General features: G+C 36.7%; 1 protein-coding gene and 1 long non-coding RNA gene across 4 annotated transcripts; one reads left to right on the top strand and one right to left on the bottom strand.

The window, feature by feature from the left end:
- The first annotated feature begins 40462 nt into the window (after window positions 1-40462).
- On the top strand, window positions 40463-47856 carry LOC113733752 (uncharacterized). The gene is made up of 2 exons (XR_003459135.2): window positions 40463-41140; window positions 46994-47856. It is a non-coding gene; the product is annotated as an uncharacterized lncRNA (long non-coding RNA).
- Window positions 47857-49469: 1613 nt separating this feature from the next.
- Window positions 49470-57648, bottom strand: LOC113734912 (uncharacterized). Of its 3 annotated transcripts, none has more exons than XM_027261680.2 (5): window positions 57453-57648; window positions 56781-57347; window positions 54896-55441; window positions 52266-52684; window positions 49470-49821 (listed from the first exon to the last, which is right to left on the bottom strand). In XM_027261680.2, exons 2-5 carry the CDS (start codon window positions 57343-57345, stop codon window positions 49645-49647), a joined length of 1707 nt encoding a protein of 568 aa, XP_027117481.2. In that variant the 5' UTR covers window positions 57346-57347; window positions 57453-57648; the 3' UTR covers window positions 49470-49644. The 3 variants fall into 3 exon arrangements, with proteins under 3 accessions (XP_027117481.2, XP_027117483.2, XP_027117482.2); XM_027261682.2 differs by having other exon boundaries at window positions 52266-52654; XM_027261681.2 differs by having other exon boundaries at window positions 52266-52681; window positions 57453-57647.
- Between the last annotated feature and the right edge of the window lie 14441 nt (window positions 57649-72089).

Below are 72089 nucleotides of genomic sequence, written 5' to 3'. Positions count from 1 at the left end.
CACTTCTTTGTTTTAATATTTAGATGCCAAAGGACAGCAACATTGCAATTCAGGTGACAAAAGCAAAACAGTCTCTAATTGCTAAATAAACAACAAAAGTAACAAGCATTCGCTAATCTGATACCACTGTAATGAATGCAGCAATTGCAGCAGAAATAGAGTGATAAGGGGGAGCGAAACTAGACTTGAGGAAGAAGAAAGAGAGATATTATTTAAAATGATTTTTCCATGTTGCCCAATCCGGATTTCTGCATTCTTATACATCTCAAGAATAACAAAATAACTACTTGATTGTTGACTCAGCATAACAGTCTAACTAACAAGGAAGATTCCCTCTAACTACTTGAAGGAAATACATTTTGCATGTACTATACTGGTATTCTTCAAGTGAAATACTATACTGGAAATACATTAATTCTTCAAGTTGTAACTGACAATCCAGTGCAAAGAGACCAAACAGTACTATACTTGTATTAAAGGCTAGAAGGACACAAATTAATGGAAGGGGAGAAGATGGAGAAGGGGAGAGTATGTGTAACAGGTGGAACTGGATTTTTGGCATCATGGTTGATCAAAAGGCTTCTTCAAGATGGTTATTCTGTCAACGCTACAATTAGGTCCTCTTCAGGTTCATGTTTGCTAATTTACTAGTAATTAGTTCTCTACTTGAATTACTTTACCATTTCCATCTGCAACTTTACATATCATCAGAACAACAGTTTTTGGCAACTAAGTAGGAGCTAATTTCAGAAACGAAGGGTCTGAGACAGAACAGCAAATTGTCTGCACCATATTTGTAACAAGAAATCAGAAGCTTTGGTCAGCAGAGACAAAGGGAATGAAGAAGACAATGCCATGATAAAATTCAACAAGGAAAGAAAGGATTTTCCAGAGTAAAGGTGGTAATTAGGAGCCATCAAAGTTTCTGTCTGAGCTTTAAAGCCTAAATGTAGAGGCTAGACACTAAGATCAAATTGTAGATGGCAAAACGGCTCATGTTCCAGTGTTTCCTTGTTTCCATAGAATGGTTTTGAGCTTGCTCTTTAGAACCCAGTCATCAGTTGTTTGGGTTATTTTTCCCACTTATTAAAGATCCTTTAGAATTCAGAACTGAAAAAAAAAGTATCATCTAGACAATAACTAAATAAGAGCAAAGTAAGAGATAAAGCACATAGAACTTGAGAACTCAAGAAACACTTCTTTTATTTTTACTATGATATTAAAAACTCAAGAAACAATTGCAGAAAAACCATTGCAGAAGCGCAGGACAGCCATACGCACTACTGAACAACATGGATAAGTAAGGAACCTCAACAAACTCCATACACCAATTCTTTCCAAAACTACTGGACACTTATGAATGACAGTTTATATGATTTTTTAAAGGGAAAATTGTTGCCCAGTAGTTTGCTAAGGATGCAGAACAAAACCAATGCATAGGCTGATAACCTATTTCCCATTTCCTCTGCCACATCGCCAATGAGGTATTTAAAGAAGCGAAGGAAAATCCCAATAGTTAAAACGGCTACAAGTCCTAACCAGCAGACTGGCATCTCAGATCATACTAATGAAAACGCAATGCGACAGTACATTTCATTATCAAAGAACAGACGTTAATCAGCTCAACAAACCCCTTGGACAGACTTCAATGACGCTTAAAAGAAAAAATCAACAAGGAAACGGTGAATGAGAGGGCATACTATTTCCAGTTGGGAGGGAGCTTCTTGGTCTTTTTGTAGTAACGAGCGAGGCGGTGAATCCTGCGCTCCACCAGAATCAATCTGAACTTGGAATCCTTGTCCTTCCTGTTCCTCTCCAAATGCTTCCTGATTGCGATGGCCTTCTTGATCAGATGGTATAGATCCTCTGGAATCTCAAGTGCAAACCCTGCCCTCCGAACCAGAAAAAATCACTAATATTGTTATAAAAAATTTAAACAAAATAATACGCATGCAATAAGAAAAATGATATTGAATTGGCGGTCTTTGAGATGAAGTTGGCGCAGAATGTGGGGAATTTTTCTCACTATGGAGGGGAACACTAAGCTTTTGGCCTAATGCACAATAATTTGCAATACTGAATACGAAATAAAACACACCTTCCTTCATCAATGCAACACTTGCCAGGCCATCCCAGAAAACCTTAAAGGGATTGTCTACACTACAACTCTCGTACTCTCTTCTTGACATTTCCATCACATTATGAAGCCCTGAATCAAAGTCAAAACCTGCATAACCCCAAAAAAAAGAAAAACAAAAACAAAAAAAACCGCGTATCAGTGCCAAGATTAAAGTGTTGTAACCTAAAATTGAAATGATTGATTCTCGAATCTCAATCTGTACAAGTGACAAGTCATTGGATTTACAAAGAGTGTCTCCTGTCTGGAAAAAGTGGGAAGAAGACCAGTTAGTATAGAAGTCATTGGTTGTGGGGATGGACCAAAAGGAGTCTCCCACAATGTATTCTAGGCCAAAAGACTGAATCAACAGTGAAGGAAGAATGATGAATGCTGGTGAAATTAAAAGGCGGGTAGGCATTTTTCGATCTTGGATAAGAATTAAATATACCGTGAGCCTTGAGGATCCCAAATTCCCACTCCACCCAGCACCACTTAACCCACTATTTCTCTCACCAGCAGCCACTCATAGCAACATCATACACCCAATTCCACTCCCTCCACCACCATCCAATTATTGGGGAAAAATTTAGGGCAAATTAATTGGGAAAAAAATTAGGGAAACAAGGTTTGCAAATTAGTGCAAACCCTGCCCTCCGAACCAGAAAAACTCCTTCCTGAGCCTCTGGACATTGCCGGAGTCATCGACCTTGTAGAACTAGAGGACGGCAGCCTTGGCCTTCTTCTTCTTGGGTTTAGTGTAGGGTTTTCTTCTTGCGCTTCTTGGAGCCACCACGGAGGCAGAGGAAGAGGTGGATGGTGGACTCCTTCTGGCTCCTTCCAGATGTTGTAGTCGGCTAGGGCACCACTGTTCTCCAGCTCCTTGCCGACGATGATGAGGCGCTACTGGTCCGACTGCCGCCTCCGCTGCTGCTCGGGATTTGGGAAACGAATAAAGGGGGTTGAGAATAATGGGGTTGATTGAGGGATTGAATGTGTGAGGAGAACAGATGCGTCTGGATGTGGGGACTGGTCGACGGGGGAGTAAGAGTGGTTGCTTTTCTTAGTGTATGGTACCCACGCCACTTTTTTTCATTTTTAGTTTGAACAAATTTCGGGCACCGGTCAATCACGACGATTCAAGTCAATTTTAGGTTCAATTTTTATTTAAATTTACCAATGTATTTCTAATCACTACTTCTTAATATATTTATTAAAAAATTATAATGGATGAAAATTTTTTGCTAAATTCAAAGAACTGGTAAATGTTCTCTTTCTCAAGTTATAATAGTTTATAGTTGTTCTAACTAGAAACTTTCATTAATTTTTTCTAGTTAAAAATGTAGATTTATGGGTAATTTCTTTTTTTTTTTTGCTTTCACATATTTAATTTATGTTAAATACAAAACCTACCAGTTTCCCTTTCATAAAAATATTAGTGCAACACTTTTTGAATTTTACTTACAAATATTTATGTATTTAACATAAATTAAATGATTCAGAGTGAAATGCCCATAAAGAGCAGAATATTTGTCCATGTAATGGAGGAAACCCACAAAGAGTTGGTACTTTATGGGCCATTTCTTTTTTTTAAAAAATTTAATTTATGTTGAAAAGATAACCTGCCAATTTTCGTTTTGTAAGAAATCAGTGTAACACTTTTTGAATTTTACTTACAAACATTTATAAATTTATCATAAATTATATGTTTGAGAGTAAAATGGCCATAAAAAGTTGGTACTTTGAATAGATAATGCTCATTTGCCCATAAACTACACTCCCTGAAGGCTATTTTGTTAATTACTTTGTAGTACTTTGTTATTCCTTTGCTAATACTACTTGGCATGTAGTACAACGGATAAATCTGGCATAAATTTCTTATTCCATTGATAAAAAACCTGCCTGCCTTATAACTATTGTAATGAAAGATATATCTTTATAGTTTATAACAAATTATTACTTAAGTTTGAGAAAATTATAAAATATTTATGCATAGTTTATCAAGATACCATTCGCAATTTCCTAATAAAAAAATAGGGGCTAAATTGTAAAAGTTAGGGTGCCATAATAGAAATAATAAAATTGGTGTATTACATATGGGGGTTAAATTGCAAAAGTTAGAGTGCCATAGTAGAATTAATGAAATTGGTGAATTACATATGGGGCTAAATTACAAAAGTTAGGGAGCAATAATAGAATTAAAGAAATCGGTGTACTACATATGGGGTTAAATTGTAAAAGTTAAGGTATCATAATGGAATTTTTTATCACATTTGGGGCTAAATCGCAAATGTTAAGGTGGCACAGTAGAATTAATGAAAGTGACTTAGAAATAAGTACTTTAAACAGTGACGATTAATTCTTGTCACTAAATCCGAATCGGTAGAGTGACAGTGACGATATTAGAAGTTGTCACTATATAGATCATTTTAGTGACAACTTTTTCAAGGTCGTCACTGAAGACTTAGTTGCTTTGAACAATTATGACAACTCTCCTTGTCGTCACTAAACAACCACGTTTTGTGACGACGTTTGTCGTCACTAAAAAATGTTGTCACTAATGACCATATTTCTTGCAATGTAGTTTGTGACGAAAATAACAGGTCGTCACTAAACATTTAGTTGCTTTGATGCAATTGTGACAACTTTAGGTGTCGCGACTAAAGAAGCTCCTTTTGTGACGAATTATTGTCATCACTACAAAATGTTGTCACTAATACCTTTTTTATAGTGATCAGTGACGACAACAAAAAGTCGTCAGTAAATAGGCCAAGCAATAGTGATGATGTTCTTAATGTTGTCACTATTGTGTGTTCTAAACACTCCCGCGCTCTTGCTAAATCTTGGCGGGAATTTACTAGTGACGACTTTTTTTAAGTCGTCACAAATAAGTTGGCTCCCATTAGAGGTTTGTGACGAGTTAGAAAGTCGTCAATAAAGGATCCACTTTTGTGACAACTTTTTTTCGTCACAGAGAAAAGTTGTCACTGATGACCAATTTTCTTGTAGTGAATGTCAACTCAAATTAGTCCACACCAAAGGGGAGTTGATCTGAGCTCATCTTGAAGGGAACACTTCACATTTTGGGGATGGTTGTGTACCAAGGGTTAAGTACCTCAATGACCATTATGATTTTCGTCTTGCTCTTAGTCCACATGAAGCTCCAACATCACCAAATCCGCCTTGGTGCCTTGCAAGTGTGTTCGAGCCGGAGTTCGATTTTATGGGATACACTTCACACCACTTTGAGGACCCTTACCTCATAACCACAAACGATCAAGTTGAGCATACATTGAAGATGGTTTGTGAGATTCAAGGCTCGACAAGGGTTATTTTCCAACTTAGCACGTTAGTTTTGCATTGGATGACATCTATAGCCATCATAACAAGATTGAGTCGAAGGCATGTAACTCGTCTTGTCACCATTCGTGCTTCAATTTGTGGGCAAATTGCTTTCAAGAGGAGGGGAATGATACGAACAAGAGGAGCCATTGGAGTAAAGCCATGAGTTTTTCTTGGCTGGTTGTGAGCATTTTCAAACTAACCAAGAGACATGAGCACCGAATCATAGTAATCATGACGTATGCAAGTATCATTCAGTCTAAGAGGGCCAATATGTGGTGGCATTAGATTTGGGGTTCATACTACCAACTCTTGTAGTATCATCCATTTCTATCCAAATTTGAGGACAAATCCTTTACAAGTGGAGGGGACTGATGTGTGCACGGACCTTTGCCCAAGTAATGACCCAATTCGAGTTCCATTAGGTCCAGTCACATGAGCACGGGCCAAACACGTCAAGAAGTCACTCCAAACCCTTGTGCGAAATGCCCAAAACCAACAAGGAATCCATAGGGATATTGAAGGCTTGGAAAGGGATAATCAAGTTGTCTATACGATGATCCAAACCCATGAAGAATCAAATGGGCCTCCAAGTGGGATGGCCGACTAGGCCTTGGGCCTTAGTGCTAGGTTTCAATTGCTTTGAGTTAGATTGGATTGTTTTATTGAGATATGGGTCGGCCCACCTTGTCCAAGGAGTAGCCGAACCTCCTTTCCTATTTTCCTTAGGGTTTCATTAGTCCCTTAACCTATATAAAGGCTAACTTTGTAAGGTTAAAGGGGTACACAAGTTTTATAATAAAAATTCTGATTTGTTTCTCTTCACTTATTAAGAGCATTCGATCCTTTACTTGCTTTTGGCAAGAGTTCTTGAGCAATCACGCGAAAGTCCTTGATTGTTTCACCGACCTATCCATTAGAGTATCCACCTCCATTGGAGTCATCATTCTACCACTTTCAATCAATTCGTGTCGTCCGTTTTGGTTTAAGGTCCCGCAATCCAAGTGTTGGACAATCTCGCTAGATCCTTGGGCAAACGTGCTACGTGTCTCGAAACATATTGATTGAGGACCGCCCTCAAAGGTCTTGGCCTTTGCTTCTCCATTTTGACGAAAGTTTCACTTATACTTTTCACCTCAACTTGCTCTTGTTGGGCCCATCTTCTTCCTCTTCTTTCCGTGTTTAATTTTTAAAGGTAAATTGTGCCTTTGGTGAAGAATTTAGTACCTAGAAATAACCAAATTGAAAAAACTAGAAGATAGAAAATATAAAATTAACAAAATAAAGATAAAGTAATAAAGTCTAGATTAATAAAAACTTGTTTTAACTCTAGTGTTGCACCTAAGTTCCCGACAACAGTGCCAAAACTTGATAGGGACTTTTTACTCACCACAAATTTTAAAACCTTATAACCCTATTTCTACAAATGCATGGTTCGTTTATTGAGTATAGGGATAATCAATGTCAATCCCACAGGAACTTAGATTATGGCAACTATTTGAGTTTAATTACTTGCTTTATTATCGAAACAATCAAAGTTTAAGGAACTAAAAGAAAAGAAAGTTAACTATGCGATAAAACTGGCCATGAAAGATGTTAGTTTAGGCAGTACAACTGACTATACGACATAAACAATAAATATAAAACCAGCCATTAGGTGATAAAACCAACCATATAGGCGGTATGTTGCAAGAAAATAAATAAAATTAAAGACAAGTTAGATTAGAATTACTTAAAGATTAAGTGAGAGGATCCTAGGGATTAAAATCCCTTGTTTTGTCAGGCTTGAAGTTAGTTAAGGTGACTATGTTTATGCTTCCATGAATTGTCAAGGAATAACTTTCAAATGGATGCCCTTGCTTTTGCTAATGGACATTCTTAAGAGAAACCGCCTTGATTAGTTTCTCTAAAAATTGCTTTTGCCAATCTCTTTAATTTCTTGAATCATCCTTCACCTATGTTCATAGAGAAAAGGTAAGAAACTCCCTCCTCCTCTTCCCTCTTCCTTCTCCTTCCTCCTTTCCGCTTTTCTTCCCTTTTCTTGCCACAATCCCATCCCTCCCCTCCTCCTTCTTCTTCGATTTAGTCACGGACAGCTCGGGGAGGGAGGAGGGGAAGGGGAAGGGAAGAGGGGAGGAGGAGGAGAGGAGGAAAAAAAAGGAGGGAGAAGAGAGAGTGGGGAGGAAGGGGTGGTTGGTGGGGGTGATGGATGGAACAATAAAAGTTAAATAAAATTAATGAAGTTATTGTATGAATCCAACCAAGGATCTATTTAAGAATAAGGCTAATTTTTAAGAATTTAGATCTATTTGAAGGCAAATTTTGTTACTCAACAATTATCAAATCATTCATAGTTGATGACCAAACAACTATAAAACATAAACACAAGTTCTCAAACTAATAAATCATTAAAAAGCATAATCATTCCCTAACTACTTCAAATCAAAACTATAACAAGTTCATCTTCACCTAGGGTATGAAAAATCTTGTTTAGGAAGAAAAATTCTTATTCAATATCTTAAAACTTGAATCCTTGAATTCCTTCACAAGTTGATCTCTCAAAAGCTTGGTTCAAGAGTGTTTTCACCTTTCTCTCAAAGTTCTTCAACTACAAAAGAAACTCGCAATATGAAGTTAGAGCTAAACTACTTCTATTTCTACTTCTACTCTTCTCTACTTCACACTACAAAGTGCTATTTCTTGCTAAAAATGATGCTCAAATGAATGAGATACAAAGTGCTATCTCATGCTGTGATGACCCCACTTTCCCCTAGGGCGTACTCCGGGGTTTAGCGGACCGCCTACCCAGTTCTCACCAGGACTTATTCACTCATTTCAAATAAAATACTTCCCAACCTCAAGAGTAAATGGAATAACAGTTCCCAAATTTCGAACGTACATGTACATTTCTTTCTATTCCAAACATTCATACAATTCCAAATATAACAAAAGATTTAAGTTCTAAATACATTCAACCCTAACCGAGCACTAGCGCGAGTACAATCGCAAAAGTTCAAAAACTAGACTATGTTAGCCGGTACCAGTATCACACCCTCACTCGTACCTCCTATAAGGAAAACAAATTTAATGGAATAGAGTGAGCTAAAGCTCAGTGAGATTTCAAATAGCAAATTGATCCTTATTTAAAAGTGCAAGTATCAAGGTAATAAAGTAGTGAGCACAAGAGTTCATAAAAGTGAGCAATAACACTTCAAGTAGCAAATATCAAAATGAGCAAGTGTAAAGTTTTAAAAAGAAACAATAACCTGATAAGTAATAATCATTCCAAAGTATAAGGATACGGATTGCTCTCAGAAGCCAAATTCTGGTTGCTTCACTAGAGCTTGATCAAGTAGTAGTTGACACTCCGTCAACTTTCAAGTAAAGTAACCAATCCAGTAGAGCACCACTTAACTACAATCTCCATCCACCATCCAAACCCGCTATCGGGCCCAAAATGCTCAATAAACATAGGTAGTAATACCCGAGCATACCGATTAGTCAAGGAGGTATCACTTCACTCGACAAAATAAGACACCCAGAGTTCATTACTCAATTGACCAATCCTTTGCCGGCTCGACTCGAGTAACTAGCCACAGGGTTTCTGGAATTCCAGAGAGTGCGCATATCATACACAAGTATATCAAGTCAATTGCAACAATAAACAAGTATATATCACATTAGGGCAAGTGCGATAAAGTACACCCTTACCCGATCAAACCAATTAAATATCGAGTATTTAAATCAAGTATCATGTTCAATCATGTACTTGAAAGCACTCACCAAAGATTTAGTGCTTGTCAAACTCACGTTCAGGTATAACTCCTTGATTGGAGTCCAAATCTGCAATAAAATATCATTTAAGAGTTTAAAATCCACTAGGGTTCAAAACATAGGATTTTGCTTCAAGAAGATCAAGTAAATGAAACTTGTTTAAGTAGTAGTCATATGACTTCTCTAACTCTCGAAAATTCATGTTCGCTCTTTTCGTTTCGTTAAAGAAGTGATTCATACTTTGGAAGTCACACTTGGTATGAAAAATCGAGAAAAATATATGTTTAAGGGTCGCTACTTTCACTTTTTAAAGGGTACAAGTTTTAGTAAAATGTTCAACTTATGTACCTCTTACTAAACAAAACTCAAATACCATAAACAATCAGAGTTTGCCTCAATCTCGAGTCGTTGCTCAAGTCTCAAGTTCACTCGCCTAACCCTTGAGCAAAAATTTGGGTTGTATGTCTTTTGTATTTAGCTATTTTCCAGCCACTTATGGTTTCATTTTTTTTCCTCAACTCAGCCCAAATTCATCACATAAGCAAGGATAATAGAATACCTCTTCAACTAGGCTCAATATCATCCAAATACAAGTCAATTCTAGCAATGCAACCATCAAAATCAAAGCTGGAAACTAGTTTTAAAGATGAATGGCTAAGTAGCAGGTTTGTTATCTTTCGGCATTTTGGTCACAACTAAAGCTACACTTATCGGATTGGGGCAAATTTTATGGCGTTTCAAAACTAAGACAGAGACCTACATTTCCTATGAAGACATTGACACCCAGTTTTCAAGGTCAAAATTTGAAATCTCAGAGAAACAAAAAGCTGTCAGTTAAACAGGGCATTTGGGCAATCAGGGGTATTTTAGACATTTCACAAGCTACAGTGATTGAGCTGAAATTTTGCAGTTAAATATTTAACTCAATTTCCTACAACTTTCATGTTTTGAGCAAGAACTGATTTGGCCTTTATCATGGACGAATATGCAGTTCAAGTGGGTTCCAAAAACAGGACAGAATCACTATCAATGCTGGAAATTCTTCTTGCTAAGCTGAAATTCGATGTTTCAATGTTTAAAGTAACATTCATGCCTTGAATCACTATCCCAAGTCCACATCTAAGCTCATCAACATCATATACAAGATAAACAACATTAATCAAAACTGAAAATTGCAAACCCTAGATGAAAATTCCACCATACCATTCAAAACTAGGAATTCAACCATTACAATCCAAGATTAAGAACTTCTATACCAACTTTAGCAAGATTAAACAAGAGAAAAGCAAATTCAAGCCTTATCCTTCCAAAAGCTCCTTGTAAGTGAGAAACAAACCACTATCTTCCCAAAATTTCAGCACACCAAGCCTTCCAAGCACCAAGAGGTAAGTTTAATAGGTTTGGTTTTGTTAATTTCACTCAAACAAGCTTGATTCAAGGTTGGGAATGGAAAGCTTTCTTCCTCTCTTTTCTCTCCAAACTCATGGCCAAGACCAGCAAGAAATGAAGAAAAATCAGCCAAGAAGAAAGATAAGAAGAAAGGAAAATTTGCTTGGTCAAATCTCTAGGTTTCCAACAAGTGTCACCCTCTGATTTAAGGTCAAATTTTTTCTTTTCTCTCTTGTTTTTAGTCCAAAATTTCAGCTGTAATAAGGAGATAATTATGGCTAATTTTGCTCAATTAATGACAAGGAGATTAAGGTAATAAAGTAGTGTTCACGTGGTGTATTCAATCGGTAGCAAACGGTGCACGTTGGTTCAAGCCGATTTTCCTTAACTCGCCCATACTAGTGTTTTAACTTATGATTCACTAACTTATTATTATCACCTCTAAGCATACACCTCTTCTTATATAAAACTCACTCTTAACTACGAAATTTAGCACACACACCTCCACAATTAATCACACTACCAAAATACGCAAAAATCCTATTTTGCCCTAACTATCAAACTAAGGGTAAAACTCTTGATTATATTATTTGTTACAACTATTGAGGGAATAAATAAGTAGTAAAGATATTATAAAGTAATGTACTCAAAATAAGAGGAAATTTTTAAGAAAATATGAGCGAATTTTCCAATCGTCACACATGCTCAAATGAATGCTCAAAATTAGCTAGTTCTAGTTGAATTTTATAAAAAAATTGGTCCACAAAGTAGTGAGAAATGAGTGTAAGTTGCAGAATCAATTGCAGTTGTTTCTTAGGGATCTAGGAGGTGGATCACCTCGCAGATCGCCTCAGGGTTCTTCTTGTTCTTCAGTTTTACACTTTCTGGTCCAATATCAACTTTGTTCTATTTTTGGACGAATTTCAACTGCATTTTTTTGATGATGGAAGCCAAATTAACTCTTTCACAGAACATAAAAGTTGTAACTCTTTGAGTTAGTTTTCCAATGCATCAAGAATCATCTTATTTGGATTTCTGTAGGCTGATAAATTATCAAAATACCCCTGACTGGTCGATGCTCTATTTCACGTTTTGACAGAAATTTTTCCGACTGTATTTCAACTTTTTGACTAGGAAGATCAATGAACCATGAAGAGTCGGCCAAGGAGCACGACCCGAGCAGAATGCCGAATAGGCTTAGCCGAGCTAACCTGTAATGAGCTGAATAGCGAGACTATCTCCCCGTTGTGACTCCAACACTCAAGTCAGTTTAAGAATGAGGAAATAGAGAAAAATGAGTGTGTTGTACCTTGTCCATCCATCTACTATTCATAGGCTTCTCCTGATAATCATGGAAGTATCCAAAGTTATCCTTTGACTCCTAATAGTTATCCCACTTAAGAGTCTGACTCCCACTAGGTTAGTAGAAATAAAGTCCCCTTTGGACTCAAGCTTAGGCCTTATCCCGAAAGTTCAGCTCTACTGAACTAAGATAGCTAGTTCAGTTCGTGGATGGAGTCCGAATAGGTCTCCTTGGCCCTAACACGTGCCCATAGAGGATTCCTCCCTCTACAAATTGCATTTTGATGTCTTCACAAGAATCATAGAGCTATGTCTTACCTTCAAATGGCTCAAAAATCATCTCAATCCAATACCTTTAGTTCAAGATATTGCCAAAATACCATGGTGTGTCAAATCTATCAAACTCTTCATGAATTGAATCAATTCAAAAGATACCAAAACCTACAAAAACAACACAAATTTGCATATTAATGCACACTTTTGTATGTTTTGGTTAAGAAACACTATTTGTATGAAAAGTAACTTATAAAAGAATTCAATTCTTCCATTTTAACTTAAAGTACACCAAAAATATAACTTACAACCGAACTAGAAATAGGCAAAATAAATACTAATCAATACCAGTGAAACATATTCAATGGCCATATTCAAAGAATTCATTGTTAAGGTGACCTTGTAAAGCAAGTGTCAAGAGCTAAAAGTGAAAAACAAAGAATCACTTATCTGATTAGCCTTCAGCACCATCAACCCTTTCAATTCCGGCTAACTAAATTAAGTGTATAAAATATTCAACAAGCATTTCTCAGCAAATTGGCCCAACCATTTAGTAGAATCTTAGACATATAACTACATGGATCCACAGGCTAACATTATAATCTCTTTTTTTCATAAACTCCCCGACATTTAAGCTTTTTTCACAATTCAACATGGGGGAAATACTTAATTCTCAGCCATTCAATCCTTTTGATGCGAATTTCGACATCTTCCAAATGAAAGAGCCCAACTTTTCACTACGTAGGAACCAAATACTCATAGCTGTCGTTACTTTTTGACAATCATTGAATGAAGACCCCCAATTACTGGGCAATGATCACCAGCGGAGTATAACTCAAATTAATAAAATAAGCATAAAAGCACAAATAAGAACACAAAAGCTTGCTTCATATCCTCATAATATGGAGAATTAAAATTAATAATTAAGCCAAATTCATACAAGAAATACTAACTAAATATTTACAATAGCTAACAAAGTTAGCCAAAGATTAACAAGATCTCAAAGTATCAATTATTCACCAAACAAGTGCTTTGTAGTAATGCCGTTTCATACTTAACACACTCAAATAAATAAACCTTAACTATAACCATTCTTAAAATATAGCCATTGCACATCAAGGAAGAATAAAAATTTTGAAAACTTTTACACAAAAATGCCACTTCTCTTTAGCTAGAAAACACCCCCCACACTTAAGACAACATTGTCCCCAATGTTGGGACGAAATAAAGAAGAAAAGTACAAAAGAAGAGAAAGTAACACTCCCCTAATAGATTAATGTGGAGTTGCAAAAGTGATGGATTCAACTACCATTCGTCATCTAGGGAGTATATAGCTCCAATGGAATCTTTCCAACATCAAAACAAGAAAAGAAAACTTCAAATAGGAGTTAATACACCACTAAATAACCCAAATTAGATAGCAACAAAATTCTAAAGGAATAAACACCACCACCAATCATAAAAACAACAAGAAAACAAAGAACAATGGAAAGAACATTGAGTTGCCTCCCAAGTAGTGCTAAATTTAACGTCTTCAACTGGACAGGGGTAGATATGGTTATGATGGATGAAATGGTTTAGATAATTCCGCTCTATTCAATGCATGCATATGAGATTTTCCATAACATTGATAAGCAAAAGCTCACTTTTGAGCTGTCCAAGAGGAATATTGGTTTCGATTTGGCCGGTGCATCAACTCCATGTCTTGCTCTATAACATACTTCTTATCAAGTAATTGTCAATATCAACAAGATACGAACAAGATTCATGAGAAGGGTAATTTAGGGGTTGAAAAATATTAAATTCTTGCTTTTCCTTATCAACCTTTAGAGTCAATTCCCTTCCAATAAGTCTATATTAGCCCCTTCCATAGCTAAAAAGCCCCTACCAAGAATAATAGGCATAAAAATATCTTCTTCCATGTCATGAACAAGAAAATCAATAGAAAAATAAAATTTTCCGACTTTAACCAACAGATCTTCTACAATACCAACAGGATAACACACTGAACAATTAGCCAGTTGTAGAATCACTTGAGTAGGCACTTAAGTTAGCAAACTTTAATTTCTTGAAAAAGGATAAAGCTATTAAATTAACACATGATCTAAGGTCACATAAACATTTATCAACAAAAATATTCTCAAAATAACAAGGTACAGCAAAATTCCTTGGATCCTTCATCTTGATAGGAAAACGATTTTGAACCACTACACTACACTTCTCGGTAAGTGATGCTATAGCAAAGTCCTCCAGCTTCTTCTTACTAGATATTATTCCCTTGAAGAATTTTGCATAAGTAGGTATATTAGCAAGAATTTCAGAAAAAGGGATGTTCACTTGAAGCTTTTTGAGCATCTTCACAAACTTTTGATATTGCTTATCAGTTGTTTTTTTCTTAAACCTTTGAGAGTAAGGGATGGTTGGCACATAGGGATATTAGCAAGAATTTCAGAAAAAACATTGAAAATGTTGATGATGGATCTGTTGCTTCAAACTTTAGTTGAAGGAGTTACTCATGAATTCATTGAAGCTGGTCAAGTAGTCCTTTGATGTCGTTTGTTTTGAGCCATCTTTCCTTAGTTTGTTAGTCATTTATGTTGAGAATAAAATTGAGCCAACTTGCATGTAAGTTGAAACCACATAATTGTTGTTTTAATTGAGTTGTTTTGGGGCTTTTAGGTTAGGAGAATAAATCTGCTGGCTTGTGTCGAAGTTAGGCCTTAATTAGGTCATTAGTTTGGTTAGTCAAGTAGTTAAATTTAAGCCCTTTTGGATTTGTAATAATGGCTATAAATAGCCAATTCTTTGCTTTGATTATTAGACAATAGAGAACGATTATAGCATTTTCTAGAAATAGTTTCTCGAGTTAAACAATTCTTTTAGTTTTTCAAAACTTCTTTTGAATATCTTAGAGTGGTTTCTAAGGTGCTTATCGACTTATCAATCAAATAGTCATCTTGATTGTGGCGTCATATACCAATCTTAATGTTCTTGAGCTATCCTTTAATGTTTTTATTTTCGCTGTCTAAACTTTGATATCGATTCTAGATTCTTAGGGCTTGTCATGTTATGGGTTACATCTAAAATAGGGCATATATCGTATTAGCTGGTATCAAAGCTAGCTAAAGGTATCAAAGTTATATCCCTTTTTCATTTCTTGTTCACGTCTTTCTCATTCTTGTTCTAGAGTTCTAGGGTAATGTGTTTTGAGTCCAAAAAAAAAGTTACTGTTCATCATCGGTACTTTTCATCCGAAGTTACTATTCATCCAAAAAAATCTATTTGTGTGTTGTCTTTCTTGTGTGTTTTTGTATCTAGTTCAATAAGAAAATTCTGTCGTTTCTTGTTCTTGAAGAAATCTAAATCCTGCTTTGGGTTTCTTTCATGATTTGTGTTGTGTTGTATGTGGACTGTTTGTACCCTTTGTTTCTTTTTTTTTTTTTTTGAAATTCTTGTGTCAAATCACAGATTTCTTGAAGTTTTTGATTGCCTACATATCAATCTTGAAGTTCTTGAAACCTTAAAGTTGAAGAATCTTGAAACTTTTTGCTGCTGAGGCAAAATTCTTGAACACCTTATTGAATTTCTTGCATTTTTGAATCAGGTTGAAACATCAAAACAAAAAAAGTTTCCAAATTCTATTTGTGTGAAACCCTAGTTGGCCAATACTTGAATTCTTGGCTGTTGCAATTACAAAAAAAGTGCAAGCAGCCATAAATTTGATCCTTAAAACAACCTAAATCAGGTGTTGTTTGTGTTTCGAAAGCTCAAAATTTGGCTGGATAAGGAAAAAAAATACAGCAGCTACTTCCATTTCCTAAACGCAATCGGATTCCAATTCCAGCTTTCTAATTCCGATTCTTGTTGGCCTAAACCCTTTTAGAAACGGCCATTTGGGGCTTTTAAATCCTTGTTCAACTAGGAAGAAGGGTATATTTCTGGATTCTTATTCCATTTAAACCCATACATATACAGTTCCATTATATGTGTTTTAGTTTGTCGGGTAGTTTCCTATTCTTTTCCTTTGTGTCATCATTGCTTTAGCTTTCTTTAAATCATTATTGCCACTAAATTTCTATAATATTTGCAGTAGTTTCAGGTCTAAATTGAGTTGTTTTTTAGCCTTTGAACTCCAGGTCAGTCTGTTTTACTCATTCTAATTTTTGTCCATGTCCTAGCTAGTTGGTTAATTTCCTTTCTTCCTTTATGTTGCATGGTTTCCTTTAACTCCTTGAGTCATTATTTTTTGTCAATCTCCAGTAGTTTCCAGTACCTTTACCCTCCCAAAAGCCTAGTCTTTGGTCAAATTTTCAGCTTAAAATTCGTTCCTTGAATAACCTCAAAAACCCTAGTTTGCCACATTCTAGTCGTTCAATTGGTACACTTGGTTGATCACCTTGAGAAAACTCTAATTTCTTCAAGGAAAGTGACCAAGGGCCTTGAGCAAATATTTGGTGAGAGATTAATAGAGTGTTGTATGATAAATACAAGTTGATACAAACCCATCAAGATGGCCTGAACTCATATTCCACACAGCTCCGGATCTAGACGAAGAATCAAGTTAAAGGTTGTGGAATAACCCTTGACCCTTCTAAACCATGAGATTTTGAACTAAGATGAATCTTAACCCACAATCTAATAATTTAGTGAACTAAGATTGGTTGGTAGATAACGCCACAATCTAGTGTCTTTCTAGATTGATAACTCAAATTGAAACTCGAGAATCTTTCTCAAGTATTCGAGTAAGAATCTCTTAGACAAGAGATTTTCTAAACACACATGTTGTTGGAAATTTCTTTATTCATCCATGCTTATGAAAAAAAGGTTGGACTTAAGGCTTTATAAGATTCAAAAATCCTAATCAAACTTGGAAACAATTAACTACTTTCCTAAAAACCCTAACTCAGACACTAAACCTAACTCTAGTTCAGCTTAGCTAATGGTCCACATGACCAGGCCATATAATCTACCAACTATCGACTCAATTAACCCTTACCTAACACGAGTTAACCAGTCTAACAATTTGCTAGAACAAACTAAGAAAGCTAAGTAAAACTAAGAAAGGGATTCGGACTTCAATGAGCTTCAATAAATCAACCCCTTGTTTGACGTGATCATGAACCATGGATCTTATGTTCGCATCATTCTTCTCCTCTTGAAAGCAATTTGTCCACAAATCAACGGTGCGTTTATAGGACAGCAATGTTGGAAATAGATGAATGATTACAAGCCACGCTACATGTTGTTTGGTTAATATCATAATGCTCTCGAACAAAAACATTCTCCAAGACAAGAAACTTCTTGTATAAAGCTTGTCAAAATTCCATGTAGTACTCCAAAACTCTCTAATCAGCCTTTTGTCATGGAATGTCAAATTTGGACCTACACAATAAATCATACAATTAGTATTTGAAGGTATAAAACTACTCATAGACTTACCATTCACATTCACAAGATAAGGATCTTCATAGTGATGCTCAATCAGCTTAGCAAAATTTCGAATCTAGTTATGAAGAGTTGTATAATTCATCACTAGTTGTTGTTTAGCTGGCACAACTTGGACGAAGGAAACAAGATAAGAATGAATAGCTTGCCTTCAAATTGAATAACAAAATTAGGTTGCAAGGAACTAGAAATTTGACTAAGAAAGGATGGAACATCATTCTCAGAATAACAAGGAATGTTAGAATAAGTCTCAGGTGTAGAAACTCCCTTTGAGACGGCATTTTACTGATCAACAAGTATACGAACTTAAAATACAAACTCTTTGAAAGCTCTTAAATTCTCGAATGGATATAAGAATGGAACAACTCAAGGTCAATGCAATTGCACTTTGCTTAACCTGCACAAAATAAGAAATACTAAACAATGCAATGTTAAGTTTGTTAGTACATCCATAAACTCTCCTAACATCATTGGCTTTAGCAATAAGTGATTCTTTTCCACAATGGCCGAATCACTCATGGATTTTCCCTCACTCAATGCTTTTGAAAGTTCACTCTCTCTTCCTTTTTTACTTCCCTCAATTTTTTAACCACATTGGCACTCTCAAATTTCACCTCACACTTGTCATTAACAACTTTATCTTCCCACTTTTTAGCTTCAATTACAATTTCTATGATCTCTACTCTTTCAACTTGCTCTTTCTTTTGTTTTTCTTGAAGAAGGCATTGGTAAGTTTCCCACCACGACTCCTCTATTGATGACTCAATTGCACCCTTGGACTTTGAAGAAATTGATGTAATAGGCTCCTTTTCCCTTTTAAGTGGTCTTTTATTCTTTGGTTCACCATATGTCGACCTATTGCGAGAACTTTTAAATGCCATAGTTCGGTTATGGTCATAAGACTTCTCAAAGGAACAAGCTGATTTGTTTGAGGATGAACCCTTTTTGGATGTTTGGTGTGAGGACCCGAAAATTATTTTATTTTATCTAATTTCTTTGAGTACATTTCCTTTACTTTACTTTATTTCCTTAATTTTTCATATATTTTTATAAGTGAGTCAAGTTTTAAATCATTTTCTATGTATAAGTTAGTGTATGTTAAATTCGTAGTGCATTATGGTAGTAAGACCCACTAACGCGGTATATGCGATAAATTTTTGAAGATTAGGAGGAGTTTCATGCAAAGGGATATTATTTTATAAGGTGTTATGGAATAATTAGAGGTTGGCTAGATATTTTAGTGATTGGAAGATAATAGGATGAGGATTAACCATGGCAAACCATTTGTCACAAAAGCCTTGAACCATTGATTTTGACTAAGACCTTTCTTAACCTTTTATTAACCAAAAATTGACCAAAAATCCTATCATCTTCTCCCCTCTCTTGGCTGACCTTCATGAGCAAGAAAAGAAAGAAAAAAACCCCCATTTCCAACACAAAAAACCTTGCTTGATCCTTGAGTTTTCACCTTAACCTTGCAAATCAATCCATAAAAGCTGAATTTGAGGTAGGAGGAGGAACTTTGGTGGAGAGTTTTTGGAGGAAAAAGCTTGTGGCTGCTTGGTCTTCTTTGGGTTTCAAGGTGATAAAGTCTAGAAACCATCTCTTGTCATTTAACTTGCTTTTGAGTGGATTTAAGGGTTAAATTATGGTGGTATTCATGGAAAATTTCGTGGTTCATGTGGTGGATCAAAATTTCCAGATTTGATTGAGGATTTCTAGCTTTGATGAGTTCATTTCAGTTGTATTATGATTTATTAGCATTAGCATATGATTTTCCAGCTTTCCAATGCTGGTTTGGCTTTATAATAGAAATTTCTAGCTTGTGATTATGAATTTCAGCATAGGATTTAATTTTTCTAGCGTGAATAGGTAATGGTTATGTGCTTGATTTAGTGAGTTGTTAGTCTGGTATATATATGCTTGATTTGAGGCTATTTTGTGGTGAGAATGAAGCCTTGAAAATGGCTGGAAATTAGGAAAAATAAGGAGAAGTGCTGCTAAAAATATTTCCGCAGGAGACTCTAAGTAGTCTTGGGAAATCTATCATAGCTTGATGTAGAAAAACCCAAGTTCAGTTCTACTTCTTGCGTTTGAAACTAGATTCAGAGTACTTTCTACCATGAGAATTTCAGAATTTTCCTCAATTTTCTATGAATATCTGTGATTTTCCAAAGTTGACTGAATTTCCATTCCTGTTCTGTCTTTCTACTGGATAAAGCAGCCGCTTGAGATTGGATTTTGATAGAATTGTGGACAGAATCTTGCAAAGATGTCTTCTGAGAAATTGTAACTCTTTGAATCTATTTTCCAACGGTATAAAGTTTATAAATTTTGGACTTAAGAAGTTTGAGATATGATTTTTCAAATAGTGTCACACAAAACTAAAAAAATTCTATTTTCCTAAAACTGTCCTTACTTTTATTTCCAACTTTAAGTTGGAGTTGTTAAACAATTTTGAGCTTGGTTTTATGATTGGAATGAAGAAATTCTTGGTTATTCATGTCTCTTGGGTCTAAATGTTCTTTTTTCACTCCAAAACCATATTTGCATTGTTGCACTAGTAGTCACTTGGATTTTCTTTGGTTCACTTAAGTTTTGAATGGTTGAACTATAATACTTTATCTTGGTTGTTCTTAAGGTTTGTTGGTGATCAAGGGCATAACCTGATGGGCAAACTTTTGACGTTATTTTGCTTAAACTAGTGAGTGTCGATTGCACGTTTCTTGATTTCTTGATTTGACTGATGCCATGTGTTATGTGTTGAATTCAGAACTTGATGAAGCGAGAATATACTTTATCGCACTCGTTCTCCCCTTCTTGAATGATCTTGTACTTGTTTGAACTTGATTGACCTGTACTTGTGGTTGTACTTGTGCTCGACTTGTAAGTGCTGAGCAGCAGCATGTACTGTAGACACCAAATTTTCATTTATTTAATTTAATTTTAGCTTTATTTGTTTATTTAATTCAATTTTAGCTTTATTCTTTTATTTTATTATTTATTTTTGTTTTCATTTTTATTATTTTATTTTAATTGATTTAAGGTTGCAAAATAGTAATTTGTGTTTGTTTTTTTTTTGGTACATTAAGATTCATCATTTTCTTTTCTTTTTAAAACATTCTTCACACTAAATTTTTTTTTTTTTTTAAAAAAAAATTCCTACTAAATATCCATTTTTTTAATATCTTTTTCAAACTCAATTTTTTATATATAAACGACATTTTGTAAGGTAATTAGAAATTAGCATTGAAAAGAAAAATACAAAATACAAAATGATATGTGGCACTCATGTAATAGGGCCAAATGGCACACATGTGATAGGGACAAGTGTCTCTTTATTTCTTTGACAACATAACACCTAGAAGGTGAGGTGTTAGGGCACATGGAGACAAATTTGAGACCAAAAAGAAAAAGAAAAAGGGGAAGGTTTGGCGGCGGTGGAAAGAAAAAAAGATTAGCCACGGAGAGAGCAAAAAGGCAGAAAGTAGGAGATAGAGAGGAAACTAAGATGAGGGATTGATAGAGGTGACGGGTTGAGGAAAAAAAGGGTTTTTGAGAGCAAGAAAAAACAAGAAGCAAGGCTGCGAAAAAGAAAAAATCTGGAAAAATTGAGAGAGAGTTTTGGGGTGAGGCAAAACGAAAGAGAGAGCCAGAGAGTAGACGGAGGAAAAGGGAAAACAGGGGGGAGGAAGTGAAGAAAATTTGAAAAAAAGAGGGGAGGAAAAATGGAAAAGCTTCGGCAAGGAAATAGAGCAAAGGAAAACTAAGAATCGAAGGAATCAACAAGGAGTTGTTGTTGCCGCTGCTGCCACCAGAATCCACCACCACCACTTGCAAATCCTTACCGTAAAAGCTTGGTAAGGTTCCCTTTCTCCTTTTCTCACTTTAATTTTGCTAGCGAATGGGTGAAAATGAGAGGTATTGACCGGATTTTGATTTTCTCTTCCTTTCTTCTTTTTACCAAAACTTTTATCCTTTTCTGACGTTTATGTATTCATGTGGGGCAATAATTTCTGTTGTGTGTGAGAAATTTGATTGGGATGCTGTAAATTTTTGGGTTGCTACCACACGAATTGAGGGATTAGTTCGATTTTGTTAATGCCCCTGAACTATTTGATAAAAGGTCTCTGTGAAAGCTTGAACCAAAGAAAACAGTCTGGAAAATTTTTTTTGTGCATGTCAGAGGCAATTTACGAAATTTTCTGCTTCCTTTTCCTCCTTTTTTTTTGTTTTGGCTGTTTGTTCGCAATTTGTATGTCAAGGTCTAATTGTTCTTCCCTTTCTTGACATTTAGTGTCTAGAGTTGGTTTTCTCTCTGTTATGGTATGAATCTCTCGGATGTGACGGCCCCACCTCCCCCTAGGGCGTACCCCAGGGTTCGGCGGGTCGCCTGCCCAACTCTCGCCGGGACTCGATGCTCTAGAATTAGAAAATAGAGTTCATGCCAAAAGAAAGCTCTATTTACTCTATTACATCTTCAAAAGTTGCATAAACCAGAACATCAAGTCATACATACCACGAGTGCCAGAAAATAAACCCTAGAAAAGCTGATAACTACAACCACCACGACAACTATATACATCTGGCTAGTCAACTTATAATTAACAAGTACAAATTTAACTCATCTATAATCAAAACACTAAACACCTTCCCAAACGATCCCCGCGTCAGCCCCCTGCTAAGGAAAACAAATAGAATGGGGTAAGCTATAAGCTTAGTGAGTAATCAGGGGAAAAATGTAAACTCACATAATTAAACAAGTAAATCAGGATAATTCACATCAATAACCGAAAAGTAACATCACAATGGTAGGATACGGGTGGCTCCAAAGCCAGTTCAATTCCCCGAACTTAAACGCCTGTTGACACTCCGTCAACCAAAGTACTCATGGTCTGTAGACTCCACTTAAACTTCCCCGTTCATCTTATCAACCCCCGCTGGCCAGTCAACAGCACACAGCAGCTCGAGCGAAAAAAATAACTTAGCTTTCATCAAAGCTTTAACAAGGAACTAAATCCCAAGTTTAGCATGGAACTATCTTCGACCAACCCCAACTGGCTCGAATAGTTCGTCTAACCCTTGGAACTGGGCTGGAACCAAACCTTGAGATATCCGATCTCTCAATAGATGGTATCTCTCAACAAAGTACACAACAAAGTACTTACCCCAAACAGCACACAGCAAATGGGTTTAATTCAAGTCATGTAAACACCCCCATCAGCACACAGCAAAAGGGTGATACTCAAGTTATATAACCACCCTCCTCAGCACACAGCAAGAGGGTGATACTTAACATAAGGCATGTATTCTCACATAGAAAATCAAAACAAAGGATGGGCTTAGGTCGAGTGAGACAAAGTACACCCTCGCCTAAGTACCCATTTAACATATACAAGGTACTTCAACAATTCCATATCAATAAACAATCCAATTACTCACTTGATAAAGCTTGGCACGAAAAATGATACAAGTCACTGAGCTTGACCGTCACCGTCAAAAGCCTCACAGTCTGTATAGACAGATTATATACACACATAAGTGAAACGGCTATACAATAGTAGTTTATAACTTAAACGATTGAGAACAGCTGAAAATGGTCAAAAATAATCAAAAACGGTACAAAACGGTTTACACGATTTTGATCATAATTGGAGCTGTGGTTATCGGATCAAAATGTATTAGATAGTGTCTCGAAACTTAGACAAAAGGTTACAACTTTCATGAAGACACCTCAACCCAGTTTTTAGTGTATTCAAGTCACATTTGCAAAATACAAAACTAGAACTCCAAAGGCTAGGTTAATTCCTCTAGCAAAAAATTTGGCGGCATGCCCCTTGTGTTTACCTATTTTTTAGACATTTATGGCTTCAATATTTTCCTCAAATCAGTCCCAAAGTCACACATATGCAGTGGTAACACAATAGCCCTTCTACTATGCTCAAAATATCCCAACTACAATGCAAGTACTAACATAGTAATCGGAAATCAAGTTCAAAGACAAATAAGCGAATGGCAGCTTTGATGTCTCTTAGCGTAACGAGCACAACTGGAGCTACATTTATCAGATTGGGGTAAAATTTATACCGTTTCGAAGCTAAGGCAGAGAGCTACAACTTTGGTGAAGACCATCTAGTCTAATTTCTAGTGTAACCTAGTCAAATTTTCAATTCACAGAACCAAATTCCAACTAATCGGCTAATTAACCGCACTGCCTTCAAATGGCCATATCTCAAGCTACCAAAGTCCATTTAAGGCGTTCTTGGAGGCATTAAAAATCTAAGACAAAGTGTTAAAACTTTCATGTTTTGGAAAATGGATAAATCAGCATGGATCATAGTGAATAGACACGGTCAATTGGATGAACTGTCTAAAACGGATCACTGGATGCATCCTAGGGCAGTGAGGGTATTTTGGTCTTTTTACAGGATACATTATTCCGATTGGGCTGAAATTTTGTAAGAAACCCTAAAATGTCATTCTATACAACTTTTATGTTTGGTACTAAGCCTAGTTCGGCCTCTAACATGATGAAATAGAACCGGACAGAACTGAAGCTAAGATTTCCAGAAATCTGGAATTTTACGGTTTCAAAGGAAACTTTCTTCATTTCTTGCTTCAATCACCACTACAACCCCTTATATAAGCTTAGATACAACATATACTATCCATACAGCAAGTATAGGCAGAAACTCATCAAACCCTAACTCATGTAACTCAAGAACATACACTATATCCATCCAAATCATTATAATAGATATCATCCACCACAAATTTAAGGTGCTATGCTAAATTAAACAAGATTAAGAGTAAGAAATGGGGAAATCAGCATTATTACCTTGTTAAAGTGACTACCAAGAGCAGCCCTAGATTTTCCTTCCAAAATTTCACCAACACACCACTAGCTAAACACTCAAGGAAGGTTTTAATCGGTTTAGTTTCGCTTGGTTTCACTCACAACTCTTGATTTGAGGTTGGAATTAGAAACTCTCTTCACTCTTTCTCCCTCAAACTCACGACCAGAAAAGGCAAAAATGAGGAAGAAATGAATCTCAAGAAAGGATAAGAAGGTTGGAATTAGTTTGGTCAAACAACCGTTGGATGTTCGCCACTTGTCGCCTCAAGATGAAATCTCAAAATTTGCTTCTCTCTCTTAATTTGGTCCACAATTTCGGTTGGAATGAGAGGATATTTAGGGCTGATTTTTCTCAATTAATAATAAGGAAATTAAGGTAATAAAATAGTAGTCAAGTGGTGCACTCAATCGATAACGATCGATACCCGTCAGTTCGAGCGGATTTTCCTTAAATCGCGTATACTAAGGTTTTAACTTCTAATTCACTAACTTATTATTATCACTTCTAATCATATAATATTTCCTCATCCAAAAGTCACTCTTACCTACCAATTTTGATCCTCACTCCGTACCGAATAATCATACTACGAAAAAACGTGAAAACCCTAACTTGCACCAACTTGAAAACGAAAAGTGAAACCCTACTTTCTAGGTTCATTTGCACTTATTGTGGAATGATTGGGTGGTAGGGCTATTATAAATTAATAATTTTCAAATAAAAGGGCATTTTTAACAAAAACATGAGGGTTTTACAATTCCACAAATTGAATTTAGGGTTTCGGTTGAAATATGAGAAATTTGAGAAAACGGTCAATCACAAATGAAACTAGGGTTTCGAAACAAAAGGTGATCCTAAAAGTTGGGGTATCACATCGGATGACTTGAGATGTTCAATAGAAACTTAGAGACCAGTGAATAAGATGAAGTCCTCGACTAGATTGCCTGAAATGTTTGGAAATGCATATTTTCTGGTCCCTTTCTATTTTAGATGTCCTTTGATTGAGCGTTAAATTTTGCGTTTAATGGTAGTTGGGTTCGAAGTTATGGTTACAGTCCTTGCAATCCTCCTAGGTTGTTAATAAATGGCAAAGTTGCAGAGAAAACGCATGCTGCACTTTATTTCTTTCTTTTGCTGTTATTTCTTTTATCCCTGGCAGTCATCAATTCAGATTTTCTGCCTTAGTCCTGCAATAAAAGTGTAGTATTTGACTTGGTTGATGATTGGGGGTTGCGTCTTGTGGTTGTTTTGATTCAAAGTTGATGTTTGTTGGTGATGTATTTGGTTGATAATGAAACGCAGCATGTTGCAGAGGAAAGGAAACCAGAAATGAGAAAAATGCTTCTTCGAAGCTCATGTATGGAATTTTTCCAAATTTGCACTTTAACCCCTTGATTTTCATTTAATACTATTAAGGCCCATGAGATTCGAAATTTAGTCAATTTTTCTTTATGTAATAGTTAGGGTTTTATTTGCTTTATGTGTTTTGTATGCTTGTGTGTTACATGTTACTCATTTTCTTAGGGTCTTGCATCTAGATACTATGCTTATGTGCTATGTGTTTTATGTGATTTATGTGTTCATTCACTTTATTATGTTTTATATAATTTATTAGACTATAATAAATGCATGACGTCATCACACTAGTTCAACGCTAGTTGTGGCCTCTTTTTTCGATTCCACACTAGTCCAACACTAGTTGTGTTCCTCTTTCCCGTTTTTTCGCTAGTCCAATGCTAATGAGAATGTATAGACATGGGCTAGTCCAATACTAGACCTTTAGGAACCGTTACGCGTTAAATCATGTTTTGTGTGATCAATCACTACATTTTCATACATATTTTCTATCTTTTAGGGTTTTTATCATTTTGCATGACATTTCCCTTGTACGTATATCTCTTATCCCCATGTGCGACACATGACATGTAGGTTTGCATTCCATTTAAGAAAATTAAAACTAGGTTAGATCATTTGCTTGATTAGATAGGAAATACCCCTTAAATATGGGATATGGACGAGTATGGCTTTTCTAGCCTTAGCACGCTCGTATTTCCTCTATTAAAGGGAAAATTAAAGTCACGAATTTTAGCCCCCACACCCGTTATGATGCATTCTATGGAGTTTGTACTTTAAGTGTGGTATCTCTTTGTTACCAACAAGTGACCAATCTCTCATCTAGAGTTGATTTGTTTGTTGGTGATCCGAATGAAATTTCAAAAGGAGTTTCTACACTTGAAACTTGTTATATTCCTTACAACCTGATTTTATTCTTCAATTTGAAGGTACAAAAGCTACCTATCTCAATCTTACTCCATTTGTGCAAAATAAGTCATACCAACAACAACGTGCAATGTATTTTGTAACTTTGCACAATCATATTCGGGACTTTTCTAACATGATTGAGTATTAATATGAAGATCCTTATCTTGTGAATGTGAATGGTAAGCTGTCAAGTGATTTTATACCTACAAATGCTAATTGTGTGATTTATTGTGTAGGTCCAAATTCGACCATTCATGACAAAAGGCTGATTAGAGAGGTTTGGAGTGGAACTTGGAATTTTCACAAGTTTTATACAAGATGTTTCTTGTCTTGGAGAATGTCCAAGACATGAGGTTGTCCAAGCGACATGTCTTAGAGAATGGCTCTGATACCAACTATTAGAGTTGCCAGCATCCCTCAAGATATTCCCGATCAAACACAGCCATCTCTTCGACTTTCAACGATCAAGGGACTTTTATGAAGCGATTTTGGATATCCTTCTAGCCATGTATCTTTGCCTTGTTTGAAGGAAATAAAAGAAAACTTAGGCTGACATATTTGTAAACACTCAGAAATCTTATTGATTCAAACTTAGATAAGAGATGATCTTCCGAAAGGAATGATTCATCTATTTATAATACAAATCTTACTGACACTTATACAGTAATATGACCTTGGGGAAAACTTTCCTGAAGGGTCACTTGACTCTTCAGAATAAAGCAGTAAAATGGCCATCAACTTTTTATTTTGTGGCCTACAACTTTCTGACCAAAAATAGTAACTTAAGTATTTTACAGACAACTTTAACTTATGGCCGACATGTTTATGGATAGCCAACATCTTTATTATGGGTCTTCATTGTCATCAATAAAGCTTATATGATCTTCATCTGGAGTATCTAATGGGGTCGAATCTGGATCTGTGATATTCATTTGTTCAATTCAATCTTCATGATCCTTTTTGTTTCTCCTTTTGTTGATATGTTTTTTCCATTTAGGTCTTATCTTGTAAGAAGATAAGGATGGTCCTGCTTTTGAGTTTTGTTGTGAATTTTCTGTTTCATATGGATCTTGAGAATCTTGCATCACAGAAGAATTCATCATGTCTGTCCATTGCTTTTTAGCTTTTTTTATTTTTTACCAATATGGATGGCTATTTTGGAAATTCCATGAGCCATAAGGTCCTGGCCAAATTTCAGGAGGAATGCATCTATTTTCTTGGAATATATATCTCTGAGCTTCCCCATACTCATCATCTTGATCTAGTATAGTATGAGTCAGTTCCTTATAAATAACTGCACTTGGAATTGGAAGGGACTGAATTTGGTTATTGATAAGATGACAAGGTATGTGAAAATGGAAAAGAGTATGATTGGAGTTTGTTGAGAATAGACCAGACCAATATGTTAATGGCTTGAACCATTGTAAAAACACTTGGAGATTTTGGTCTAATGGTTGGTTAAAGAAAGGATTTTGGAATTTCATAAGAATATGACATTGGTGACACATACACCAAATATACCATAATAATTCTTTTGGAAAATCAGTGGGATTGGCTATGAAGATTTGACAGAAAGGGTATTCAGAATTTGTTCCAAAGACACTTAAAATTGATCCATCATATGAACTAAAAGGTTTAGTTCATAATGATTTCGGATTCTTTCAATGCCTTCTTTTTCCCACGGATACGGTATTTCATGAATATCAGGAGGTACAAGTTGAACAGATGTGAACATTAAACAGGATAAGATCCTTGGGCAAATCCAAATGATTGGAAATCTCGCTAGATCCTTAGGCAAACGTACTACATGTCTCGGAACGTGTTGACTGAGGAGCGTATCAGCTTCCTTCATAGCAATTTAATTTCTTGTTGGTAAGTCTCAACGTCTGCGGCACACCCTCCTATCCCATTCCTTGGAGCGTAACCATGTCCCTCCATGCATCTATGTCAATTTACTTTACTTGACCGATGTTAATCTCGCCAGGCTTGGGTTATATCCCGCTGACCGTTTTTACCTCGGTTGGATTTGAATTTTATCCCACCAATGTCGGCAGGTTTGGGTTATATCCCACTAACGTTTTATCGTGATGGGATTTGGAATTTCTGCAAGTTTGGGTTGTATCCCACTAACATTTTATCGTGATTGGATTTGGAATTTCCGTAGGTTTGGGTTGTATCCCACTGACCGTTTTGTTGTATTATATTTGAAATTTCGGCAGGCTTGGGTTGTATCCTGCTGACCATTTTATCGTGATTGGATTTGGAATTTTGGCAGACTTGGGTTGTATCCCACTGACTGTTTTTATCATGTTGGATGGGTTGTAAACCACTGACCGTTTTATCGTGATTGGATTTGAAATGTCTGCAGGCTTGGGTTGTATCCCATTGACCGTTTTGTCGTGTTGGACTTGGAATTTCGACAGGCTTGGGTTGTATCCCGCTGATCATCTTGTCGTGTTGGGCTTGGAATGTCGGTAGGCTTGGGTTGTATCCCGTTGACCGTTTTATCGTGTTGGATTTGGGTTTTATCCCGCCAACCTCGGCTGTGACAGCCCCACCTTCCCCTAAGGCGAACCAGAGGGGTTAGCGGACTGCCTGTCCAGCTCTCGCCAGGACTAATGGTACAGTTTACGTCGATCTATTACGTTCCGGAACATAGCAATGCGCGCAAACAAGCCAAAATCTCAAAATAAAAAAAAACGAAAATTGAGGCCGAAGTGAATAGTGCAGTACACGTCAGAATCCGGCCAGAATCTGGCCGGATTTCCGGCCGGATTCTCGGCCGGATACTGGGCCGAGAGTAAAATAAAAATTTTCAAAACTCCCTCGCAATCCGGCCGGCAATCCGGCCAAGATTCCGGCCGGATTGTCTGGCCGGATTCCAGGCCAAATGCAAATGGCCGGATTTCCAATTTTTCCTCAGGCAATCCGGCCTGCAATCCGGCCAGTTTCTGGCCGGATTCCTGGCCGGATTTGCTACTATTCATCCTCGCCAAAAATTTTTCCTTTTTCGTTTGAAGTCGTATCGATCCGAAATTCATTCAAATCACAGCCAAGCATATATATACATTGGAAATCAACATTTACAAGCCAAATGGCGTACAAGCGATCTCATTAGTTCATACCAATACATTTAGGCCAACACAAGCCCTTCATTAAAGAAAGCTATACACTTAGGGTTATCACCCTCAAGGAGCTAAACAAAATTACATGTACAAGAGCTCAACTTGTCATCCAACTATCAAAATCTTTCCAAAAGTGTTCATTTTCCTGTAAGGAAAACAAATGACACGGAATGAGCTAAAGCCCAGTGGTATACCACTACATAAGCAACCAAAGTCACTTAAGCATAGCAAATCATTTAAAGTACATGAAAAGCAATGAAGTACAACGGTAAAAGGATACAGTCGGCTCTCAAGAGCCCAATTCCACGCTTGTAATCTTGATCCAACCTCATTGACCCTCCGTCAATGTCAAAAGTATCAAACCGTAGACCTCACTTTACTCCCATTCCTTCCACCCAACATACCCCAACCGGGCCCGCACTCCATTCAGTAATATTTTTGGTAATACTCGAGTTTACCGGAACCAAGGGTCTCATTACCACAAGGTTCTCCAGTACAGTCCCCGTGGCAATTCAATCTTCACGACCAAGCCCTCGCCGGCTCGATCCAATTGACTACCAAACGGGGTTGAGCTCAGTAATTCAGTAAGGCCGTTGGACATCGTCCAAATGACATCAATTCAGTTTCCATGAAATGGAATTCACCAACCAATATATCAAGTTCAGTAATGCATTAAAACGGTAGCCATTCAGACAATATCAAAAGAGGTGAGGGCGGTCAAGTACACTGTGACGACCCCACTTCTCCCAAGGGCGAACCCAAGGGTATCGGCGGGCCGCCTGCCTAGCTCGCGCCAGGACTCAAAACTTAAAGTTCGAAAGAGCACTAAATACAATATATACAATCCCAAAAGTTATATTCACATCTTCAAAAGTCTCGAGTCAAACCACTCTAATATACTACAATCACAACCAGCAGAAGATAGACCCTAAGAAGGGTCCTTATACAAACCACCAAAACAAAAAGAAACATCCTAACTATTCAACTATTACAAGCCAATCTAACTATACTAGTATACGAGCCAAAAGTCCCCGCGTCGGCCCCTGCTAAGGAAAACAAAAGGAATGGGGTAAGTTATATGCTTAGTAAGTAAACAGGGGCGAAAGCATAAATTTCACATAACAGTTACACAATAAGAGTAAAGCAAAAGCAGAAAAGTAACATCACATAATAAGGATACAGGTGGCTCCAAAGCCAACTCATATGCCATGCGTGATCTCCTGCCGACACTCCGTCGACTGCAAATAATAGTCCGTAGAACTTCACTTGTACACCCACCGACACCTTATCACCCTCACTGGCCAGTCACCTCACAAACTTGCCCGGGCGAACGAAATCACAAACTTGAGCTTGAGTCACAAGCTCGGGTCACAAATTTGGCCACCTTCTCGGTGAACCGGATTCACAAAATTGGTTCATAACATGAACCTACAAACTTGGTGACCTCAGACTAAGTTGGACTGACTTCGACCAAGCCCTAACCGGCTCGAATAGTCCAACCAGGTCAAGAGCTCGCCCCAAACTCACAAACTTCACAAAATTATTCAAAATCACAAACTTTGCAAACTTCACAAACTTTATTCGAAAGTCGCCCCGAGCCACAAGCTCAAGGGTTTTGGTTCCAAAAGGTTCATATACATATGCCAAGTACAATTATACGTTCAAATTAGGGTTTAGGTCGAGTGCGATAAAGTACACCCTCGCCTAAGTGCCCTTTTCACATATCTCAAACACATAGCAAAGAAAACACACCAAACTGGCCTGAATACTTACACAGAAACTGAAATAGCAAAAGTACGAAGTCGGATCGAAATGAACAGCTAGTAGTGGGCCCCACCAGTTCCGCCCAGCTCACCACCGTCTGAAATAGAAGATTGTGTCACATAATATCGTAAACGGCTACTATCGTGCCTAAAACAAGCAAAACGACAAAAACGACACGCGCGCACGTAAACGTGACGAACGGAAACGGAAACGGCAGATTTGACACTCATTTCTAGTTTACTCATAAGTTGAGCTACGAATATTGGATTAAGGCATATGAGATGCCATATCGAAGCTTAAAGGATGAACAACAACTGTTATGAAGACATCCAGAACTGAAACTGGAGGCTTCAGTCCCAAATGAGCCAAACACAATCACTTACGAAATCTGGCCAATGCACAAATGGTCAGTTTTGAGTGCAAACTGTTTTCTATGCTACACATGGTCAAAAGAGCTGAAAATTGGTAGTTAGATAGTTCATTCCAAATGGAACAACTTTCATGAAGGTCGGCACTCCAAATTCGGAACGGAAATTGGTCATCAGGACCAAAACAGATCTGACCAGAAAATGGTCATTTTCACGGGCAAGCCTTGTTTGCTCGGCTATATCTCAGGTTTTATAAATCCGATTCATGAAATTCCAAGGGCGTTAGAAAGCTCTGATGTAGGGCTATAAGTTTGGTGTTTTGGTCGCAAGCCCAAACAGCTTGTAACTCAGTCAAATGTGAAGCCAAAGTCCCAGCCATAAACTTTCCAAAAACATACCAGAATCACAAACCGTATTTGACCTCAATATACGGTAATGGCACCAAATTCACTACGGTTATCGGATGGGGGTGTAAGACCCACCGTTTCGAAGCTAAAAAATAGGGGTACAACAATGTAGAAGGTCACTCAGTCCAAATCCTAGCCCAACTAGGTCAAAAATGCCAAACACTAAACCAGAATCACCAAAACAGGTTTGCAAAACACAGAAAACTGTAATCGGTATATCTCAGTCCATACAAGTCCAAATGCCGAAATTCCAAAGGCATAAGTTAGCTAAGACATCCAGCTACATTTCATAAAAAGACACCAACTCCAAAATACAAACCAATTCCAGTCAAAATGGCCAATTACTATCGCAGTTTTAGCATTCTGATCAAAGCAGAACAGCTACAGTAATTTCGTCATATCTCACTCTACACTAATCCAAATGACCTGAAATTTTACAGACACCTCAAAAACATCAATACCTACAACTTTCATGTTTTAAGCCAAGGCCAATTCGGCCTCTAACCCAGAGATACAAAACCGGACAGAATTGAAGGGTATGAAACCCTAACTTGCTAATTTATCTTCCAAACCAGAAATTTGCTGCAATTAACTACCATCCACACCAACTAGCTTCATTCCCAATCATTTCCAATCATCATACATAGCCACATCATAGTAATCATATGCAACCAGCAAAAATCCCAAATAAATAGAAAACTTCATCAATCTTGACTAAAATCAAGAAATAGTCCACAAAATCACACTTATAACAACCACAAATCATTTATTAAGCATCTTTAGATAGAAGAGAGGGGTTCCATAGTCACTTACCTTAGAACCAAAGAAGAGAGACCACTTAGCACCTTAAGCTTCCAACCAACTTCACCACACAACTCACTATCACTCACTTAAGGGATTTTATGGAGAGGTTTCAAGTTTAATCGGTTAGTTTGTTGATTTGTGCAAGATTGGAGCATGAAATTTGGAGAGCTTTTCCTTTCCTTTTGCTTGATGTTGGTCGGCCACAAGAAGGAGAAGAAATGGTGAATTTTGGTCAATTTTTGAGATATTTATTTCATGGGTAAGAAAGGTCAAAAAGGTGAATAGTTGTCTTAGGTTTCAAACAATGGAAATGTGACACTTGTCACTCCATTAAATGCATTTCTATCCTTTCTTTTCTCTCTCACATCAATCATTTCACACACTCTACTTATCTCTTAACACCCGATAAATTTTACACAGTATCCGGAATTTAACCTAATTGGCCGAATTTTTCCGAACTTTTCGCACTAGTGGGTCCCACGTCCAATATACGTTCTTATTTTCTCAAAATCTAACCGATACTAAAAAAATCATCTAAAAACTATATTTACTCATAAAAATTATCTGGGAAACTTTTCTAATAAAGAAAATGTGGAAAACGGGTTTTCAATCTTAACCGGAACTTAGGGTTTAAATCTTAATTCCTACTTAGGGTTTTCGAAATACTCCCAAAACCAAACGTTACCGCCAAATTAATGAATATATCAACGTAGTACGAACTGGGGCCTCACAATCTCCCCTCCTTAAAAGAATTTCGTCCTCGAAATTCCAACTTGCACTAATCAGATCAAATAATCCTCAAAAGCAGTCAAGTACACAATAGGCAATGCCTCAAAAGTTCAACCACTCGAGTAGTAGCCGGTCTACAACCACACAAGTACGAATAAGTTCAAAAGCCGGGTTCAAACAAATAAGCTCAAAAGATTATACTCAAATATACATATTTTTACAAAGTCACACTAAAAATATACAAGTTATCCGACATCCGGTCGGTGCAAAATCCATTATTTACGTGAGCACTACGGCTCCAAAAATGTAGTCAATCACTGGGTAACAAAAGAAACCAGGCATACTGGTTATAACAAAATAAACATGGCAGATATAACAAATTAAACATATCAGATAGTCAAAAGGAAATTCCATCAACGGTCCTACACGCCTCCCCTACGGAACCTACCTAATCCACCAGCACCGCCCCGGCGGCCCTAGGGTGCAAACCTAAAGAATAGGTCCAAATAGCTAACTTCAATATTAAGTAAGAACCAAATCGATTCACACTGGGACTGGCCATCTCCAAGTGCAATCAACTCAATCCCCACTTTGCCTTATGGAAAATTACAAAAGTCAATATCAAAATCTTAGCATTCAATATTTACCTTAATAGCCAAGTATCCCACAGTCCGGCATCCTAAACTTCAAGCCTAGGATACACTACAGAGATCGAAAGCCTAAGCTCTGATACCAACTGTGACGACCCCACTTCTCCCAAGGGCGAACCCAAGGGTATCGGCGGGCCGCCTGCCTAGCTCGCGCCAGGACTCAAAACTTAAAGTTCGAAAGAGCACTAAATACAATATATACAATCCCAAAAGTTATATTCACATCTTCAAAAGTCTCGAGTCAAACCACTCTAATATACTACAATCACAACCAGCAGAAGATAGACCCTAAGAAGGGTCCTTATACAAACCACCAAAACAAAAAGAAACATCCTAACTATTCAACTATTACAAGCCAATCTAACTATACTAGTATACGAGCCAAAAGTCCCCGCGTCGGCCCCTGCTAAGGAAAACAAAAGGAATGGGGTAAGCTATATGCTTAGTAAGTAAACAGGGGCGAAAGCATAAATTTCACATAACAGTTACACAATAAGAGTAAAGCAAAAGCAGAAAAGTAACATCACATAATAAGGATACAGGTGGCTCCAAAGCCAACTCATATGCCATGCGTGATCTCCTGCCGACACTCCGTCGACTGCAAATAATAGTCCGTAGAACTTCACTTGTACACCCACCGACACCTTATCACCCTCACTGGCCAGTCACCTCACAAACTTTCCCGGGCGAACGAAATCACAAACTTGAGCTTGAGTCACAAGCTCGGGTCACAAACTTGGCCACCTTCTCGGTGAACCGAATTCACAAAATTGGTTCATAACATGAACCTACAAACTTGGTGACCTCAGACTAAGTTGGACTGACTTCGACCAAGCCCTAACCGGCTCGAATAGTCCAACCAGGTCAAGAGCTCGCCCCAAACTCACAAACTTCACAAAATTATTCAAAATCACAAACTTTGCAAACTTCACAAACTTTATTCGAAAGTCGCCCCGAGCCACAAGCTCAAGGGTTTTGGTTCCAAAAGGTTCATATACATATGCCAAGTACAATTATACGTTCAAATTAGGGTTTAGGTCGAGTGCGATAAAGTACACCCTCGCCTAAGTGCCCTTTTCACATATCTCAAACACATAGCAAAGAAAACACACCAAACTGGCCTGAATACTTACACAGAAACTGAAATAGCAAAAGTACGAAGTCGGATCGAAATGAACAGCTAGTAGTGGGCCCCACCAGTTCCGCCCAGCTCACCACCGTCTGAAATAGAAGATTGTGTCACATAATATCGTAAACGGCTACTATCGTGCCTAAAACAAGCAAAACGACAAAAACGACACGCGCGCACGTAAACGTGACGAACGGAAACGGAAACGGCAGATTTGACACTCATTTCTAGTTTACTCATAAGTTGAGCTACGAATATTGGATTAAGGCATATGAGATGCCATATCGAAGCTTAAAGGATGAACAACAACTGTTATGAAGACATCCAGAACTGAAACTGGAGGCTTCAGTCCCAAATGAGCCAAACACAATCACTTACGAAATCTGGCCAATGCACAAATGGTCAGTTTTGAGTGCAAACTGTTTTCTATGCTACACATGGTCAAAAGAGCTGAAAATTGGTAGTTAGATAGTTCATTCCAAATGGAACAACTTTCATGAAGGTCGGCACTCCAAATTCGGAACGGAAATTGGTCATCAGGACCAAAACAGATCTGACCAGAAAATGGTCATTTTCACGGGCAAGCCTTGTTTGCTCGGCTATATCTCAGGTTTTATAAATCCGATTCATGAAATTCCAAGGGCGTTAGAAAGCTCTGATGTAGGGCTATAAGTTTGGTGTTTTGGTCGCAAGCCCAAACAGCTTGTAACTCAGTCAAATGTGAAGCCAAAGTCCCAGCCATAAACTTTCCAAAAACATACCAGAATCACAAACCGTATTTGACCTCAATATACGGTAATGGCACCAAATTCACTACGGTTATCGGATGGGGGTGTAAGACCCACCGTTTCGAAGCTAAAAAATAGGGGTACAACAATGTAGAAGGTCACTCAGTCCAAATCCTAGCCCAACTAGGTCAAAAATGCCAAACACTAAACCAGAATCACCAAAACAGGTTTGCAAAACACAGAAAACTGTAATCGGTATATCTCAGTCCATACAAGTCCAAATGCCGAAATTCCAAAGGCATAAGTTAGCTAAGACATCCAGCTACATTTCATAAAAAGACACCAACTCCAAAATACAAACCAATTCCAGTCAAAATGGCCAATTACTATCGCAGTTTTAGCATTCTGATCAAAGCAGAACAGCTACAGTAATTTCGTCATATCTCACTCTACACTAATCCAAATGACCTGAAATTTTACAGACACCTCAAAAACATCAATACCTACAACTTTCATGTTTTAAGCCAAGGCCAATTCGGCCTCTAACCCAGAGATACAAAACCGGACAGAATTGAAGGGTATGAAACCCTAACTTGCTAATTTATCTTCCAAACCAGAAATTTGCTGCAATTAACTACCATCCACACCAACTAGCTTCATTCCCAATCATTTCCAATCATCATACATAGCCACATCATAGTAATCATATGCAACCAGCAAAAATCCCAAATAAATAGAAAACTTCATCAATCTTGACTAAAATCAAGAAATAGTCCACAAAATCACACTTATAACAACCACAAATCATTTATTAAGCATCTTTAGATAGAAGAGAGGGGTTCCATAGTCACTTACCTTAGAACCAAAGAAGAGAGACCACTTAGCACCTTAAGCTTCCAACCAACTTCACCACACAACTCACTATCACTCACTTAAGGGATTTTATGGAGAGGTTTCAAGTTTAATCGGTTAGTTTGTTGATTTGTGCAAGATTGGAGCATGAAATTTGGAGAGCTTTTCCTTTCCTTTTGCTTGATGTTGGTCGGCCACAAGAAGGAGAAGAAATGGTGAATTTTGGTCAATTTTTGAGATATTTATTTCATGGGTAAGAAAGGTCAAAAAGGTGAATAGTTGTCTTAGGTTTCAACCAATGGAAATGTGACACTTGTCACTCCATTAAATGCATTTCTATCCTTTCTTTTCTCTCTCACATCAATCATTTCACACACTCTACTTATCTCTTAACACCCGATAAATTTTACACAGTATCCGGAATTTAACCTAATTGGCCGAATTTTTCCGAACTTTTCGCACTAGTGGGTCCCACGTCCAATATACGTTCTTATTTTCTCAAAATCTAACCGATACTAAAAAAATCATCTAAAAACTATATTTACTCATAAAAATTATCTGGGAAACTTTTCTAATAAAGAAAATGTGGAAAACGGGTTTTCAATCTTAACCGGAACTTAGGGTTTAAATCTTAATTCCTACTTAGGGTTTTCGAAATACTCCCAAAACCAAACGTTACCGCCAAATTAATGAATATATCAACGTAGTACGAACTGGGGCCTCACATACACCCTCACCTTAATCAATTTCAATATTCGAGTAAGCCATCAAGGCATCACATAACATTTGACAAAGCCACATAGTAACAATTTAGTGAGTGGTATACTCACCAAGCAAGTAAGTGGTATTTCATGTACCACGATCACCAAGCCGTCGTGCACTACCTTCAAGCCCTAGAACATATAACACATACAATGAGACTCGATAACGAGTCATATAGCAACGCTAAACACAACCCCAATAGGGTTTCATATACATAAATGAGCATAATAGCAAACCAGAAATTAGAAAATGGCCTTAGTCTTGGCCCCCAAATAGAAAACTGTTTTACACTCATTATGCGGTAATGGCGTCAAATTCTCTACGGTTATCGGATGGGGGTGTAAGACCCACCGTTTCGAAGCTATGAAACAGGGCTACAATAATGTAGAAGACCACTCAATCCAGTTCCTAACACAACTAGGTCAAATATACGAAATACTATACCAGAATCCCCAAAACAGGTTCGCAAAACACAAAAAACTGTAATCGGTATATCTCAGTCCATACAAGTCCAAATGCCGAAATTCTAAAGGCATATGTTAGCTAAGACACTCCGCTACATTTCATCAGAAGACACCAACTCCAAAATCCAAACCAATTCCAGTCAAAATGGCCAATTACTATCGCAGTTTTCGCATTCTGTCCAAAGCAGAACAGCTACAGTAATTTCGTCATAACTCATTCTACATTAATCCAAATGACCTGAAATTTTACAGGCATCTCAATCAAATCAATACCTACAACTTTCATGTTTTGAGAAAAGTCTAATTCGGCCTCCAACTCAGTGATCTAAAACCGGACAGAAATGGGATTCTATGAACCCTAACTTTTCAATTTTCACACCAAATCCAAAATTGATTGCATTTTCCTATCCAATACACCTCAAAGAGTCATTATCAACCATAATCATTCATCATACAAGGCCACAACATCCCATTCATATTAAACCAGAAAAATTCCCAATAAAATAAAAACTTCTCCAAAACAAGCCAAATCAAGAAACAAATCATATATTCCTTCACTCATGCCACCATTAAGCATAATATAACCATCATTAGGTATAGGGGAGAGGTTGTAGCATCACTTACCAAGAAACAAGAGAGAGGAGGATGTTGGACACCTTAAGCCTTCAAACAAGCTTCACTAAAGCACTCACTATCACTAAAAGGTAAGATTTTATGGAGCAAAAACTAAGTTAAACACTTGATTTGGTGGATTTGGACTTGTTAGAAGCTTGAATGTTGAAGAGTTTTGTCTTCCTTGGAGCTTGAGAGGGCCGGCTATGGTGGAGAGAAAATGAGGGGATTTTAATGAATTTTTGAAGATATTTACTAATTGGGTCAAAAGTCAAAAATTTGTCAAAAGGTGAATAGTGTTTCTTAAGTCATAACCAATGAGAAAGTGACATATGGCATCTCATTAAATGCCTTCCTATCTTTCTTTTCTCTCTCACATCAATCACTTCACACACTCTACTTATCACTTAACACCCGATAAATTTTACACAGTATCCGAAACTTAACCTTATTGGCCGAATTTTTCCGAACTTTTCGCACTAGTGGGTCCCACGTCCACTATTTACTCTTAATTTTCTAAAAATTCTCCAATACTAGAAAATCATCTTAAAACTATAATTGCTCATAAAATCCACTAAGAAAATATTTCTAAGCCAGAAAATACAGAAAACATGCAAGTAAGGGGAAATAAACCCTAGGGAAAATATTAGGGTTTTACGGGTTCTCACATCGGCAGGTTTGGATTTTATCCCACTGACCTTTTTATATTTGCTTATTTCAGCTCGCAGCAGAATAAATATAGGTAAGTATTTGGTGTCTACGTCTTTGTCTTGAGAGTCTCTTCAAAACTCAAACAAAGAGGGGCAAGCTGTAGACACCAAAATTTCAATTTTAAACTTTATTTATTTAATTAATTCAATTTTAGCTTTTTTTATTTATTTAATTCAATTTTTTTAGCTTTATTTATTTATTTAATTTAATTTTAGCTTTATTCTTTTATTTTTATTTTTTATTTTTTATTTTCATTTTTATTTATTTTATTTTAATTGATTTAAGGTTGCAAATAGTAATTGGTGTTTATTTTTATTTTGGTACATTAACATTCATCATTCGCTTTTCTTTTTAAAAAATACATTTTTTTACACTAAATTTCAGAAAAAGGAAATTCTTAATAAAGATCCATTTTATCTTCTTCAAACTCAGTTTTTGCTAAGTGAAATGACATTTTATAAGGTAATTAGAAATTAGCATTCATTTATCATAAACCGGTTTTTGAAAAAAAAAAAAGAAAAGGAAGAGAAAAACACAAAATACAAGATAATATATGGCACACATGTAATAGGGCCAAGTGGGGCATATGCAATAGGAACAAGTATCTCTTTATTTCTTTAACAGTACAACACCTAGAAGGTGAGGTGTTAGGACACATGGAGGGCTAAGGAAATTTGACAAAAAAAAAAAAAAAAAAAACTAGCTACGGAAACTAAAAAAGGATCTTCGGCTACGAAAAAGAGAGGAAAAAGAAGAAAACAAGGGAGAAAAGCTTCGGCTAAAAAAAGAGCAAAGGAAAGACAAGAGCAAAAAAAAAGGAACAGAGCAAGAGGACAGAAGTAGAAAAGAGAGCGACGGCTGGAAAACAGAGAAGAAACTAGGGTTTTAGGGAGAACGAGACGAGAGAAAAAAGTGGGAGGAAAGGAGTTTTGGGCTAAGAAAAACCAAACAGAGGAAAAAAGCAACGGGAGAGTGAGAGATAGAGTGTGAGGGAGAGATTGAGAGAGTTTCGGGAGTGATCAGAAAAGAAGAGAAAGCAAGGAAGAAAAGAAAAAGTTGCGGGCTTGGGGAAAAAAGGAAAAAAGGGAGGAGCTTTGGGAAAGTTGGAAAAAAAAAAAGAAAAAACCAGAAAGCTAGGGTTGAAGGGGCGCGGAAAAGAAACCAAGCAAGAAACAGGAGAGCGGTGGGATAAGAAAAAGGGAACTTTGACGGTTGGCTGAGCAAAGACCTGTTCCTCTGATCACCTCACGCTTCAATTTGCCTTTTAAAAGGCTAAAGGTAATGCTTTTCACTCTTTTTTCTGTTCACAGATTATAGAATTCACGTCAGAAGTATTGAAACCTTTGCCGCGATGCCTGTTTCTTTTTTCCTTCCTCCTTGTACGTCTTGTTTGTGAATCTGTTGGGGGGAAGGAGCAGGAACTATGGTTTTATATTGTGATTTTGTTGTTTATCTTCATCACAAAAAAGGAGGGAGTAAGACCTGCGAGTAAACTCGATTTGAAGTTGTTTTCAATCAACCATGCAAAAAACTTTTTTTTTGTCGTCTTTCATGTCATGGGTTTTGCACCAGAAGATTTGCTGGTGCCTATTCTGATTTCTTCTCGCACGTTTGGATGTTGAATTACTGTGTCTTGATTGCTAGAATAAAGCTTGATGCTTGCTTGAATCTTGGTTCGCTCTGTTTGACATGAAACCCAGAAATCTGTAGGAGTTCATGACCGTTCTTTTGGGTTTTTTTGTGCATAATCTGGATTGGAAAATCTTTGGGAACACAGAAGCCGGGGTTGGGTCTTAATGATAGAATGCATATCTGGTTGTTTTGGGTTGAAAGATGGCTATTTGTTTGGATTTTGTTACTTGAATGAACCCAGAAGAAAAGTCACATGATAAGAAGCTTCTGCGAGGAAGATTGCATTCCTGTGACTGCATTTTTTACTTGTTGGGAGTTTATGGACAAAAGTCATTGGCTTTCAAACTGAGGGGAGCGTGAATCATGCATTTTGTGTTCATTCTTTTGTTTTGGGTTTGTTTTCTTGGAAACTTGGGTTGAAGTTTCAGTAAAGGTTCATATCATGTTGTTGAGTTTTATCTTCCCTCTCTCCCTTGTCCCTAGTTCTTGCATTTGGGCTTGGTTGTCGAATCAGTTAAGGTTTACTTGGTTTGCTCTGCATGAATGCGTCTAAGCTGAATAAAGGAACTGCATAAGAATGGTTACAGAAGAAAAGAAAGCTTCTTGGATTGAGAAAGTTCCTTTCGATGCTTGCATGAGAAAATGTTTCGGTCCAAGTTATACATGCTTGTTGCCTTTCGAAGCTCTCTTGTCTCTCCGTGGAACTTTTGCTGATGTTGCTCAGAGTTTTGTTTTGGAAAGTTTCTGGTTTGGTTTAGTTCATGAAGTAAGATTTTAACTACTGCCTTCCTTTTCATGATGCAAAACACATAGGAATGTTAATGGGTTAAGTGAACTTCCATGAGAAAACCCAGAATTGATGGAAATCTGCTGATGAACTCAGAAATGCAACATGGTTTCGAATGGACTACATGATCTTGTTTTAAAACTCATTGTACGGACATTAGAAGTTGTGGGTTCTTTTCCTAGTATCTTGTTTGTTTCATGGTCAAATGATTCTTTGCTGCATTTTTGTGTCAAGCTACTTTGATTGGATCTTCTGGGGATAGATGATCGTGTTTGAATGATGTTAATTGAATGGGTTGAAGTTTTGTCGGTTTTAGATTGATAAATTAGGGGGTTTTGCTTGAGATTTGCATTTTAATCTACCTGGTAGAATGAGGAAGAAGCTCGCGGAAGTAAAAGTTGCAGAAAGCTTCTTCGTAAGATGCATGCCAAAATTTCCAAAAATTGCATTTCCGCCTCACAAATTTTTCCTTATTCTACTATGGCCCAAAAAATAGAAAATTAATCAATTTTATCCCTTTAACATGTTAATTTTCTTTGATATGATTTAATGTGATTTTTGGATAGATTTTTAGTGAATTTTAGAATGAAATTTGGAGTTTTAATAATTTTTAATAGATTTATAGTTTTGATTTGGATTTTAGTGAAATTTTAGGTATTTTGTTGTTTAATTGTAACAAATGGTTTTCATTTATTTTTTGTGAATTTTAGTTTTGTTTTGGTAGACTTCATCTTAAGCCATTAAATTTACTTTATTTTAATTCTAGACCCTTAATATTAGTAATAATAATAAGTTGACCTCTCAAACTTCTTCAATTTTTTCAATTGGGTCCTTGTTTGTTTTAATTTGTTGAATATGGGTTGTTTATTTTTATTTGAATGATTTGATTGATTCAATTTCATGTTTATTTTCATTTTCTTGCAATTATTTGTTAATTAAAGTAATGTCTTGACCTTTTTATTATTTTGGAGGGTAAATAAGAAACGTTTCATTTCTTTAGGTCACAATTCAAGGGAGGTACACTCTACTCCTTTATTGCGATTTTACTTGATCCTATGTGCTCCTAGGTGATTTTAAGTGTGAAATTGCATGTTTTTTTGAAGTTTTTTTATTTTATTTTTTTATTTCATATTATTTCTTTATTTACTTTATTATTTTAATTTTGTATATTTATTTAATTTAATTTTGGTCATTTGAGAGACATTTAAATGCCAAGATGGAATAGTTAGGTATTTATTTTATTACTTCCCCTTTAGATTGTAGTTAGAGCCCCAAATGTAATAATTAGGATTTTATTTGCTTTGTGTGTTTTGCATGCCTATGTGTTTACGTGTTACTCGCTTTCTTAGAGTCTTGCATCTAGATATCATGCTTATGTGGTATATACTATATGTGATTTATGTGTTTATTTGCTTTATTATATTTTACATGATTTATTTGATTGTAATGAATGCATGATGTCACCACACTAGTAGTCAAACACTAATTGTGGCGCTTTTTTTCGATTACTCACTAGTCCAATACTAATGAAAACTTATAGACATGGGTTAGTCCAACGCTAGACCCTTAGGGACCATCAACACGCTAGATTATGTTGCCATGACAATCACTATATTTTCATGCATATTTTCTATCTTTTAGGGTCTTCTTATCATTCTGCATGGCACTCCCCTCCTATATGTATATATCCCTTATCCCATATTTTCCCTATATATATATTCCTTATCCCTATGTGTGAAACATGACATTAGACTTGCATTCCATTTAAGAAAATTAAAACTAGGTTAGATCATTTGCTTGATTTGATAGAAGAATCAACCCCTCGAATATGGGATATGGACAAGTGTGACTTTTCTAACCTTAACACGCTCGTATTTCCTCTATTAAAGGGAAAATTAAAGTCACGAATTTTAGTCCCCCGCACCCGTTATTATGCATTCCCTTAGGTCATGTATATCTGTATAATTATTATTTTCTTTTCTTTTTCCGAGTCTCATATTTTTTGCATATTCGTGACCTCTTCAAAGAGTTACTTTTGGGCATCGCAATTAATGTGATTTGCACCAATTAAAATTCGAAGGGACATATTGACCCTTCCGATATCCCCCTAGGTTTAGGTTTTGCATCCAGATAGTGACATCCAAATGTGATAAATTCTTAGGTTAAAATAAGAAAATTTTTGACTAAATCACGCAACTAGCCTTGGCTAGGTTGAAAGGGTGCCTTGGATTTTATCCTTGCCTTCTCTTTCTTCAAATGTGACTTCCGACCCCTTTTTCTCTTGATTTTCGTAGACTTAGAATCGTTTAAAAAGGGTTTTCTCTAATTTTTTGTTTAAAAATTCATTTTAGGTGACTTGGTACATCTTAACTCAATACCAAATAATGACTCCTATTTTTCATTAAAAACCCTTTTTAAACTACTATTTTTGGGTCAAAATCGTCGCACTTTTTAGTCCCATTTAAGCCCATTTCTTTATTAATTTTTCTAAAAACAAAAAAAAAATCATTTTTTCAAATAAAAAATTAATCAAAATTCATTTTTCTAAACACCTTTATTTTTTTCATTAAAAAATGGGGTGCGACAATGACCTTGAGCAGTTTATTCTTCCAAACTAGTGGCTCAATTAACCCCAAGCTAACTCTAGTTAATCAACCATTGCTGGAATTAATTTAAAGAAATGACAATCCTGAATAATGACTAACATAAAGGACTGAAAAGTAAGAAAAAACTAAACCAAGAAAGGCCCCGGATTTGTTAAGCTTGACGAGCTTCAATGCATCAATCAAACATAAGACTTGAAGATGAATCATTAGATCCTATGTTCGCATCAATAACTCAACAAGAAACAAGAATTGAACGAGCGATAACAAATGTGATCACATGAAATTCAAACCCTAGAATGATGAACAGGATTTTTTTTTAATTGGTTAGGGTTTGGTAGAAGAACAAAGAGGAAAATAAGAAAAGAAAAGGATATTAATCTGGATCAAGAGCCGAAACTCTAATACCAACTGATGCGAACTCGAATCCCCAAACTCCCACTGTTGAAGAAACAAATTGCATAAGCAGCAGAATAATCTACTTGATCAGGTTATGGAACGAAGTTAATGGAAAAACCTCGACCCCTCTAACCACCAAGGTGTGAACCTTGAATTTAATCTCGAGCCACAACCTAATGAATTAGTGAACCAAGAGTTGTTGGTAGAATAGCCCTACAATTCAACGTGGTCTTGAATTGATAAGCCAAAGTTTGAACAAAGGAGACATGACTCACTTTGTATCAATGGACGTTCCCAAGGAACAAGAAAGAGAAAGAACTCTCACAATTTTATTCATATTCACCTTACTTTGAAAAGTTGCATAAGGTTGGCTATTTATAGCCTTAAATGACTCAAAATCCTAAACAAATTTCGAAACAATTAACTACTTTTCTAAAACCCTAATTTGGCTCAATTTTTGGTCACATGACTTAGCCGTTATTCTTTCTAGCTAACGACTTAACTTAGACTCCAAACTAACTCTAATTAATAACTAACATTGTTGGAAACTCAATTAAATAAACGATAACAAGAGATAATCATGACACGAGTTTGGATCTTTAATGATTCTCATCAACTTAGTGCTTAGTTTACCATGTTCTATGCAAGGTCATGATTCAATTTTTGTTGTTGTTGACTGATTTTGTTGTTGATCAATTTTCAAAAATGACACATTTTATACCATGACACAAAACTGATGATGCTTTGCATATTGTTGATTTGTTCTCTAAGGAGATAGTTAGGTTGCACAGTATGCTTAGGACTATTGTGTCAAATCTAGATGTTAAATTCTTAAGCTACTTTTAGAAGTCCTTGTAGCAGAAATTTGGGTACTAAATGGTATTTTTCAACTCTAGTCATCCCCAAATAGATGGTCAAACTGAAGTAGTCAACTCTTTTGCGTGCAATCATTAAAAAAAATCTTAAAATTTAGAAAAAATGTTTGCCACATGTAGAGTTTACTTATAATAGGACTGCAAATAGTGCTAAACAATATTCTCTATTTGAACTTGTGTATGCTATTAATCTCTTGACTACTATGGATTTATTTTGTGCTTAGTTTACCATGTTCTATGCAAGGTCATGATTCAATTTTTGCTGTTGTTGATCGATTTTCAAAAATGACACATTTTATACCATGACACAAAACTGATGATGCTTTGCATATTGTTGATTTGTTCTTTAAGGAGATAGTTAGGTTGCACAGTATGCTTAGGACTATTGTGTCAAATCTAGATGTTAAATTCTTAAGCTACTTTTAGAAGTCCTTGTAGCGGAAATTTGGGTACTAAATGGTATTTTTCAACTCTAGTCATCCCCAAATAGATGGTCAAACTGAAGTAGTCAACTCTTTTGCGTGCAATCATTAAAAAGAATCCTAAAATTTAGAAAAAATGTTTGCCACATGCAGAGTTTACTTATAATAGGACTGTACATAGTGCTAAACAATATTCTCTATTTGAACTTGTGTATGCTATTAATCTCTTGACTCCTATGGATTTATTTGCCTATGACTGAACGTGTTAATTTAGATGGTAAGAAAAGGCAGATTTTATTCACAATTTTCATGAAAAGGTAGAAGAAAACCTCTCAATATGTTCAACAAGCTAACAAGGACAGCCATAAGATGATCTCTGAACCTAGTGATTGGGTTTGGTTTCACCTACGCAGAGAACGGTTTCCAATTCAAAGGCATGGTAAGCTATCTCCAAGGAGCAATGGACCTTTCCAGAAGAATCAATGATAATGCTTACAAATTAGATCTTCCAGGTGAGTTTAATATTAGTGCTACATTTAACGTTGCTAATTTAAGTCCCTTTCTTACATATTATGAACGTGATTTGAGGACAAATCCTTCTCAAGAGAAGGGGAATGATACGGGAGATTGTGAGGAGCAAGCTGTCCAAGCTTCTAGTTTTGATCTGGTGAAGGTTCTTGTTGGTCTGGTCATGCGAGCTCGAGCAAAAAAGTCCAAGGAATCTCTTCAAACTTTAGTTCGTGCTGTTCAAGAACAAGAAGGGGTTCACAAGTTCATTGAAGGGGTCGAGTCTCAATCTATCAAAGTTGTGATTCAAGTTGAAGACAATGATGGTGATCCGCCTAACAATCCTTAATGGAAGATGGTTTGCAAGTCCCAAAAACGAATGAGTCAGGTTTTGGGGTAGAAGACTTTATTCATGTTAGGTGTGCCCGCATCTAACTCAGTACGAGTCTTTTGGTCGCGTGGTTTTCTTTAGTCTTTTGCATAGTTTGTCTCTTAAATAAAGTCGGACCATATTTGTGTTGTGTTGGATCTGATTAATAAGTCTTAGACGTTTAGCCACTTGAATAAATCGACCAGCTTTGAATGTCTTTGGACCATTAATTTGTTAGGTGATTTAAGTCCAATCCGATGGATAGGATAAATGATGTAATCCTAATCCCATTTGAATTCGTTTAGTAGTGGTAGTATTGGTTATAAATAGCCGTTTCTTTGCCTTGTAATGGGGGAGAGGAAATTTCCAGCAATAAACACTTGTGTTATTCTCTTGGCTTCTTTGTGAGCTTTCTTTGAGCATGTTAGAGTTGTTCTAAATGTCCAACCGATTTATCAATCTGGAAACATACTAGATTGTGTTCTACCAAATTAATTCGTACTCAAACTGTCCTTGTGCGAATTGAATTTCTGTTGTCAAACCTTGATACTCCATTCTAAATCCTGTGGCTCGTTGTATGCAGGTTGGTCTGCAATAGGGCACGGGTTGTATGACGTTGCTTATGCATCCACTTTAGCTCCCCTCGAATTTTCTTCAAAAGTAATTCTCCTTTTGAATCCTTTTGACTTCCTTTTGCATATAATTCAAAATAGATGGTAAGACGTGCAACTGCATAGTAGGTGCGATAAATTTTTGCTACGACACTATGACTCAAACATGATTCCAAATTAACGAGTATTAGCTTGATCTCAATTCAGTTGGATCATTGTTGGGACTAAACTATTAATGATACGAATGTAAATAGATTCAACCGGGTCAAACTTGTGTGTTGACATGCTAGTTCAATAACTAAAAAAAAAGTATTTCTTAATAATTCAATATCGCAGAAGGCACGAGTAATTCACGAAAAAAAACTATTTATTCTCAAAGCAAAATAATGACATGACGACCGCTACGTATTCTAGTGCTACTACTCAATTGGTACAGCTCTTTTTTCCAATGAGTCATCCAAACTCTCTAGATTCATACTTTCATCTCTCTAGCCAATTGTTCTTACTTCGCAAACTTACGCAGCACACAAACTTTACTTTGCATTTAATTCTACACATCCACGATGAAGGCGTGACAAGATAATGGACTACGTCCCGATTGAGGTTTTCTAACACAAATATGATCACATGACTCGTTGCCAGCACTTTAGTACCTACCATAAGCTCTGTATAACATGACATGACTCATTGCTAACCTTGTTCACGAGTACCTATCATACATGGAAGTTATGTGATAATATACATTTGCTTTTTGAAAGTTTACATCACATAGTGCAGTGGAAACTGTCAATCACATAGGCTTTAATTAGCACCAATATATGAAGTATATTAGAGTTGTACGAATTTGAAATTCTTCTCAGCCAAAATTTCAACCAATCCCATGAGAAAAGTGCACCAAACAAGACTTAATGGTTTGTCTACCGTTTCTGAGATTGTCTACAATTGCACCAAACAAGACTTAATAGCCAAGCTGGGAACCTTGCTGTGTGGCAAGATCTAGGCCACCTGTTGTTACATATAAGTTATGTGCCCAAATCTAGGCCATGGCATCTTCGGTAGCAATTACAGGGGTGCAACTGCAGGTCCTCAAAACCTGTAAGTACTAGCTGCAGAGGTCTCGAGAAAGTAGTGGGCAAAATATCAGGGTAGGATCTACAAAATGTCATGAAAACTTGGGATGGAATGAAAGGAATAAAAGTTTCGAAGAGATGTAGGCAGGAAAGACTTACGAACAGTCATCTGTTAACATGTTCCAGCATGGAATGGGAACAACTTTGCAGATTTGGCTAATCAATGCTATGAATAGTTTGGAAAGATTATATGTACAGACAATAGCTACAATCTTCAATGCTCAGTTGTAGACTCTACATCTCAAAAGATAAACAAATAAAAAAAAAAGGATACCTAAAATGAGATTTGAGCAATAAAAAGAAAAAATATTAGAGCAATTTACACAATAAAGCAATAGAGAAAAAAAGAGAGATTAATCAGGCATCAAACAAATAATTTTCTTTTCCCTTTCTTTCCAAAAAAAGTAATCTAAGCATGTGCAATCTATAATGCAGTTAATGTTTTTTTAGCAGTCTAGTTTGTTTAGATTTTTCACTACCAATTCAGTTTTTCTTGATAATTGATTAATATGTTCTTCAACCTCCCTCATGAATAACATCAATTGCTCCTGATACATGGTACACAACCGTCTCTTATTTCGAAGCTCGGATGTTAGCTCCTGAATCTTCTTGTCCTTATCATCCTACAAAATGAATAGAAAAATACTAAATGATAAGATGTTGAATTTGTTAAACAGTATACTCGCATCCTAGTTCACAGAAAATAAAAAGGATAATCGAAATCATTTATGCATTTGGGAATACCAACAGGACTGGATTAGTTATGTCAATAGCAGTTCATCATCTAAAAGGGCAGAGTTGTACTTCACAAAATATTGTTTTGATCTTTTGGCACACAGATGATGAAGTGATGAATACTCAGTGTAAAAGTCCGGTTCAAGTAAGATAGTAATTCAACACCTTTTCAGTCAGTTTACAGTAGTTTTAGGACATGTTCCAAGTCTTCAAGCATGTTCTCTGTTCAACCAACAGTTCTACCAATATTGAATACTCTCACAGAGGGAATACCATTCAAACTCACAACACAATCAACATCTATGCCTATACCATTCCAAGTCTTCTGTGAATTGAAGTTATGATAGCAGTTAATTTTCACTGCCCATTGATTCTGTCAAAATGAGTTCATGGAACAGTCCTCTTTCTTCTCTCCCTCGCTGATGACTTGCATGAAAACAAATTACACTGAAGTTCATTTTTCCATGAGCATGTTACTTGGATCCTGATGCAGTCATCATTTGAACAGTTTTAGCTATCTTGCATATGTTTGAATACTTGTTCCAGATCCTAGTATTGCCCATTTATTTTCGTTCTTTTGTGAGAACAACTAATTGCATCTTGTAAAGCTTTAAAACTTGCTTCCCTGACGACTACATAAAAAAGTCCTAGGCTTATACAAGTGCTAAACATGAAGGTCCAACAGGGACTTAATAACTATTATTTTCTAAATTCTCTGAAGTTCCAGAAGTTGCATCTATGGGCAGCAAAGACGAAATAATAAAGTAAATATAGATAAGAAACAGTGAAGAAAAATGCAAAGTTTCATTACTACAACATAAAACCAAACAGAAAGACCCTGGATGTGCTATCGTACCCAACTTTAACTGAATACAAGCAGGGCAGAAACTAAATTGGGAAACGGTACTCCATATCATGGATTAGACAATATATTGAATACCAACCATAGCATTTACAAACTCCCAACAAGAAGATTACGAGTAAAGATACCTATTCTTTACAAATCTTGTTACAACTCAATTACCAGATTGGTCAAGTTCAACTACATTGCCTTCCCAATTGTTTTTAGCTGGGCCTCAGCTTATGTCCAACTTTATGCACAGATCAAATGAACATAAATGGTCCTCTGAATTGAATTCTATGGTACCCACAAGGGTGATTCAATGCATCTACGATCTAAGACCTGAAAATATGCATGTAAACCCCAACTTAGCTAACATATTCATCTAAATATCTTATGCATCCTCAGTCAAGTTTATTACCAGTAAAACCCCTCAGAATTTTCAGTCTTTCAACCTGTTGCCCTCTGCTTATCTCTCACCCCCAAAAGGAAAAAGAAGGGGGGGGGGGAGGAATAGACATTGTCTCCACCATCAAATGCATTTTAATGTCTGTAGTCTATAATAAGATCATTTGCTCATGACCTTCAAATTCTAAAGTGAGTGCCTCACCTAATTTTGTTTCTGTTAAAGGAACTTTTCTATTTTCCCTAAAACACTTATTTGGTTAGAATGAGCAACCCTACTTCACTCTTTTGGCAAAGATATGCCTCTGACAGACTTTTGAAATACTAATGTTATCCATAAACAGTGAAAAATTCCCATGTGGTAATAGTATTCCTTTTTTTTTTTTGTCTTTTTTTTGGTATCCAAAATACTAGATTATGTACACATAACATGGTTAAATAGCTTAAGTCTGTCATAATTTCACTCTAGAAAAATATAGATCCATCCTAATAGTACATTCTGGCCCTTCCATTTTATTTCTTCACATACACATGTTCATCATATCTGCAATTTCTAAAATGCTAGAGAGTCTGAATCATTCTACATATATATATATATATATATATGTATATACTTTTAAATTAAATAACTTTTAGAAGGACACGAGCTTAATTGTCAGTCTAAATTATAAGAATAGGTCATATTACCTAGATCAAAGGTAATAAATAACAAACATGTCAGCTATGCTATGCATTAAAATTTCCATTGGCAAAGAAATTGATCTGAAGAGCAAAAAAACCATAAATATGTCATCTCTAAAATCTTTGACAGCTCTCTCCCAGTCCTATTTAGGATCACTCCCATCATACATAAGCATAATGACAGACTTTACGACTTATTCTGTACTTTCAGTCTGTATGACAGTTTCACGTGGTATTATGCTTTTAGTCATTGAAACATTGCTCATCTCCAAGCACCTTTTATATTTATTATTATTTACCTTTTCCTTTAATTAATTTCATCATGCTTAAAAAATAACCAGTCAGTGTGTGAGAAAGGAAAAGGTGGAAAAATAAGCTTCACTATAGTTTCAAAGAAGTACTCACCATGCAATAGCTAACTTCTCTTGGGAAAATTACAAGTGGATGACTGTGATCCCTCAAAAATCTAGTGACCACCCAATTTCCAGATTTGTCAGACTTTACAGTCATCATAGCCTGACACCTTGCTCCTAAGCCTGGATGCTGGTTTACAACAAGTCGAAGTGGATTGTACTTATTAGCACAAAAGTCTCCCTCATTACATCCAGAATGATGGGCAATAGAACTTCCCTCCATCACTGATGGACAGCTCAACATTACATCCATGACAAATCCTACATCCCTTGCATATTCACCATAAAATGCCCTTGCAGCATCCTCAGTTTCAAACATCATACCTTCATGCGGTTCTTTAATTGAGTTTTCATGTCCAATTGACTCGCTTCCAGAACATTCTATAGAGCAAGTGACATTGTTAAGACCTGCTAAAAGATAATATAATGAATTCATACTTTAGGACCCATCAAACAATCTTTCCAAGGGGAACAAGAGAGCGAAAAGTAACTAATTCTAAACAGTGAAAGTTATTAATCTTCCTTTTGTGGAGTTTTTCCCTAATCCATATAATCCAGTATTTCAAAAAAATATATAAAGGAAAACATGCTTTCAGGGCTTCGTCTTTTGTGCAAGCAGGTAAAGTTTGTAAAAGACATTTCTCAAGCACACTATTTCTGCACTCATCTAGTCCCTAATTGAAATCATTACTTCAGAATGGTATACCAGCTGTCCCATTGATACATGTTCCTGTTTGGAACAGCCCAATATGTTTGCCATTTTAACTCCTTTTTCCAATACCATCCTGATTATTCATTACCTCATGTGGTACATTGAATTTCAAACATTTATGGAAGCACTACACCACCAATCAAGACACTACTGTTAAAAAGTAGGATCCCGCAAAATGACTATCAATTTGGGACAGACGGATTAATCTAGTGACATCTTAAATTTCTGGCAAACCAACCTTTTCGAGCTACAAATGACACATCAAACTCCAACTCCGTACATTTAGACATTCTATCATGTTAAAGCACTAAATCAAAGGGAAGTAAGTGCATCACTATAAACACATGAAAAGAGCCAAGAAGGAGAAAAGGGAAGGAAATGAGACAAAAAGCACTAAATAATACCTCCCCATCTTTCCCTGCAAGAAAAACCTTCCCTCTGCCACCAAACATCTGAATGCAATCTCCCTAACCAAATGCAAACTCCCCTAACAGCCTTTATTCAAGCACCCTTGAACCACAGCCCTAACTACCTAAAATAAGCAAGAACGGTACTACCACCAGTCCAGTGGCCCAGATGAAGCAACATAAGGAATTTTGGCATTCTAGAATTTGTATATCTTTTAATGGAATTTTTTTTCCAGTATCTTTTGCTGAAACAGATTTTATGACAGTATGCCCATATTCTTTTTGTTGCACGTGAATGCTCAAAGATTCTGATATAGGAAATAGTGATGAATAAATCAGGAGATAGCTGAACAGGAAACCCATTGTGAGAAGAGTTTGTCAAAAGGTTAACCTCAAACATAAAAAATGTCAAATGCCAGCCAGGGATGTAACCAAACCATTCAATAAGTTGTGAATGGCAACATCAGAAGTGGGAGAACAGCAGCAACAAGCTGCCTCTTCTTTGCTTTTTCTTTCAGTTTCCCTCCAGGTTCTCCTAAGAGTAGAGATTAATGCTCCTAAACTTGACTATAAACACTCGATTTAACTGCATGAACTGACAGAATCATTCCGAGTCAATGCTTTCAAGAGGGTCTTTATTTTCATACTTTTTTAGCAACACTTTTATGAGTTAAATGGCCTATTGGTACAAGAATAGATTAATCACTAAGCTTTACAGAAGCAGTTTAGACCTTTCATTCTATTCCTAATAATTTTACTTGCAGTTGAATACTTTTTACAAGATTCTCAAATGTCACAGTTTCTTGCAAAAATTTTTGGATCTAGAGAAGGGTTGGTTACGGAAAAAGAACTTTTGTATCAAAAGAGAGCTAGTGTCTTTAGCATAGAAATAAAATCCCATTGTCATCACAATGAATGTGCAATAAAATTTTGGAAGAGATAATTCTCATCATACAATGAACAGATATCAATATTGTTCACCAGTTCGTAATAGATGCCAAATGTGGCGATGATTTCTCATGGTTTTGCCGTTGGGCTACCTGTAACTTTCTTAATAAGCCACGCATATCTACTTCACCAAACTTCACAAAGACATGCATACATTGCCTTAAAAGTATATAAATGCCAGATAGAACATTGTTCATCTAGTTCTGAGGGGAAAAAGCGATAAAATAAAAACAAATGTTTTCAGAAAATAGAATCTTTGTTGATACTAAGACTATGCATACCAGCTTCCAGAATGAACACATGACTAGCTTAATTTTTCACATCAAATAGACAATTAAAAGTTGATGAAATAAGGGATAGTTTCGAATCAAAATGCTGAAATAAGCTTTAATCAGGGTAAAGTAGCACCAACTTATGAATGTCAGGTAATTTCAGTATCTACAAGGAATATTCTCATATCTGACCACCAAAGAAAAGTGAGAAGTAGAGAGGTGGACTGCAATTATAGTGAAGATATTTTTAAAAAAATATGGAAATGCCAAAGCAGATATTTACCAAGCTTCATCGACTGTGAAGCAGTGCTGCCTTTTGCATCTGAAACTGACCGTGCAGATCTCAACAAATGCCTCTCATAGGGCTCAGCCATTTTATGGTTATGCTCCTTCACAAATTTCGTAACCTTCCACTGGCCACCCTCATCACATGTGAAACAAATCATGGCTTTACATCCTGTTCGAGCATCCAATTTGTTGTGGGTTGCTACACTTATATCTTCATTCACACACCCTTCCTTGGAACAGTAGTATGATTTTGATCTTATTCTTTTGGTCCCAGGAAAGTAATACTGCTTTCCTTTCCTAACACTGAAACCCATTACATGTGCATAGTCACAGTACACCTTGTAGGCCTCTTCTTCATTTTGAACTACTTGTTCCACCAATATCTTTTCTAGATCGTCAACACCAGTATTAGATGAACACTCGCACGCTTCAGCTTCTCCTTCTGCACCATTACAGCGCAGACACATTACATCCTCTTCATCGCTGTCAAGATCGATGACATCTTCAGGCTTTTCGACTTCACAACAAGGGCTTGACATATCTGCCAAGTTTTTACAATTAAATGCCTGATAATCAGTTAAAGGACGCCAGAACAAAATCATATACCGTTTCCCATAATCAAGATTCAAGGATTTCATAAAACTAAATTGATACAGCCAAGCAATGAAATCCCTCACTACTTGCAATTTTAACGTAGTTCATGTAAAATATCAAAGAAATAGTACGGTAGTTTGTGATTTTCTGTTCGTGATTTTCCATAATTTAACAGACTAAATAACTGTAAAACTAAAGGAACTCTATCCTCCATTTGATATTCTTTTTCTTCTTCTTCCAGTCAAATAAGAATGGACCTACAACTTCAATTCTTTATGTATTCTTGTTTCTAATTCAATAGTTCTACAGAACTAAAACACAAAGTTCTAACTTTGTTCATAAACAAATAACAGATTCATGTAGAAAGCATCTCTTGCACCAAATTCAGAGAGTCTCTCCAACTTTATTAATATCACCATGAAGATTTTCATTGCATATTACCCGAAAGAACAGTTGCCATCAAGTAACAGTATCAAAAGATGTATATGTACACTGTAGACCAATATTATGAAAACAAATCATTAAATTATTCACTACACAATCACGAATAAACCAGGTGGATATTATGCAGAGGTCAACTAAACCAAATAACTAGCAGTCAAAACTTGTATGATGAAGGTGACGTTAAAAGTAAATCACTCCTTTTTCTTTAGGAAGATGGAAGCAAAGGGAACGCTAGACTATCTCACAGAACCATCTTCATAGGTGAAACTCAGAAACCTCAAATGTGACCCAAACAACAGAGTTTCTTCTACATGCCAGCAAGTTACAGGAACCATAACCCCTTGAATCAGAGAATATCCTGTACAATTTTCTATTACATTTTTAAGTTCCTTCAATGCATAGAATTTAAGGAAACCTGCAAACTCCTAGGCTGCCAAATGCAGTGCTTGTTCAGATAATCTGCCAGTGTTTGGAACTAGCACCCATCTTTAGATATAGTTTCTTGTCATGAAGCATTATCAGAATCATCCTCGCCATAGATTCATAATATTTCATAACTTAGATACAGATGCTGAAAAATTTGAACTTATAGCGCCAAAAAAGATGACTTCCCATAACAAAACTGTACTCTGCCGTATGTCTTTGCATCAGATCTCTCAATTTCATTCACTTGGACCCTAACAAGATACAACATTCATTTTACAGCTTCATGGTGCTTCAAATTTTTAGAGGTGACAAAATTTAAGCACCTCATACAAACTACCAATCAAAACAAAAGGAAGCAAATAACGCCAAATTCAAAAACAACAATCTGAAACAAGTTAAGCATAATAAATGCGCACCCGACAACTTGGGCTGCATTCCACCATAATTCGAAGTTAAAGCTGCTCGAGCCGATCTCAAAAGCGGCCTCTCACAAACCTCGGCCATCTCATGATTATGCTCCTTGACAAACTTTCCTACTTTCCACTCCCCCTTGTTACAGACAAAATAAATCATAGCCTTACAACCAGTCCTAGTCTCCAATTTATTATTATTACAACTATTACTACCACCATTTCCACCCTCCCTCTCACTAATAGCCAACCCCTCTTTCGAACAACAATACATTTTTGCCCTAACCCTTTTAGTACCCTCGAAGTAATACTGTTTCCCTTTCCTAACACTAAATCCCATAGCAAAAGCATAATCGCAATATAATTTATAGGCTTCTTCTTCACAGTTCAAAACTTTTTCAGATAATAAATTTTCTAATGCTTCAATGTACGATTTACGCTTGTAATTAATCGCTTCTTCTCCACAACAACCGAAGCATACAACTTTTACTTCTTCTTCTTCCTCAGCACTATCAACCCTAACGGCATTACTGTCTTCAGATTTTCTACGTCTCTTTCTGGAATCTATCATTCCTGTGGAAATAATCAAAAACCAAATGCCCCAAACATACGTATGAATTTTCAGGAAATTACAGAGTAAATAAGTAGAATATTAGAACTTTTCCTGCAAAAATTTACCGGTGACCAGATGCGTCGCACAGCTGATGGGATTCCTCCGACCTATACACCTGTAGCACTATTGTAGGTTTCTGGGGGTGAAAAAGTTTGGGGAAATTTTGGGATAGAGGAAATACTACAAACAGTACCATTACATTTTTACATGTGCCATGAATAAATGACGGAGAATTTCAGAAATCTTCCCTAAGGTTTCTAACACTTGCAATAACATCTCTTAAGGTTTTTAAAATTATACTTATCTTCCCTGTCAGTGTTTTGAGGCCCATTGCGGATATAAGAAGGGGTGACTTTTTTTGTATGCCCTAAGACAATAAGGTACTTAAGAAACGAAATTTAAGGACTAAACAAGATTAGGTTAACAAACCTCTAAGTAACTAATAAAATGAGATTAACTTTAGCTTATTATCTGATTAAGGTAATATGCTTGAATTAACAAAAATTGCACCAATTCATGCTCTAAGATGGCCCCATTTGCTGATTGAGAATGTTGATAGGACAGGGGTCTTATATCATTTGCATAGAAAAGTTGGAGGGAAAAGTAAGAAAAATGGAGGGAAGGCTCTATTAGAGAATAAGTTCTGCTGATTTTGGTTAGCTTACTCCATCTTTAGCATCCACGGAAATAGAAGAAGAAAGAAGGCAAAATCTAAGACCAAATCTGAGAACTTCCGTATTCCAATTTCTATAGGTAAGTAATCATTTGTTGTCAGCTTAATCCACAAGTGATCATCTTAGTTGTTGTGTTATCAAATGAATGTATCTCGATCATAAGAGATACTGCTCCTATATATGAAATAGGCTAACTTATATAAGATTGACATACAACAAAGTATGACAAAATCAAGCATCTATTGTATTCATAACATGTCATGGATAATGTATAATATGCAATGGAGAATAGAGTCAATATATAAGTATGCTTGTTTGGTCTAGATGATGAATATTGTGTTTCTCTCCTATAAACTCTTGGGTTGAAACTACACTTGATGCTTTACGTCGTATGTGTTTTCATTTTTAGTATAATTTTGTAAATTTGTTGAGGTTAGGATAGAGTTGGTATGAAAGTTGATGACTAGTTCCCTTTTTATGTCAATTCGACCCAGAAGAACCTGTCTTGAAGAACCAAATCGATCAGCCAGCGGAAGGATCTATCTTCATTAGGTTATGAAATAATAACTACCTGATTAAATCTAAAGAGAACCTGTCTCTAGAAACCTAGTGAATTGGTTCTTGGTTCTTGGGTTGAAAGAACAAGATGATGCGATCAACTTTCCTTAAACGTCACAAGTATTCAAGCTAAATACTTGATACAATTCAAAAAGAAACTCACGTTCCATCAAAGAATTCCATAAGAGGAGAACAACTCACTTTTATTAATTCATCTCTCAAAAGTCTTTCAATAGAATAGAAGAAACTTATTTATAGTTAAAACCTAAACTACTAAGACTAATCCAATTGAACAAGAATTTAGTCACTTATTTCCCTAACTACTTTTAAACGGCTCAAATATGAGGATGACGCACAATGTGAGAATTTATTTTGTACACATTGTCATATTAAAGACAAAGTGTATAGCCTTATAATTGATGGTGGAAGTTGCGCTAACATCACGAGTTGGAGAAGTCAGGACTTTCGACCATCACTCATCCCAAACTATACCGTCTACAATGGTTGAATGAAATGGGTGATGTACGCGTTTATAGATAGGTACATACTGATGAGAACATAAAGATTTGGATTCCTTTCAAGTCCAAGAAAATTCATTTTACAAGTCTTCACATTCCAATGATGGTTGATAGTGCAATCGGGCTCGAGAATCATTGAAGATCCAACCCCGTGTCTTACTTATTTCTTGTTATCATTTATTTAATTGAGTTTTCAGCAATGTTAGTTGTTAATTAGAGTTAATTTGAGAGTTAAGTAAGTTGTTTGAATTAGGAAATAAAGTCTAAGGTCATGTTGACCATAGTTAAGCCAATTTGAGTTAGTTAGTTTCCTATTCTAGTTGAATTATAGCTTTAGAAAAGTAGTTAATTGCTTCCAAATTTGTTTAGGAAGTTGTGTCAAGTTTAGAAGTCAAGTCAAATAAGGAAACTTGTGTTGTTTCCAATTTAGATTAGGTTTTTGAGTCTTGTAAGGTTGTAAATAGCCAACTTTATTTAACTATTCAATAATATGATGTTGAAGATGAATTAATAAAAAGAGAGTTGTCTCTTTTTATGGAGTTCCTTGATGGAACATGAGTTTCTTCTTGAACTGTATCAAGTATTTAACTTGGATACTTGTGGTGTTCAAGACAAGATGATCACATCATTTTGTTCTTTCAAACCAATAACCAATTCACTAGGTTTTTAGAAACGGGTTCTCTTTAGCTCTAACAAGGTAGTTATTGTTCCGTAACCTAATCAAGATAGATCCTTCCGCTGCCTGATCGATTCGGTTCTTCAAGACAGATTCTTGTTGGATCGAGATCGTATCATCTGGTATTAGAGCGGGTACTGTTCATCCGCGGGTACTATTCATCGGAACACAAAAATCTGTTTGGGTGTTGTCTTTTTGTGTTTTCTATCCAAATTTGTTCTTGGGTCTGTTATACTTGTGTTTGGATTGTTAGGGTTTAAAAACAAAAAAAAAAGTCACGTACCTGATATTGTTTTGGTGTCCAAGTTGTTGGAATTTTCTTTTGAGTATTGTTGAAATTCTGTTTTGCCTATTTCTTGAGTATTGGTTATTGTTCTTACAAACCTTGGACCCCATAACATAATTTGGGGAAGTTCTTGAGTTTCTTAAACAAAATTCTTGAAGTTCTTGGACCACCAAGTCTTGTTTTTAAAGTTCTTGAACAATAAATCAAGAACTAGGGGTTTCTTGGAATTTGCATAACCTTTCATCCGTTTCTTGAACTTGTTGGTGTGACCTGAATTTGTGTTCCTTAAAAACCCAAAGAAAAAAAATCAAAACAAAAAAAATGAAAAAAAAGAAAGAAAATAAGGAATCGGCTCTCACACAAAGGAAATCAGGTTTCCAAATCTTGAGTTTCCAATTTTTGATTGGTTTCCAAAAACTTGAGTTTCCAAATCTTGATTAGTTTCCCAAAACTTGAGTTTCCAAATCTTGATTGAATTCCAACGACCCCAACCGACCTAATCAACCCCAAACACACCTAAATTAGTTTCCAAAACCAAACCTAAACTGCCACAAACACCTTAGCCAAACCGCCTTTGAATACTTGAGTTTCTAAAGTCGGTTAAGCTAGTTTTTGCAAACCGATTTGACTGAAATTTGAGGACTAGTTCTTACATTATTTGAGCACCCCAAAAGCACCATTTACCCTCCAAAATACTGACCAGAACTCGGCAAAAATAGCAGCTCAAAATTTCAGTTTTCGGGTAGAAGTCTTTCTAGGATTCCAAATTTCAGCTTTTGAGTTTTGCGTCGTGTCCAGTGTCGATCATCTTAGGGTTGTTTTCCTACATTATTTGAGTCATGAAACATCATCTCAAGTGTGTCATAAACCTAAATTTGTTCCAGTCTTGCTTCATTCTTGTTTGGTTCAAGATTGATCATTGACATTGAAGCTTCTTGGAGGAAATTTTCTGATTTCTTCAAGAGAAGCAAACAAAGGCCAGTAAGAATTATTTGTGAGATCATTAGAGTGAGTAATTTTTGAGTGATGCACGAGTGTTGGGTGTAAACACCTAAGCGAGTGTGAAAGGAAATATATCTTTGATTCTTTGCTAACTCATTTTGCAGGTTACCTTAGCATGGATTCTCACCCATTTGACAATAAACTTAACATGGAGGCCTTGTAGAGTGAGTTCCAATGAAGGCTGGACATCTCCCTTGAATCCGTCGATGAACAAATAGACCAACTTGAGAACTGATGCGACTGCCGAAGTGAAGATCCGAGCTGGGCTGTGGCCTGGGGAGCGAGCTGGTGAGGCGTCCGACCTGTATGTGAACGAGCTGCGGGGCTAATTCCCCTGGAGCAACTCCGACGATCAAGTCAGAAGAGATTCGGAAATAAAAGCAATATACTCTTTGCGATATGAATGGCGTACCTTGTGTTTTCCCCCACGCGTGGTATTTATAGAGTCATAGTGTAGACACCAAATTTTAGCTCAAGTTCATTTACTCTTTGTTTCTTAGTTTTTGTTTTTGTCATGTTTGTTTTATTCATTTTTAGTTTTTTTTAGTTTTCATGTCATTATTTTATTTTAAACTTTTAGGATGGAATTTCTCAAAAGAAAAAGAAAACAATGGAAAAATCATGAAAAAAGAGAAAAAGGGAAAATTGGTCACAAAAATACGTTCAAATTCAATCTTTTGGCACTTTAGTTATTTTTATTAAGTTATTTTGAGAAAAGAAAAGAAAAAAGGAAAAAGGGGAAAAATGGAGAAAATTTGAAAAATGGACATTTTTGTTGTTTTTATTTATTTATTTATTTGTTTTCATTCTTATTATTGTTACATGATTTTGTCATTTTGTTATTATTATTATTATTATTATTATTTATATTCTGTATTTATTAAGTTAAAAAAAAAAAAAAACTAAAACTAACGCTCAGCATGCAAGCTGCGTTTTTGCAGCAGCTTGCAAGTGAACTTTGGAGAGATCCTTAGTTGCAAATATAGCAGAAGATCCTGGAGTTTTAGGGTTGGAGGCTGCCCATATAAAAGCCAAAGGGACAGCCGCAAGGGGAAGGGTAGAAAAGAACGGCTGAAAAATCAAAGAGGGAGTTGGACGGCAAAAGGAAAACACAAGGAAAAAAAAAACAGCTAGGAACGGCTAAGGAGAAACCGAGATGGTGAGAAGAGATTGACGGAACAAAAAGAGCAAAAGAAACGGCAAAAGAAGAAAAAAAGAGAGTGACGACTGAACAGAAAGGGGAGGGAGAAATATGGGCTGAGATAGAGGTGAGAAGGGAGAGAACATAGGATGGGAGTGGTGATTGAATCTAGAGGAAATTGATAGAAACTCAACAAAGGCAAAAGCGGCAGAAATCGACGGGCAAGGAGGTGAAGAGCAGCAAAAAATTCGACCTTCCAGCCTGCATTTTTCCAGCGAACGACAGAAGACTCTGAGCTCCCAAAATTTGGATTCCTACATCTCAACTTCATAGGCTACAAAGGTAATCCTTTTCTGGCTTCATATCTCCCAACAAGCTCAGCAGTTTGTATGTTTTTCCTTTTCCATTAGACTTCATAAATTTTCAGTTTTGGTCCGCAAGTTTCACGGTAGAGAGTTGCAGGTTTGGACATTGTTTTGATATGATGAGTTTATATTGACATTCTGGGTTTGTTGTCGGAGGTTGAGATTGAAGATTTTGGAGTTTGTTTGTCGTGAGAATCAGTTTTGTTTGGGTAGTTATCGATCATGCCTGTTTTGTCTTGGGCTAGTTCTTCATTTTGTTCTAACGCTAAAGGGGCCGAAGAGTTGGAATTTCTGGAATAGATTTTTACATGTGGAAGTGTTGCATATTGTTTTCTTGTTAGAAGCCTAAAAATTCATGATGTTGATTGTTGGGATGTGGTTCAATAATGGTAAAGATTTGTGATTTGGGTTGAAGATTAAAAAAAATGAATGAAGAGTCTTGCGGCAATCTAAGGTTGGCCGTTAACTGATTTTGTATAAAGGTTGGCCGTGAACTTACCTGTCCTCATTTAAAACTCTGGCTCATTGGCATTGTTTTCTGGTTTGTTTGAGTCAAATTTTAGCATGAACATGAATTATTTCTGAAGTACTTTGAATCTGAAGTCTGTCTCACAGTTGAACAGCAAACAGATTTTCATTTTTGATTGATAATTTCTGGGTATCTAAGCCTTCTGAAATGATTTGATTTTCCTCTTTGGTTTAATGCATGTGAGTTATATGGTTGGTTGGAGTTGAAGATGCAATATACGTGTGTGCTTGGGGAGGCTTGAAAGCTTTAAATTAGGACCAAGTGCTTGCTGAAATTAACCATTGAACCAGTCTTGCGCACATATGTTCTAGATTTTTTTGGGCGTGGCTTTCCATCTGATTTTTGTTGATCTTGATTGGCTTGGTTGGTTAGTTAATTGCTTAGTGTAAAGATGTGAACCTGGAGTTGGGAGTATTCAATCAAAATCATGTGTCAAAAACTGGAAAAAATTGAGTTAGGAAACTAAAATGCAGCATGCCTTATGTTCGGCACACTTGAGACCTGTGTTTGAAAATGAGAATCACAACTAGTTTTGTTGCCGAAAGGTCACACCCTTTGCCAAAGCTCCTAAATTGTAGCAATCTTCTTTCATCTTGCATCAATGTTTCATAAGCTTTTGCATAATTTCCTTCAATGTTTTGATTGTTAGATGTGGAACTTGTTCGTTTTGTTGCTTCATCCAAAGTTTGGATAGGTGAAAGGGTTAGTCAAAGCTGCTTAGAATTTGTGCATAAGATGGAAATTGCAGCCAGCGTTTGTTTTAATATCAAGAAGATGTTCATTGCAGAAATTTTGTTTCCTACGTATGCATGCATGTAAATGTCCAAGAATTGCACTTTGACCCCTTAGGTTTCCCCTTATGCCACTATAACCCAAGCAATTGAATAATCTCTTCAATTTGGTCCTTGGCAGCTCAAACTTTACCACTTTTCATTGTTTTTTTGCTTCAATTAGTTACCATGCTTTGTTTAAATTGCACGTCATACATGAATTTAGGGGCTTTATGACCAAGTGAGCTTGTGTTTGCCTATTTTCTTTAATTTTCTCAAATAAATTGGTACCTTGACCATTTCTTTTATTTTGGAGGATAAATAAGTAATTTCACTTCATTAGGGCGTCAATTCAAGGGAGGTATACTCTATCCCTCATTTGCACTTCATTTTGACCCTACGTGCTCCTACGTGTTATGTGAATATGCATGTCTATTTTGATTTTCCTTGTTTTTCCTTAATTCCTTGCATTTATTTCATTTACTTTTACTTTTATTCAAGTATTCTTTTAATGGGGTATGTGTACACCTCTTGGCTTGTAATAGATAGGGTTTGGAGGAGCATTCGATAAAGAGCTGTTGAAGACTTGTGCCTAGCTAGCAAATGTAATAGTTAGGGCCTTAATCACTTTATGTGTCTTGCATGTCTATGTGCTATATGTTTAATCGTTTTCTTAGGTTTTGGCATTTAGATATGCATGCTAAGTGTTATGTGCTATGTGATTGACATGTCTACTCGCTTTCCATATCTTTGAATGAATGTGATGGATGAATGTACGTTTCCACTAGTCCAACGCTAGTCGGAATTCATAGAATGGGCTAATCCAACGCTAGACCCTTAGGGATTTCCCCTCGTTAGTACATGTTTGCATGTTCATTACATGTCATGCACTTTTTTTTTAGTTTTATCATTTTCCATGCCCCTCGAACCCCTTTTCCCTCCATTTTAGGATTTTTGCATTTCATGCTAGTTATAGGGTTCATTTGCTTGAGAGTCCCCTTAAATATGGGATATAGACGAGTGTGGCTTTTTCTAAGCCTTAGCACGCTTGTATTCCCTCTATAAAAGGGCAAATTGAGTCACGATTTAGGTCTCCCCGTACCCAATATGCATGAATTCCTTAGGCTCATGCATTCCGAATCCACTCTATCATCACACTTTCACTTTTCCTTTCATTTACACACGGACACCATTTGGCACACGTGCACCTTTATATTTTCACTTGCACACGAGCACTTTTGTCATTTCTTGCACACATGCACTTCATATTATCATTTCATATACCGTACCTTGCCCACTCACGTGCACACTCTCACTTACACATTGTCGTCTTTTATTACTTTTTCAAACTCATGCCTTCACATTGCATACATCCATTCCATTCATTTGCATCCCACTTGCATTATTCGTGACCCCTTCAAAGGATCGTTATTGGGCTTCACAATTAATGTGATTGGCACCACTCAACCTTTGAAGAGAAATTTCCCTCAATACCCCTAGGTCTAGGGTTTGCATTCATGTAGTGCATCCAAATGTAATGAATTCTTTGATTAAAACAAGAAAATCTTTGATTAAATTAACGCAACTAGCCTTGGCTAGGTCAAAGGGGTGCCTTGGATTTTATCCTTGCCTTCCCCTTTGTCAAATGTGACTCCCGAACCTTCTTCTTTGGTTTACGTAGATTAGGAGTCGTTTAAAAAGGGTTTCTCACTATTTTTTCCTATTTTTCTTTAAAAATACATTTTTTAGGTGACTTGGTACACCTTAACTCATTACCAAGTGGCGACTCCGTATTTAGTTTTAAAAACCCTTTTTAAACTATAATTTTGGGTCAAATCGTCGCATTCTCAAACCCCCATTTAGACCCACTTTTCTTTTAAATCAAAATTCATTTTTCAATCACAAAAAATACATTTTTAAAACCATTTATTTATTTATCAAAAAATGGGGCGCGACAGTTGGCGACTCCACTGGGGAAATTCGAGAGTCCGAGCAAATTTGATTTAATCAACCTTTTTCTTCTTTTAACCTTTTCATATATCACATTTGGGTGTTTTAGGGTTGCATTTTTTTCCTTTTTAGGATTTTGCCTCACTCACGTCTCAAACTACCCCCTCGCTCACGAATGTATGATTGGTTGATTGTATGTATGTTTACTTGTTTATCTCACGCTTGCATTGCATTTGGGGGGGGGTGTGTGCCACCTTTAGAGCCTCGCGTGGTCCTCAACCCCTTCCCTCAAAATAGGGAACACTTCATACGTGCATGTTTACTTATTGTTATCCCATTTTATTTTATTTTTCGTGGGCGCTATCCCACACCGCCTTGTAGGATTAGGATTGATTGCCTTGGGTAGGCGGATGGTGTGCGCTGCGCCCATAGCGCTACCTAAGGGATCACTCGAGCCACCGACCAAGGGCCCTGGGAGTGATGACCCTTCGCCTTTAGGTCTGAAGGCTTGGGAGCCGAAGCCTTATCGAGTCTAGTTGCATTAGTGAACCCCAGCCTCATGCATCCATGTTAGAATTTTCCTAGGTTAGAGTCAGCCTCACCTTATTTTAAGCACATTAGGCACGAGGGAAGGGGTTCCATCCCTTTTACTTGCTTTATTGTATTTCTTTTTCTTAAATTGCTCCCAATATGTTATGTGTATTATCAATTGCACTAACCATTCTTCTGTTTTCTTGGCTTGCATTCATGTGCCTTAGCAATACGAGGCCTGTCGCGCCCCATTTTTTGATAAATAAATAAAATGGTTTAAAAATGTATTTTTGTGATTGAAAAATGAATCGCGAAAAGAAAAATGGGTCTAAATGGGGTTTTGAGAATGCGACGATTTGACCCAAAATTATAGTTTAAAAAGGGTTTTTAAAACTAAATACGGAGTCGCCACTTGGTAATGAGTTAAGGTGTACCAAGTCACCTAAAAAATGTATTTTTAAAGAAAAATAGGAAAAAGTAGTGAGAAACCCTTTTTAAACGACTCCTAATCTACGTAAACCAATGAAAAAGGTTCGGGAGTCACATTTGACAAAGGGGAAGGCAAGGATAAAATCCAAGGCACCCCTTTGACCTAGCCAAGGCTAGTTGCATGATTTAATCAAAGATTTTCTTGTTTTAACCAAAGAATTTATTACATTTGGATGCACTACATGAATGCAAAAAGAAGGAAGAAATGCAAACCTAAATTCTAAAATGTCTCTTGTAAGGTTTTTGGTCCCAACCACATGAATTGTGGCGGCCAATAAAGGAAAACCTTATAGAGGTCGATTAATGCAAATGATGGCTAAAGTGCAAGTGTGCAAGTGTATAAAAAGGTGAACGTGTGAAATTGTATAAAAAATCCAAGTGTTTGTGTGCAAGTGTATGAAAAGGTGCATGTGTGAAATTGTATGAAAAATCCAAGTGTTTGTGTGAAAATAGAATAATAGATATATAAGGTAAAGTGGAATTCCATTTGTGAGGTGAAAATAAGCGCGTGATAGGAAAAATGTAGTGAGAAAGTATAGTTTGAGAAATGTGAAAAAATGTGGTTAAAAGAGTATGTGGGTGATAAAAATGAAAGTATGACCCTAGAGGAATGCAACAAGTTGGGTACGGGGGTTGACTCCTAACTTTTCGACTTCTATTTTCCCTTTGATTAGAAGGCAAAACTAGCGTGCTAAGGCTATTGAGTAGCCACACTTGCTCGTTTTCCTTATCGGAAGGGGACACTCAAGCAAAATGAACCCTATAGCTAGCATGAGATGCAAAACCTAAAGTGAGGGGAAAAGGGGTTCGAGACTCATGCCAAATGATAAAACTAAGGGAAATGCGTGATATGTGATGAACAAGCAAATGATGTACTAACAAGGGAAAAACCCTAAGGGTCTAGCGTTGGACTGGCCCATTCTATGAATTCCGACTAGCGTTGGACTAGTGGAAACGATAAAGAAGCCACAACTAGCGTTGGACTAGTGTGGTGACGCACATTCATCCATTCCATTCATCCACACTATAAAAAGCGAGTAGACATGCGAATCACTTATAAACACATAGCACATAACACTTAGCATGCTTGACTAGATGCAAGGACCTAATAAAGCGATTAAACACTTAACACGTAGGCATGCAACCAAACTAATGAACCTATTACATTCACTAACTAAAACAAAAGGGGAAAGGGAAAATGGACCAAATTGCTCGCCACAGCCCTATCTATTACAAGCCAAGAGGTGTACACATACCCCATTATAAGAATAACTTAATGAAAATAAAAAGTAAATGACATAAGTAAAAGGCATTAAAGAAAAGCTAGGAAAGCAAAGTAGACATGCAATTCACTTAGCACGTTGAGTCACATAAGAGAAACAAAAAAGATAAAAGGAATTATACCGCTCCCTTTTGTAGTGTTAAATGGACGAGACTTAAACTGGGCTAAGTCACCAACTAACGGGATAACATGTGCTAAAACCATTCAAAGCAAAGGATTAACGCACCAATTTAATTATAAGATATAAACAAAACAATTGGAATCCACCAAATCATCAAATTTTTCCCCAATTACAACTTAATGAAGTAAAAAGCTAATTAAAGACCAAGCAAAGACATGATCATCCAACCTCCAAGCATAACATCCACTAAAGACCCAAATGCAAGCACTACTCAAATCATTTGAACTTAATTGAAGCATTTAAAAACTCAAAGGTCCCCAAGCAAATAACAAGATCCAAACAAACATTATGGAATTTTGAAGGTCCAAGAATGAACAAGGGTCCATGAATGATTTAAACATGCATTTTGAAAATTCAATAGCGACCATTAATCAACCAAATAAAACCAATTGAAAAATTTAAGAGCTTCAAAAGTCCCAAAAAACAATGAAAGGCCAAATGATGACTCAAAATACACCCACCTTAGGACCTAATTGTAAAGAAATGAGAACATGCTTGGGCTTTTGTGGAACATGGAGAAGCTTGAGGGATTAAATTGATTAAGTATTCAAATTACTTGGGCCATAGTGAGCCAAGGGGGGACTTGGGGGGTTGGAATGCAATTTTCTGAAAGTTGTTTCATGCATGCAATGCAAAGATCTCGGCCAACTGAAGCAATTTTTGCTTCTATCATCTCTGCTGAAAACTCACAGCTTATTATCAAACCAGAAAGACATCCAATGCTATAAACAAAACCCAAACCTCATCAGTCCCTCTACAACCATCACTAACATAAGATTGAGCATGCAAACAAAGGGAGGAAATTCAATCTCGTGGGCTGTTACAGGACAAAAGCAAAGCAGCAAAATATGACAAAGAAATGCAGTTTTTTCATTCAAACAAGAGTTCCAAACTCTCATCTTAACAGCATATCAATGGTAAAAAAAAACTTCACAGGTTAGATTTGTGACGACCCCACTTCTCCCAAGGGCGAACCCAAGGGTATCGGCGGGCCGCCTGCCTAGCTCGCGCCAGGACTCAAAACTTAAAGTAATAAAAGCCAGAAAATCCAAAAGAGTACTATACGTACTATATACAATCCCAAAAGAGTTACAATTACATTCTCCAAAAGTACCTGCTCTTACTATTACATCCGTATAATTACAACCAAAACCAAAAGGGAGACCCTAAGAAGGGTCCTAATACAAACCACCAGAATAAAAACAAACATCCTAAAAGTTCAACTATTACAAGCCAATCTACTAAACTAGTGTATGAGCCCCAAACGTACCCGCGTCGGCCCCTGCTAAGGAAAACAAACGGAATGGGGTAAGCTAAAAGCTTAGTAAGTAAACAGGGGCAAAAGCGTAAGTTTCACGTAACAGGTACACAATAAGAGTAAAGCAAAAACAGAAAAGTAACATCACATAATAAGGATACAGGTGGCTCCAAAGCCAACTCATGTGCCATGCGTGATCTCCTGCCGACACTCCGTCGACTGCAAATAATAGTCCGTAGAACTTCACTTGTACACCCACCGACACCTTATCACCCTCACTGGCCAGTCACCTCACAAACTTGCCCGGGCGAACGAAATTGAACTTGCTGCGCAAGCTCGGTTCACAAACTTGGTCACCTTCTCGGTGAACCGGATTCACAAAATTGGTTCATAACATGAACCTACAAACTTGGTGATCTCAGACTAAGTTGGACTGACTTCGACCAAGCCCTAACCGGCTCGAATAGTCCATTTAGGTCATGAGATCGGGCCCCAAACTCACAAACTTCACAAAATTTATTCAAAAGTCACCCCGAGCCACAAGCTCAAGGGTTTTAGTTCCAAAATGATTCATATACATATGTCATGTACAAATAGGTGCGAAAATTAGGGTTTAGGTCGAGTGCGATAAAGTACACCCTCGCCTAGGTACCCTTTTCATACATATCGAAACACATAACAACTAACACGTAAGAGCGGCCTGAATACTTACTCAAAATACCAAAAGTAGTACAAAGGCGGAATTCACTTTGTGTGTTGGCTAGTAGTGGGCCCCACCGGCACCGCCTAACTCACCACTGTCTGAAATCGAAGATTATGTCACAATATATCACAAACGGCAACTAACGTACTTAAAACAAGCAAAACGGCAAAATTGGCACGCGCAAGTGCGGAAACTGCAAAAATGGCACACGCGCGCGCGCGGAACGGCAAACGGGACGGCCAAATCTGCCATCTCAAACCGTTTTGGTCAAAAGTTAGGCTAGGAGTGTCGGATAAAGGTACATGAGGTACCGTTGCGAAGCTAAGAGGAAGGGCTACAACTTCCCTTTAGACATCTCAACCCAGATCTCAATAGATATAGGTCAAAAATGCACGAAATAGTTCCAGCTGTGTCATTACGGTTTACCAAACAGGCCCTGTTTACAAGGCCGTAACTCACGGCTCAGAAATCGAAATTAAGAAATTCCAAAGGCATTAGAAAGCTGAGACATAAGGCTAAAACTTTCATGTTTTGGCCAAGACCTGAATCTATTCAGAACAAAACAAAATTCGAGTGCCAAAGTACCCGTCAGAACTGTCCAAATACAAGGCAGTTCTGACGAGCGATATTGTTTTGATCATAACCGGAGCTACGGAACTCGGTTTTCGACGTACTTTATACCGTTTCGAAGATGAGATCAAGATCTAAATTTCTTATGAAGGAATCAGAACCCAGTTCGTACGGGATCAAAACCGAAAAATCACGGGCAGAAGCTGAAATGCAAACGCACAAAATCCAGTGTCCCAAAGCAGGTTCAAGTGTTTTGGCTATAACTCGGGCTACACTACTCCGTTTGACCTGAAATTTTGTAGGCATACTCAGGACTTAAGAGGCTACAACTTTCATGTTTTGAGGAATTCCTAAATCCGTACATAGCATTAAGAAAAATGAAGCCGAAGTTCAGTCGTTAAACTGTCCTGTTTTTCCCAGTTTTGCCGTTATCGCGCGCCGAAGTCGCACGGTCCGTTCCTACGATTCTTACACCAGATTTCCATCCATTTTGATACCAAAACCTTATATATCTCAGTTCTTAATTGGTCCGAAATTCCCTTCCCAAATCAGTCCAAATTTAACAAACATCAACCACAATCCCTAACCAAAATTTCATTTGCACCAATGAACTTAATCCAACCTCTCACTAACCAAACTCTATCTCACTAACCATAAGCTAAGCTAAATTAGCCTAAGGGAGTCTAGGGTTTCTTAACCCAAATCAGATTTTTGCAAGTAACCAACCAATCACATGAGGCAATTCATCAAACACAACCACTACAAGTCCATTTCTCAACTAAAACAAGTAAGGAAAGCATTAAAATAAAAAGCCCTAATTCTCTTCCTCTTGACCGAAATTTTCAGCAACATAAATCACAAAAATTAACCAAAGTACTCCATAAAAACAAGTGATAGGCATAAGAGGTACCACAATCAAGCACAACTAAGGTCCTATACCAAAATAACCACTAGTTCATCAAACAATAATCAACTTAAGTCTTCAAATAGACTTTCTTACCTCAAGATTAAGGATGTATGATGACTAATGACCTTAAGCCAACTCCAAAGTAGATTCTTTATGCTTCAAAATGAAGATTTATTGAAGGAAATTGATTGAACTTCACAAACTTTCCTTGGTTTCTTCCTTCAAGGTGGCCGGCCCTCTCTCTCAAGTTTTCTCTTAAATTTTTGTTTTGTTTGTCTCACAAATGACTTAATTATGGCCCTTGAGACTAAT

This window comes from Coffea arabica, chromosome 3c, assembly GCF_036785885.1.
Source record: "Coffea arabica cultivar ET-39 chromosome 3c, Coffea Arabica ET-39 HiFi, whole genome shotgun sequence".
Lineage (NCBI taxonomy): Eukaryota > Viridiplantae > Streptophyta > Magnoliopsida > Gentianales > Rubiaceae > Coffea > Coffea arabica.
Note: the sequence above shows the minus strand (reverse complement) of the source record. Positions and strands in the feature narration are given on the sequence as shown.

What these genes read in the sequence shown, in the direction of transcription:
- LOC113734912 (XM_027261680.2), bottom strand. Translation starts at nt 57,345, where the DNA reads ATGATAGATTCCAGAAAGAGACGTAGAAAATCTGAAGACAGTAATGCC. An exon ending in AATGCAGCCCAAGTTGTCGG is followed by an intron (nt 55,442 to 56,780) that starts GTGCGCATTTAT and finishes AAAACTTGGCAG; the next exon opens with ATATGTCAAGCCCTTGTTGT. An exon ending in GAGAAGTTAGCTATTGCATG is followed by an intron (nt 49,822 to 52,265) that starts GTGAGTACTTCT and finishes TTCATTTTGTAG; the next exon opens with GATGATAAGGACAAGAAGAT.